Source organism: Narcine bancroftii, chromosome 1, assembly GCF_036971445.1.
Source record: "Narcine bancroftii isolate sNarBan1 chromosome 1, sNarBan1.hap1, whole genome shotgun sequence".
Lineage (NCBI taxonomy): Eukaryota > Metazoa > Chordata > Chondrichthyes > Torpediniformes > Narcinidae > Narcine > Narcine bancroftii.
The window spans coordinates 229,012,791-229,084,879 of NC_091469.1; the positions used below are offsets into that span (position 1 = coordinate 229,012,791).

Genomic DNA, 72,089 nt, shown 5'->3' on the forward strand with positions numbered 1-72,089 from the left:
CCGCCGGTGCGCGTCGAAGGCGCTCCTCTCCGCCAGTGCGCGTCGAGTTTTTGCAGCATTTTCTGCTTTCATTTCAGATTTACAGTATTTGTAGTATTTTACTTCTATTGTATTCATTAGTAACTAGCTGATGTACTGTGGCTGGTTTACAAAATGACAATCTTTCCTTTTATGACCTTTTAATATTTTAAATTTGCCGACTATTCTAATTTTTAATGTCATACTTAATATTTTTCTTTCAGACTGGACCAATGCTGGTAAAGTGCTAACAGCGCACATCTTGGCTTTACTGCCAAGACCCCACTTGACTTACATGAGAGCTCTAAACCCTAGAATACACTGCGTAATATGTATTGTGTGAGGTAAAGAAGGTAAAGGTTCCATTATTGTCATGTGATACTACATTTAAAATGTAACATGTATGAAATTCTTTAACCTTTGTTTACTGTAAGGCAGACAGAGTCACCTCTTTGTCCAGCGCCCCTCACAGAAATCTACAGCACCTGGTGTTCCTCGGCAGTCTCCCCTCCAAGCACTCACCAGGCCTGTGTCTGCTTAGCTTCTGAATTCGGACAATCCCAGGTGTATTCAGGGTATTAGCTGCTGTTTCCTTAATTGTTAAGGTTAATTGTTAAAGCAATGGCTAAGGTTACAAATATCTTAAATTTTGCACACATTTTGAATTAAAAGTTGAACAGATTTTAATGATATTGGTGCAATAGATCACTTCTACTTGATCAAGTTCTTTGAGTTAGTCACCAGAAATGAAGTTAACCACATACTTAATAACTTGGAAATTAAGGGTTTTTTTTGTTGGAACATGCTATTGAGAAATTTCTAATTTAGAGTAAACCGTGTATTCATGCAAATAATGAAAACTATAAAAGACTCATGTTAAGAGCTAAAAATTTTATCACATGATGCAATGTTTCTGCACAATATGTGATGGAATTTCACCTCAACTCATTTTTTATTTTAACATTTTTTTTAAAAATTGAAACATAAAGGCCAGTAACAGGCCATTTCAGCCCACAGGTCTGTGCCGCCCAATTTACACCCAGTTAAGCTACACCCCCGGTACTTTTGTTTTGAAGGGTAGGTGGTAACCAGGGCTCCTGAGGAAACATAAGGCGCTTTCAGGTGGCCAGAATACTCAACTGTAAAGCCACCTATTCTACCCCAATGCAGTTGTTGAGTGGCCCCCTGAAAGTGGAGAACCCGGCCAGGAGGAGCACTTACCTAACCCTTCTCCTGTGGGTATATTCTCCAACTCGGAGAATCCCCCATTGCACCTGAAAGCAGCAGTGGGACTACGACCACAGTCCACAGGAGCCGACGATCGCTCGGACGCTGCTCTCCTTCAGCCAGCATGTTCAGGTGACAGAAAGGCATCTTCTCTGCAGCCACCTGAGCGTCCCAGCTGCACTCCCCCAGCCGCGTCTGCTGGCGCATTATCTGCATCTAAACACCTGAAAGCGGCTATAGGCACAGAAAACATACAAACTCCTTACAGACTGCACAGGATTCGAACCCCAGTTCCGAACGCTGTAAAGGCGATGCACTAACTGCTACACCAACCATGCTACTGATGTTCTGTGCTCAAGTATAGAAATGCTAAAATGACCTGGTGTACATTCAACATTCATGGCATAGAGCTTGCCAGACAGCATCAGAACGCAATGTTAGTTTCCCCACTGTGAATAAGGAGCAAGAGAATGACTCTGGCCTCAACCACTTAGGAGCTCAGACCAATCAAGGAGGCTATCAGGAAAGCCAATCTTTAGCTTCCATAATCCGATGGGTGGTTCTTTTTGTGGGTAATATCCTGTTTTCTTCTCCATTTCCTGAGCCTTTGGAGGGCACCAACCATAACCAGCTTTAATCTGGACAATGACTGGAGGACAGCAAATGTGACACCTTTATTCGAGAAGGACAGCAAGGATATGCCAGGTAATGTTAGTGTTAAAGAAGAGAGACAGAATGAAGGTAGGGATTAATCAAAATTGATAATGGGGCTTTGATATGGGGAGATGCAGTCTGAATAATTTAAATTTTCTGAAGAGGTAACAAATGTATTGATAAGGGCAATGCAGTTGATGTAATCCATATGGAGGTAAATAAGGCACAGACAGATTAGCTGATGAAACTTAGTGATAAGTGTGCAGTGGGACATACACAATGAATGGTAGGACCTTTGGAACCAATGAGCTTCTCTGAAGGTAGGATCACTGGTGGGTTAGGGGAGTACTTGCTTTCATTGACAGGGCCATAAGATGGCTACGGTACAACTTTCTAAAACAGTGATTACACCTTAGCAGGAGAACTTTTAACAGATCTGAATGTGATTGAACTGGAGAGGGTGCACAGGAGATTCATTGGGATGTTGTAAATGGTGGAGGAGAGGCTGGATTTATTTCCTTGCAGTAGAGAGGTGACTTGATTATAAGGGACATGGGTAAGATAGATAGTATAAATGCTTTCCTCATAGCAGGTGTTTTAAACTAGAGGGCACCTATTCCAGAAAAACAAGGTAAAAGGTTTAGAGGGTGGTTGTAACCTGCAGGAGTGATGAAGGCAAAGATTCTCACACCATTTAAGAAATGCCTGCACAGTCACTTCAATTGCCAACCCGGAGAAGGCTGTGCACCAAGTGCTAAAAATGGAATTGGTCCATGGAAGTGATTAGTAGTTGACACAGACTTGCTGTATGCATTTAGGACCATCACTCTAGTTGTTCATTTCCAACAATCAAATTAATTTGTAATCTATTTATGTGGATGTTTATATAAAACTTAGCTGCAATATTGGGCTACATAATCCAATTTTAGGAAGAGCAGTGAAGCAACAATTAGGCTCAGTAAATAAATGAGGATATGCCCCCAGGTGAGATGAAAGATGATCTTCTTCCTTTTAAGATCATGGTCGGCAATGATCATATTAACCTTTCAGAATTCCAACATATTGCATCAAAAATACATGATTTTGCAGGATAAGACTACTAAAATACTTCCTTAAATGTATTTTTAGTTTAAAATTGCCTAATCTTCTTCATTATTAATAACATGATTACCTAATTATATAGGACTGAAACACAATAAATTTAAATTACATTCAAAATGTTTTTGTTCGGGTCATCTTTACAGTGACATGGCTGGGCGATGATTGAATTAGTTGTTATATCAAAGATAACTTCTTTGAAAGCATGCTCGGAGCTGAATTTTATATTCTTTTTGATCACCCTTCACTTCCAATAAAAGTTCAGCTGCTGTCTGGAGCAACAATGTCAATTCATTTGTAACCATTTTGATGTCATAAGTAAAACTGCAAATATTTTTAAATAGAAGTAAATCAACGAAGAAAATCATTATTTTCTTGGTGATATGTAGGAGTCTGCCAGTGCTGGGAGTTGTAGTTTTCGAAGTACCGCTCGCGCTTGTGAATTTGAAGCTGTGATGTAACACCAGTGGGACATGGATTATACATTTTCTTTCTTTTTAAAAATATTTTTATTGAGCTTAACATTAATCCTACATACAAAGTCTACTAATTCAGCAAAACATCATGTGATATTGTATACATATCACAAATTAATATAACTTTAATTCCAATCCATATTTGTTGATTAAACATTATTTCTTAAAAAATAATTCTGGATTGAAACCAATTGAGTTGCATTATATCAACCTTTGGTCAAAATGCAGATAATATGTCTAATGTGATAATATGATCTAGGATAACCATATATAAACCCGTAGATAATCTGTTAATCGACAAAAAATGGAATAAAAAAGAAACAAACAAAGAAGACCTAAAACTGAATCTAATCTACCTCCTCCCTCTAATCAAGGTTACCTTGTAGAGAAAAAAGTAAAGATATGGATCGAATAGTGACCTTCAGAAAACAGACAGAGAATCGCTGGAGCATCCAAATTACTTAACTCTGCCAATCACGATAGCAATCTATGAATGGGCCCCACATCATTATAAATTGAAACTTTCTGTCTGTAATGTTGTATCTTTTTCCAATCTCAATAGGTCATTACATCACGTAACTGCTATGTATGAGTAGGTGAAGATTCATCTTTCTATTTCATTAAAATTGCTCATCCATCAATGTGCTAAAAGCTAAAACTTTCTCCTGAGATGCAGACAGAAGGTATAGCTGGTTCATAACAAAAAAAAACAAGCAAGGTGATTAAAGGGCATGGTTCTATTCTGATCTTAAAAATTGTTGATGAAGATTGCAAAATGTTTTCCTAAAATCTTCCTAAATTGGGACACTCCCAAAACATATGGATCAATGACGCTTCAAAAATTTTGCACTTCTCACAGAATGGATCAGCATCTGCATAAAAATGAGATTATTTAAATTTGAACATGCGTATTCTATGTACCACCTTAAATTGTAATAAACAATGCCTTGCACAAAATGAAGAATCCTTAATCAAATGAAGAGCAGAATACTAATCTTCAGCTGAAAATGTGATATTGAGGTCATGTTCTCAACCATTCTTAATCCCAGCCATTGAGGCTGATCTTAATTTGGCCAGTTTTTGGGTTATAAATTAAATTTATACCAGAGTGAACTATTACCCTTAAAGGGGTCTCTTTCAATACATCGTAGTTTTCTGTTCAAATCAATGAAAGACCAATTTCAATACCTAGCTATTATAATTATGAAAAATTATAAAAATTTATTGAAAGAAAATTTCTTAATAATACTTGAATCAGATTAAAGTATTACTATTGGGATGGACACCATTATCTTTTACAATGATTGGATGTATCAAATCGATTAAAATAAATATCTTGTCTAAATTTCTGTACTTTTTTCCAAGCCTTACCAATTATCATTCCTAAATCTTTCTTTAACTCATTGGATTTGGCTATTCCCTCATACATATGCACAGCGAAAACAACCACATATAAATAAAGCCGATCTTCAAAAAAACTAAAAGGAACAGGGAATTATCACTTCCAATTTTTAGATGTTATTATTGGGTGATTAATATACATAATTTACTTTTATTATTACACCTAGATAAATTAGTGAATTGTCACTCTTGGATAGAACTAAAGTTCTCTTAAAATATCATCTTTGCTGGCAATTTTAAGTTCCGTTGTACCCTTTTCTAATTCGACCCATTATCTGATAATGAGAAATAGGTTGAGAATATGGGCTCAATTTCGGCATTTTTTTCATTATAACAGTTTTTCTCTTGCTAGTCCCATTATCGATAACCATCTTTTTCTGCCATCTGTATTCGATGCAGGCATTAAGGAATGGTACAGACTAGGGATCAAAAGTTACAAAGATCTTTTTGTTCGAGATCATTTTTCATTTGTTGAACAATTGTCAGCCACATTTAATCTTTCTAATAGACATTTTTTTAGATATTTACAAGTTAGGCATTTTGTTCAGTCAAAATTACATGATTTTCCTCAAATCGCAAATTCAAAACTACATTTTTTTAATATACAGTTTGTTCACAGTGGATTAATATCATGTATTTATAATGTATTTTTTGGATTATATATTTCAAAAGGATAGTAATATTATTGTTCAATAATAATTCCTGGGTGTTGACATAGAATACTACAGTAGAGGACAGGCCCTTCAGACCTCTATGTTGTGCCAACCTATATATTCCTAACTTTTTTTAATGCAGCGGTCTAATACAATAAAATCCCCATTATCCAGCACCTAACGGGATCACAGGTGCAGGAAATGTGAAATTTCCAGTTGACTCAGGCTCACTCTTACAATGCATAACTAATACACCTACATGAAGAATACACTATTTAAAAGGACAAAAGCAGCACAAAATGTAAAATTATTTGGAAAAAAAATCAGTAGTATTTAACTATGTCATAATTATCCAATAATTAGAAAATTTAAATTTGAGTCTCAGCATTGCGCTAGCTGCTACACTAACCATGTCAGCGCCATAATTAACCCCCTTCCCCAGGTTTACAGCTCAAGCCTTACAAATATACTTAACACTAATAAAGATATAGACTCTTAAATAGGTAGAGATAGGAAGACACTTTGGGAGAGTCGCCCCAGCGTCAACAGTTAAAGCCTTACCAATATACTTAATAATATACCAATATATAAAGACTCTTACCAGGCACTTTGGGAGAGTCGCCCCAGCGTCAACAGTCGGCTCTTCCTCCAGGGTAACGCCATTGTATTCAAGCACAGCTTTATTGAAACTTTGTTCAAACAGCTGGGCTCTGCTGGCCGAATGTTTGCTCCCAAGAGGTTGTGTGTTGTATCGGAGCACATTAACTTCTACAATTTTGTACTTTTATTTAAAACTTTATCTATTCTTGTTTATTTTAATTCTATTTATTTCTTCTTTGCCAGTTGTTTGAGTTTATGGTTGATTGAGTGCTGAATAATAGGAATTTTAGTCTCTTAAATGCCTCTAATGTTCCACCCTCCACAAGGCATTCCAAGCACCCACAACCCCCTTTAAAAAAAAAAATTACATCTAATGTCTCCCCTAAACTTTCCTCCCTTCACTTTCTAAAGATGTCCTCCAGTGTTCGCTATTCTCACCCTGGGGTTAAAAAAAAAGTGCTGGCTGTCTACCTTATCTAGGCCTCTCATAATCTTGGAATCCTCTCTTAAGTCTCATCTCATTCTTCCAAGTTCCAAAGAGAAATTTTTAATAAAACAGAAAATGGTAGAAGCACCCAACAGGCCAGGTGTTCGCTGTGGAAAAGAGTTAATGTTCCAGCTGCAGTATTGGGTGGTGCAGTTAGGTTAGTGGTGAGCTAAATGTTGTTACAGTGCCAGCGATCGGGACCAGGAGTTTGAATCCACCCTGTCTGTAAGGAGTTGGTACCATCTCCCCAAGTCTACCTGGGTTTCCTCCCACCATCCGAAATGCACTGGGGGGTTGTTGGTCAATTGGGTTTCATTGGGTGGCAAGGGCTCGTGGGCTGAAAGGGCCTGTTACCATGCTGTATGCCTAAATTATTTTTATAAAATGAAAATTTAAAAATTAAATATTGAATCTGTAAAATTCATCCACTTCAAGGACCCGGCCTTCAAAGATAAAGAAGCAATAATTAAGAACTTACAAAAGTAAAAGATGTGCAGTTGCTTAATCAGCAACTTGCACTGAAAGATCACTTCAGAATAAATCACTTTACCAATCCTTATCTTGGACCAGTTTTTCAGTGTTTTTAGTTGTTATGGAAATTAAATACATTTGTAGATATTAAAAAAAAGTTCAGTTTTAAACAAATACCAAGCAAAATAGAAGAGGGGACAGATGATCCATTGAGGTGGAGAGAGAGCAGGCTGAGGGCAATACAAAGGGGAGCAGAGTGCTAAAAGAAAGGTTGGCCCTTGCCACCAGTTACCCTTCTTGCTGTCTATCACACAACACAATGCTAAAGTGAGAGGGACGAAAAGAGAGGTTATGTCTGGTGCCTGTGATCAATTGAAAATTAATTTATTCATCTGGGTTTGTCCTGAGATCATTGAAGAAAATGTGGTAAAACCCCTGGAATCTGGAATTCAAGCAACTGGCAGCCTCAAGAAACCTTCAAAAAAAAATAATTGAGGAAAATCATTTTTTTAAAAAAAGTTAATAAATAAGAATAAAAATAACAAGTAAAATTACGTAAGTTTAAAATTGTAAAAGTAAATGTAACAGATAAACCTTTGGTGAAGATGGGAGCAAATATTCAGCCAGCGGAATGGCTTTGGTCGGGCTTTGCTCGTAGCAGCTGTTTGAATAAATTGGGGGAAACAGCTGTGGCGTTGACCAGGATGCAGAGTGGTCGATGCCGCTCAGCGTTGGGAGTCACTCTCTTAAAGTATCTCTTATCCTTGCTTAGTACGAGTTGCCCCAGTCAGAAGCTTTATCTGTAAACTTGGGGGATGGTGGGGAGGTTAATTATCTACAATGTTATCGTTCATCTTTCGGGCAGCTCCGTGGAGGGGAGGAACCTGCAGAAGCAGTGACGGTTAAATGTTTTCAAACAATGTGACTGAAAACAGAGTAAAATGCTTTAAGGCAGTGGTTCTCAACCTTTGTCTTCCCACTCACATATCACTTTATGTAATCCCCGTGCCATCGGTGCTCTGTGATTAGTAAGGGATTGTTTAAGGTGGTATGTGAGTGGGAAGGGAAGGTTGAGAATCACTGCTCTAGACCCAATTGTTTCTGAAACATTTTGCTTGAGAAAAATTGTCCTTTTCCTAACTTTGGAGTTAGGAAAACATACACATAACGGATCAATTAGGTACGATTAAAACAGTGGTTTTTAAACTTGTTCTTTCCACTCACATACCACCTTAAGCAATCCCTTACTAATCACAGAGAATACTTAAAGTGGCATTTGAGTGGAAAGAAAAAGGTTGAGAACTACTGCTTTAAGGTATTTTTTCTTCATACATGTGAAGTTTGTTCAGTGTAAATACAGTATAGTATTTTGTCTTTTAAACTGTTTATTCTTAATGCAGATGTATTAGTTATTGTAAGAGTAATTCTCAAGCAATCGGGAAATACACTTATCTGGCATTTCCCCATAGTTGCCGGATATCAGGGGTTTTTACTGTAGTATGCTCATTCCAGTCTATATCACATCACAATTCTGCCATAACCCAGACTCTCTTTAATGAATACGTAGATGATGTAAGCACACTCTTATTGATTTGTCCACTTCCCCGCCAAACCCCCCCCCCCCCAGCCAACTGTAACACCACCTTGCTGCTTTGTTGTGTTCCGACAGCCACAAGATGCATAATAGGCAAGTAATAATCAACAAACAAAGCAGCTAAAAATGAGGACACGCTATCACAATTCAGAATTAGCAGGCCACTGGCTTGGATGGGGGCTCTTTAGAAGCAAACAGGAATTGATAAAGAAGGGGTGAGAGGAGAAAACTAGCTTCATTTTTCTTCTTCGTCCCTTGCTCTCGTCTCGCATCCTTTTCTCATAAAGAACCACGTTTGAATACAGCCGCATATTGCGTAAACCTAAGGTCAACATCAACTGGCTGAGCTCCGTGCGATAGAGCAAGGGTGTGCAGGGGTCTGATAAGAAGAAAGGTGGGGTGGGAGGGAGGAAAATATGGTGCTTATAAACATAGATATGGGTGAGGCCTCAAAAAGATTCTAAAACTTAGAAACTGATGGGATTTACGCTGAAATGAATGGGAGGTAAGGCTGAAAACTGGACTGTTTCAACTCGTCCATGTCAGAGTATTTGATGGCAATATTGAGCGTCAGGCAACAATCCACAGGAATGATAAAGCTGGGCACTATCAGGAAGCTGACCCCATTGTGTCAATGGCAGGTCCTCGGCACTAAATGTCACTTACTGACTGTAGTGAGTGCGTCTCTATTTAAGCAAGTGAAAATAAAATAAAGAAAGGCTGGAAATGTGAAACAAGCTGGAAACCACAGCAGGACAGACAGAGGGAGAAACAGAGTAAATGTTTTGAGTTGGAGATCCTTTGTTGGAACTGGGAAAGGCAAAGGAGCATTTGAAGTGGGCGTTTCTCCATGAGAAACAGCAGTCAGTCCTACGGCCAATGAAAACCAGTGCGATAATCCAAAATAAATAGTGCTGGTGCATTTCCGGTCTTTCCCTGCTTTGAGGCAGGATCTTTGCCCTAAAACCTTCTATCTGTTTCTCTTTTTTTTTTGGACAGATACTCCCTAATCTTCTAAGTGTTTCCAACATTTTCTGTTTTTTGTTTCTTCTTTCAACACTTCAGGCCGCAAATAAACCGGTAAGACACCCAAATCTGTTCTCCTCTCTTCTGACATTGCTCTAATACTGGCAGAGATTTGACACCAACCACAGCACTGCCAAGCTGCAGGTAGCAATCCGACATGCTTGCAGAAAGAAGGAACATATTATTGCACAGAAACGGCAAGTTATTGCGCAATGTTGCCATCTATAACGCAGTCTAATACATAGCGCACATCTTATAAACACCCTGGATAGTAAAAGCAGACACACACCACCTAACCACAAAATACTTGACAGAATTGAACTGGTCTCATGTGGAATGAAAAAAAATTATATACCCTCTCAGATGGAAATAATATGAAGGCTTGGGTGAATTGATTCTCCCTGCATTTGACCACCATAATATTGTTCAGCAATATGGCTGCCTCATTTTCTATATTACAAGTGACCTCATCAGAAGATATAAATAAGCTAATGCTCTAAGGGCTTAAAAGGCAGTAAATGTATCTTATTTTTTCTTGTAAGCTTATATATTATCATTTCTTATTATCAAAATCAAATACATTGTTCGAAATTCTAGTTGTATAATTATATGAAAAATCTTAACTAAACATTTTGTTGACCAGTTTCTCCACAGCTACTTCACCATGTCATTCTATTAAGGCAGAACAAGTCAAATCAGCTGATTCTATTACTGAAACTGTACGATCATCAACTGTGATTAGGTCATAGACAAATTTAAAGCAAGTCAACAGTGGGAATCCATTTAAAATTCGACTGATGCACCCAAGGGCAAGAACTCAATTTTATCAATTTGTCTGCATGACGCAAAGAAATGAAGGCTAGGTTTTTCCGTGATATTTTTCAATGTCGGATGCTTATAGATCGCACAGGTTCCAGTCAATGACAATGGACAGAAGTTTGGGTAGGGAGCCCATGATTTTCTCCAATTATTAAATTATATGGTTAGAGAATTAATCTGCTGCATATGCTTTAATCCAGGGTTGGGCAACCTTTTTAAAAAAAAACTTACATTCCACTTTAAGTAATCCCTATTGCCATCGGTGCTCTGTGATTAGTAAGGGGTTGCTTAAGGTGGTATGTGAGTGGGAGGGAAAGATTGAGAATCACTGCTCTCGACCCAATTGTTACTGAAATATTTTGCTTGAGAAAAATTGTAATTGGCCGATTTCCTTTGGAGTTGTGAAACTGTGCACATAACGAGTCAATTAGATTTTCAAACTTTTTCTTTCCACCCACATACCACCTTAAGCAATCCCTTACTAAATACAGAGCACCTATGGGATAGGGATAACATAAAGTGGAATGTGAGTTTTTAACAAAAAAAAGTTGCCCTCCCCTGCCTTAATCCACTCGTTGTAGTCTTGTGCAGAACATTGCAATAGCATTTTCCACTGGCAACATAAACTGATATTCTTCTTTGGCTTGGCTTCGCGGACGAAGATTTATGGAGGGGGTAAAAGTCCACGTCAGCTGCAGGCTCGTTTGTGGCTGACAAGTCCGATGCGGGACAGGCAGACACGGTTGCAGCGGCTGCAGGGGAAAATTGGTTGGTTGGGGTTGGGTGTTGGGTTTTTCCTCCTTTGCCTTTTGTCAGTGAGGTGGGCTCTGCGGTCTTCTTCAAAGGAGGTTGCTGCCTGCCAAACTGTGAGGCGCCAACATGCACGGTTTGAGGCGATATCAGCCCACTGGCGGTGGTCAATGTGGCAGGCACCAAGAGATTTCTTTAGGCAGTCCTTGTACCTTTTCTTTGGTGCACCTCTGTCACGGTGGCCAGTGGAGAGCTCGCCATATAACACGATCTTGGGAAGGCGATGGTCCTCGATTCTGGAGACGTGACCCATCCAGCGCAGCTGGATCTTCAACAGCGTGGACTCGATGCTGTCGACCTCTGCCATCTCGAGTACTTCGATGTTAGGGAGGAAAGCGCTCCAATGGATGTTGAGGATGGAGCGGAGACAAGGCTGGTGGAAGCGTTCTAGGAGCCGTAGGTGATGCCGGTAGAGGACCCATGATTCGGATCCGAACAGGAGTGTGGGTATGACAACGGCTCTGTATACGCTTATCTTTGTGAGGTTTTTCAGTTGGTTGTTTTTCCAGACTCTTTTGTGTAGTCTTCCAAAGGCGCTATTTGCCTTGGCGAGTCTGTTGTCTATCTCATTGTCGATCCTTGCATCTGATGAAATGGTGCAGCTGAGATAGGTAAACTGGTTGACCGTTTTGAGTTTTGTGTGCCCGATGGAGATGTGGGGGGGCTGGTAGTCATGGTGGGGAGCTGGCTGATGGAGGACCTCAGTTTTCTTCAGGCTGACTTCCAGGCCAAACATTTTGGCAGTTTCCGCAAAGCAGGACGTCAAGCGCTGAAGAGCTGGCTCTGAATGGGCAACTAAAGCGGCATCGTCTGCAAAGAGTAGTTCACGGACAAGTTTCTCTTGTGTCTTGGTGTGAGCTTGCAGGCGCCTCAGATTGAAGAGACTGCCATCCGTGCAGTACCGGATGTAAACAGCGTCTTCATTGTTGGGGTCTTTCATGGCTTGGTTCAGCATCATGCTGAAGAAGATTGAAAAGAGGGTTGATGCGAGAACACAGCCTTGCTTCACGCCATTGTTAATGGAGAAGGGTTCAGAGAGCTCATTGCTGTATCTGACCCGACCTTGTTGGTTTTCGTGCAGTTGGATAATCATGTTGAGGAACTTTGGGGGACATCCGATGCGCTCTAGTATTTGCCAAAGCCCTTTCCTGCTCACGGTGTCGAAGGCTTTGGTGAGGTCAACAAAGGTGATGTAGAGTCCTTTGTTTTGTTCTCTGCACTTTTCTTGGAGCTGTCTGAGGGCAAAGACCATGTCAGTAGTTCCTCTGTTTGCGCGAAAGCCGCACTGTGATTCTAGGAGAATATTCTCGGCGACACTAGGTATTATTCTATTTAGTAGAATCCTAGCGAAGATTTTGCCTGCAATGGAGAGCAACGCGATTCCCCTGTAGTTTGAGCAGTCTGATTTCTCGCCTTTGTTTTTGTACAGGGTGATGATGGTGGCATCACGAAGATCCTGAGGCAGTTTTCCTTGGTCCCAACAAAGCTTGAAAAACTCATGCAGTTTGGCATGCAGAGTTTTGCCACCAGCCTTCCAGACCTCTGGGGGGGATTCCATCCATACCTGCTGCTTTGCCACTTTTCAGTTGTTCGATTGCCTTATATGTCTCATCCAGGGTGAGGACCTCATCCAGCTCTAGCCTTAGGGGCTGTTGAGGGAGCTGGAGCAGGGCGGAATCTTGGACTGAGCGGTTGGCACTGAAAAGAGATTGGAAGTGTTCTGACCATCGGTTGAGGATGGAGATCTTGTCTCTGAGGAGGACTTTGCCGTCTGAGCTGCGCAGCGGGCTTTGGACTTGGGGTGAGGGGCCGTACACAGCCTTTAGAGCCTCGTAGAAACCCCTGAAGTCGCCAATGTCCACGCTGAGCTGGGTTCGTTTGGCGAGGCTAGTCCACCACTCATTTTGGAACCTGCCTCACGGGACCCGTCCCCTGAAACCCTCTGGGATCAGTTGAAGACTACCATACTGCAATCCACTGAAGAGGTACTGGGCTTCTCCTCCAGGAAAAACAAGGACTGGTTTGACGAAAACAGCCAGGAAATCCAGGAGCTGCTGGCAAAGAAGCGAGCTGCCCACCAGGCTCACCTTACAAAGCCGTCCTGTCCAGAGAAGAAACAAGCCTTCCGTCGCGCATGCAGCCAATAAACTGATATTAGCTGCGTAATTTTAACGTAATGGTGTGAATACTGAAGTATACAGTTGAATTGGGCAAACCAATTCATATTGCCTGCAGTACAACTTTAGAGCAGTGAGGTTCTTCGCCAATAACAGCACAAATGATTTTTTTTTTAAATTAACCCCTTCTTAATATATTTTAATGTACTTCTTATTGGCTGGTGAAATGTCCAATTTGTCCCACCAGAGAGTAAAACTGATGATCAGCAAAAAAAAAAATCAAAGTATCTGACAGATGCCAATCCTTTCTTTGCTCAATGGGTATAAACATGGTTTGTCCTGGTTTACTCGTTACTGAATATACATCTTTCCACGAGGCATTGAAAATGCACTTACTTATACAATACTTTTCTGATGTTAATTTGTTGCAATTACCAATGACCTGAGGGGAAAAAAAATAATATTTTGCAATGTGCTATGCCTTAGTATGACAATAATTTTTTTCTTTTGGTCCTTTTATAAGTCTTATTTCTGTGGTTATTACTCTATTTGCATATTCCTCTCAAAGTACTGTAGTAATATTTGGGATATTTCTCGTCAATATGACTATACAGTGGCATTAGAAGGTGGACGAGGATAATTACCATCTAATATTGGCAAAGATGGGGAACCTACTGTGTGATGTGCCCAATCACATTATGTGCATCACAATGCTACATTTACAATTCAAAGCAATAGTAAATGTAAAGAATAGAAATAAAAAATCATATATAAAAACCTATATTCGGTACTAAGTGGATGGTTTAAGGCAGAGGTTCCCGCATGTGGGCCATGGTGACTTCCCAACCCACTGAAGTCATGTCTCAGTTCTCCTGGGTGAGCTTTGGTGGAGTGGCGAGCAATCTGCCACTCAGGTCAGTGAGGTCATCTGGCTGCCTCTCAGTGTAAGCGGCCTGGCACCTCTGAGTGGAGTGTGCAGCAATGGTGCACCTGCCAAGTTAGGAGCGAAAGATGGCTTCCAAACTCTTGTGCGCGATCAATCTCCAAAAGTCATTGCTGTTTACTACATTACGTCAGCAGCTTTTGCTTCAAAAGCCCTTCCGCCTCCTCTTCAAGATGTTCTAGGTCAAGTCATCAAAATTGTGAACTACGTGAAAAGTGGGGCTGTTCAAACAATTGCGCGAAGATATGGATTCAGAGTATAAAAACCTGTTCTACTACACCAAAGTGCATTGGTTATCAACAGGAAACGTTGTGGCATGAGTGTTTGAACAACGAGAAAACCTGCAGTGTTCTTGAAATGCAAAAAAAAGTACAAAATGGAAACCTACTTCGATGAAAAGTTGTGGGTATTTTGCCTTGCCTAACTTGTGGATATTTTTGATCATCTGAACAAATTGAATCTCCCTCCGCTGCAAGGCAAGGACACAACTATCATTCAGTTTGTTGATGCTCTCAATGCATTTATACAAAAGGTTGAAAATGGAAGCACGAGGCTGAAGGAGGGAACTTTGCCATGTTTGAATCTCTTTCAGCAGTAGATAGATGTAGATTCTGCAAAGGAAGATGTCACTCATCTCAGCTGCCTCGGAGAAGAATTCCTGCACTACTTCCCAGAAATCAGGTGTGAAGGACTGGGACTGGTGAAAAACCCCTTTCATGTTAAAGTTCACAAACTCCCTGATGATCTGCGAGGTGAACTCATTGAACTTCAAAACAATTCTGGATGCAGAGATGTGTTTTAGACTTTATCTATCTCTGAACTTTAGCCAAAAATGACAGATAGTTACCCCAACATAATAAAGGGGTGTCTTCAGAAAATTCTGCCCTTCATGACCGCTGATCTTAGTGAATCGGTCTTTTTGACATTGCTACAGTTAGAAGACAAAGGCTCGAAACCTCATTGAAGTGTAGGCAGATCTCAGGTGTGCATCAAATACAACAGAACCAAAGTTATGGAAAGTGGAGAAGTCGATATTAATGCCATATGGTTGGAGAGTGCCCAGACGGAATATAAGGTATTGTTTCTTCAATTTGCGGGTCACCTCAATTTGGCAGTGTACGAAGCCATGGACAGACATGTAAGCGTGGGAATGGTGTGTGAAATTAAAACAGCTGGCCACTGGGAGGTCCTTGTTATTGCAGTGAGCAGAGCAAAGGTGCTCAATGAAATGATCAGTCTTCGTCCAGTCTCTCCAATGTAGAGGAGAACACAACGGGGGAACTAGAAGAGACCTTCAGATTCACAAGTGAAATGTTGCTTCACTTGGAAGGATTGCCTGGGGCCCTGAATGGAGGGTGGGAGGAGGTGTGGGTGGTGTAGCATTTCTTGCAGTCACAGTGGGGGAGATATCTAGTGGAAGCAGGGGAGGGGGAAGAGAGTCCATTTGTGGGATAACATTGTAGGTGGTAGAAATTGCAGAGGACAACATGTTGGATGTGGAGGCTGGTGGGATGATAGGTGAGGACAAGGGAAATCCTCTCTTTGTTGTGTTCTCAGGTCCGAGAGAGCCAGGCCAGATGTGCGGAAAAGAGGAGATGAGGGTAAGGACTGAATTGGTAAGAGTTGGTGCAAGGTTTTTTGAAGGAGGACATCTCAGATGATCTAGAAAGGAAGACTTCATTCTGAGGGAGATGCTACTGAGGCGGAGGAATTAAGAAAGAGGAATAGAATCCTTACAAGGGTGAGGGTGTGTAGAAATGTAGTTGGTTAATTCAGATTATTGATGGTACCACATAATTAATTAAAGTATAGCAAGCTCACAATTTTTACAGAAATGTGAACATATCTGATTTTCCAGAAAGTCATGGAACCATAGAGCACTATAGTGAGAAAGACCCTTGGTGCATCTTGTCTGTGCAGAACTATTAATCCACTCAGTCCCATTGCCCTGCACCCAAACCATACCCATCCAAATTTTTCTTAAATGTTGAAATCAAATCCATACCTACCACCTCTGCTGGCAGTTTATTCCACACTCTCACCACCCTCTGATGAAGAAGTTCCTTCTAATGTTCCCTTAAACATTTCACCTTTCCCCCTTAACCCATATCATCTCACACTTGTCTCAGTCAACTTCAGAGGGAAAAGCCTGCTTGGATTTACCCTATCTATACCCCTCATAATTTTGTATCTCTCTCAATTCTCCCCTCCTTTTCTGATGCTGCAGGGAATAAAATCCTAACCTACTCAACCTTTCCCTACAACTTAACTCCTCAAATCCTCACCACATCTTTGTAAATTTTCATTAAACTTTTCCAATTTTATTGATAGCTTTCCTGTAGGTAGCTGACCAAAATTGCACACTCCACATATGGCATCACGAATGTTACCTACAACTTCCACATAACATCGTATCGTTGGCACTTCCCACAAATGTTCAGTAAATTTGTGATTTCTATACATATGTACACTACACTTCCTGTGGTAATGAACAATCTCGTGGGGTTTGTCTCCAGCAAATTGATGCTCTAGATGCCAACATCAGCACCTTGTGTCGTTACTTCCTGTGGCATTGAGTGGTGGATTGCCAAGTTGCTCAATTCCCAGCATATGCTGGGTAATTGACTTGAAGAATCTATGCTAGCGAGCTCTCAAGGAAGGGATCAGTTGTGAGAGACGAAGGTTAACACTAATGTCTCAAATTTTAATGGCAGAAGACACACGGAATTGATAGGCTACCTAAGCATAGGTGACAAGAAGCCTCAAGACTCCAGTGCAATGCAAAGGTCCAGGGGTTACTGCTTCAATCTTGCAGTTGTGCTCGAGGCAGGGCCTTGTACCATGTAATGGAGTGGGGAAAACCACAATGGGGCCCCATTTACAAAGTTCCTATATTTTCCCAGTTTTGCTAACTGTCACAGTGTCAAGGGTCAGAAACATCTAAAAATTGAATACATCATTTAAGAATTTTTAATAAAAACACAAAATAATTAAAGAGTTCAGTATCTACCTTATCTCGGAAGGACAGGCTGATGGAACCACACACCTGTCTGCAATGATGGGAAGGAGGTGGAGAGATTCGGAACCTTCACGTTCCATGGAGTCCAAATCTCCGAAGACCTTTCCATGAACCAGGCCATTGTAGCAACGGTGAAAAGACAAATTTGGTCAAAAACTGCTGGAGAATTTTACGGCGAACTTGAGCAAACTCTCCACAAAGTATGAGAAATCAGAGATGTGTTATGACTCAGCCAGTCATTTTAAAATCTGATGAGCATTTGGACAACACATAAAGGGAGGGGAGCAATGCTGTCGGTGCTCACCAGAGCATCACTCCCGCAACTCCTTGTCGCTGTTTTTGGTGAGTTCTGGCATCTAAAAAAATTAGCACTGCACCCCTGCATAAAGGTGCTGGAGAAACTCAACAGTCACACAGCATCCAAAGCAAGTAAAGGGTAACCAATATTTTGGGTCTGGTCCCTTTACCTTTTAGCCTGTGCTCCTCCCCCTTCCCCCACATACCTGATAAAGGGACCAGAATGCAAAACCAGTCTTACCTAAGAGGGAATAGGTGGATACAGGTGGGAGGGAAAGAAAGCTGAGGAGTTACAGAGGGAAGAGGGCTGTGGGTAGTTCAAAGGAAAAATAAAGGAAGGGGTTAGGGAGCTGAAGGAAAGGAGGATAGGAAAATAGGAAGACATGGGGTAGAGGATTAACATAGTTTGGAGAGGTCAATGTTAATGCCGTTGATTGGTGAGTGCCAAGGCAGAATATACTGTGTTGTAAGGTGAGCATTTTATGAATTTTTCACTGATTCTAGCAGTTAGATGTTGTTCATCAATTTGATCTGTACTTTTCAAAAGAGGTTCTTGAGATAGAAATTTCAAAGTTAAAATTTCTCCCACTTATTGATACAAATGGCAATTGACAAGTTGGAGAGAAATGCATTTTGATTTGAAATTTGCACTTCAGGACATGGAAGGTTTCTTCAGTGATACATAACACGATTAGAGTGCCAGTGACCCGGCTTCAAGTTTGCCTGCTATTCCCGTGACTATGTTGGTTTTCTTTGCATACTCTGGTTTTCTCCCACATTCTAAAGACATATGGGGTTTGTAGGTTAATTTGTCACATGGATATATTTGGGTAGCGTGCACTCATGGACTGGAAGGGCCAGTAACTGTGCTGGATCTCTAAATTAAAAAAAATAATGGCGTCTAATTTTCCTGGCAAGACCTATTCACAAAGACAGTCAAATTATCTGGCTACACGTAGAGCCAGAGGAAGATGCCACTCTAGCAACAAATTCAGAGATTTGCCTTTGTAAGCCACTGTTTAATGAGCCTGTTTGCAATGGTCTGCTGAGGGGGAATGCTTATCGGATGATCCTGTTTCGTCAGAATTTCAGTGATCTGTAATATCAATTAAAAAAATAATTAGTTTTCTCTTGTTCATTTTGCTACCTTCAATTAACAAAGGTACTTCACATTCAAAGTGCATACCAATCCTACACTTGACTGTTGGATTTTAATTCATTTTAAGATTTGTCTGAACAACTTACTCCGAGGAAGCACAAAACCATTTTATTTTAGAGAAAATGAACAATTATTAAGGCTGTGATGTAAATAGCTTTGCTTCCAATCTATTAAGTAAATTGAAAATAATCAATTGACAAAGTTGGTAAGACTTTAACCATATAACCATATAACCACTTACAGCACAGAACAGGCCAGTTCGGCCCTACTAGTCCATGCTGTAGCAAATCCCCACCCTCCTAGTCCCACTGACCAGCACCTGGTCCATACCCCTCTAGTCCCCTCCTATCCATGTAACGATCCAGTCTTTCCTTAAATGTAACCAATGATCCCGCCTCGACCACGTCTGCCGGAAGCTCATTCCACATTCCCACCACCCTCTGCATAAAGAAATTTCCTCTCATGTTCCCCTTATAATTTTCCCCCTTCAATCTTAAACCATGTCCTCTAGTTTGAATCTCCCCCTTTCTTAATTGAAAAAGCCTATCCACATTTACTCTGTCTGTCCCTTTTAAAATCTTAAACATCTCTATCAAGTCCCCTCTCAATCTTCTACGCTCCAGAGAAAAAGCCCCAGTCTGCACAACCTTTCCCTGTAACTCAGACCCTGAAATCCTGTCAACATTCTCGTGAACCTTCTCTGCACTCTCTCTATTTTGTTTATATCTTTCCTATAATTTGGTGACCAAAACTGTACACAGGACTCCAAATTTGGCCTCACCAATGCCTTGTACAATTTCATCATAACCTCCCTACTCTTGAATTCAATACACCGATTTATGAAAGCCAATATTCCAAATGCCTTCTTCACCACACCATCTACCTGAGTATCAGCCTTGAGGGTACTATTTACCATAACTCCTAAATCCCTTTGTTGCTCTGCACTCCTCAATTGTCTACCATTCAATGTATATGACCTATTTAAATTTGCCTTTCCAAAATGTAGCACCTCACATTTATCTGTATTAAATTCCATCAGCCATTTCTCAGCCCACACCTCCAGCCTTCCTAAATCACCTTTTAATCTACGGTAATCTACCTCACTGTCCACAACACCACCAATCTTTGTGTCATCCACAAACTTGCTTATCCAATTCTCCATCCCTACATCCAGATCGTTAATATATATAACAAATAATAGTGGACCCAGGACTGAACCCTGAGGAACTCCACTAGTCACCGGCCTCCAATTGGACAAACAATTTTCTACCACTACTCTCTGACACCTCCCATCCAACCACTGCTGAATCCATTTCACTACCTCTTTATTTATACCTAATGCCTCCACCTTTTTTCCTAACCTCCCGTGGGGAACTTTGTCAAAAGCTTTACTAAAGTCCAAATAGACAACATCCACAGCTTTCCCTTCATCAACCTTTTTTGTACCCCCTCGAAGAACTCAATCAGGTTTGTCAAGCATGATCTACCCCTGACAAAACCATGCTGATTACTCCTTATCAATCCCTGTACCTCCAAAAATTTGTAAATACCATCCCTCAGAACACTTTTCATCAACTTGCCCACCACAGACGTCAGACTTACAGGCCTATAATTCCCAGGTTTGCATTTGGACCCTTTCTTAAACAGAGGAACCACATGCGCCACCCTCCAATCCTTTGGCACCACCCCCGTGGCCAGTGACATCCTAAATATCTCTGTTAATGGCCCCACTAACTGTCCACTAGCCTCCCTGAGTGTCCTTGGGAATATTTTGTCCGGTCCGGGAGATTTATCCACCTTTATCTTTTTTAACACAGCCATCACTACCTCCTCGGTTATCCTGATATGCTTCATGACCTCCCCACTATTTTTCTTGACTTCAACTGGTTCAACATTTTTTTTCCCTAGTGAATACCGAGGCAAAGAAATCATTCAAAATTTCCCCCATTTCCTCAGACTTCTCACTCAGCCTACCTTCGCTATCTACAAGGGGTCCAATTTTATCTCTCACTAATCTTTTACTTTTAATGTACTTATAGAAACCCTTTGGATTTATTTTTACTCTGTCAGCCAAAGCCTCTTCATGCCTTTTATTGGCCTTTCTAATTTCTTTCTTAAGATTCCTTCTACACTCCTTGTAGTCCTCCTTCAACTTCTCAGCTCCCTGCTCTTTATACCTCTTGTACACCTCCCTTTTTCTCCTAACCAAATTTCCAATATTCCTCGAAAACCAAGCCTCCCTATGACTTCCAGCCTTTCCTTTGATCCACACTGGGAAATAACTACTCTGTACCCTCAAAATTTCTTTTTTGAATATCCTCCATTTTTCATTAACATCCTTACTTGAAAATATCCTGTCCCACTCAATACTCCCCAAATCCCTTCTTATTCCTTCGAAATTTGCTCTTTTCCAATCCAGAACCTCAACTTTAGGCCTCTCCTTGCTCTTCCCTAAAACTACCCTAAAACTAACAGAATTATGATCACTAGACCCAATTGGTTCTCCAACATTAATGTCCGCTACCTGACCTAGCTCGTTCCCTAACAGGAGATCCAGTATTACACTGTCCCGAGTCGGTTCTTCTACTAACTGATTTAGAAAACAATCCTGAACACATTTAATGAACTCCAGCCCATCCAGCCCTCTAACCGTATGGGTATCCCAATCAATGTGTGGGAAGTTAAAATCTCCCATGATCACTACCTTATGATTTTCACACATATACGTTATTTCCCTACAAATTTGTTCCTCTAATTTTCTTGTCCCATTTGGTGGTCTGTAATACATCCCTATTAGCACCCTCTTGCCTCCTCCACCCCTCAATTCCACCCAAACAGCCTCACTGGTCGATCCCTCCATATCATCCTGCCACCTCACGGCAGTAATGTCCTCCTTAACAAGCAGAACAACTCCTCCTCCTTTTTTACCCCCTGATCTATCATATCTAAAACAAATGTATCCTGGAATATTAAGTTGCCAGTCCTGCCCCTCCTGTAGCCAGGTCTCACTAATTGCCACAATACCGTGACCCCAAGTATCTATCCATGCTCTCAGCTCATCTACCTTGTTCACTATGCTTCTTGCATTAAAATATTGTAACCTTTAGTATGAAAAATTAATCTGACCCAGTCTTTTAACATCCAAGCAGTGCACATCACTGGTGCTAACAGAAAGAAAACCAGTCAGTGGCAGAATTAACAACAATTCTTTTGATAACAAGTGAACTGGTTCCGGCACAGTCAGAACTCAGAGAAATACCACAGTCTGACCCACAGGTTAATTGTTTTGCTCTGGGGCCTGAGAAGACATTTCGGAGAGCATTATCTATATAAAAGTTTTACTTCTGTTCATCCACTTACCTCAGGATATTTACTGAGGAAGAATCTACGACAGTGTAAACTAATTTGATGACCCATATTATTCTATCCAATACTATACTTCATTATTGCTCCCACCAGGAACAAAAGCATCATCAGATAAATCTTTTTCAGTCTGAGAGTCTGAAGAGTTTGACTGACTTACCTGCTGCCGAGTGAACCATCGGGCATCTACAATTTCCACCTTGTCCACAATAATTTCTGTTGATATAGCATTAGCTTGGCAACCAATCATGAGGGATGAAGGCATTGGCCAGGGCTGACTGGAAACATATTGAACGTGCCCAACCTTGACTGCCGACTCCTCTGCCACTTCTCTTCGAACAGCATCCTCGATTGTTTCTCCTGTTACAAAGATAAAAGTTAACATGCATTGTATGGCAACATTTCTAACACTGTTAATATTCAGGTGTGTAAAACTGGAAAAAAGTAGCAATCAGATGTTGTCTTCAACTTGGGGGTGGGTTTCTGATACTAGCCCAAAAACGGCGGACTTTGTACATCACACCTGGCGATCACTCAGTGGATTGCGCACAGCTTAGTGGGTCTCGAAATTAACGTTACAAAAATAAATGCCAACGGTATATGCACATTGATAGATAGGCCCTGAAACCGTTTTCTCTCTTGCATTCTGAAATAAATCCTGCCCTAAACTGTGGTTGAAGAATGAAGCCTCTCCATTAGCTTGAACAATTAGCGGATCATGTGCTGGTTATGAGATTGGAAGGTCCATTGATGGAGGAGAAGGGGAAGATGTAGTAGGGATAGGTGCCAGGGTGGGTGGGGGGTTGTGGAAGTAAGAGATGGGTGGGGAAAGGGGAAGAATGAAGGGACGCATGGAGAGAGTGGTCCCTGCTAAAAGAAAGGACGGGGTTGGGATGAGGTTGTAGTTAGCTAAAGTCAAAGAATGATGTGCTAGATGCAAAGGCTGGTGGGATGAGAGGTAAGGCCTTCCAGGTGAGGCAGCAGTGCTTCACTTACATCAACATTTACTACATTTGGTGTTCCTGACGTGATCTCCTTTACATTGGTGAGACAGAGCAGACGAAGGGGCTGTTCTGTTCTCACATGCATTCATGGACTGCAACTGGAGCAGGGCAATGGAGAAGGAGACCTTCCCAACAAGCAAGTCGGCGTATGCCCCAAATATTGGTGATTGATGCTGGAAACATACTTCAGTTAGGTTCATTTAAAATAAAAACAATTTATTGGTCATTCTCCTCAGCCATCTAATAGCTCCCTTCTTGACCTCAACCTATTACAGTCCTGACCTATAACCTGCCCCAGGTGTGACTCTCCCAAACCCATCTCTGATCGCCATCCCAAACCCCAGCCATGCACCTTGATTGCTAACCTGACATTCCACATTTTGATGGCTCCCATCACTTCCCCTAAACTGCACCCCTGTCACTGGCCTCATCTCAATCTGTCTCCAGTGAACAGGCAGTTGAGCGCAATAAGGCTTGTTCTATACAATACTATGCACCTCGTGATGTTGATGAAGAGTCCCCCCGTGTCTGGCAGATGTCCAATGAGGCACCAGAGTGTTGAGTATTGACTAGACCTTCGATTACTGGGCTAGCAAAGGATCTTTAACAATTTTAAGATGTCTCACATAATCAGGAATGTTTAATTCATATTAAAATGAATTTGTTATGAATACATAAAATATATAACTGGAGACCTAAAAACAATAAAACAACAAAATAATAAAGCACTTCCCCTTTCCTCCCTCACTGGTCAGTAATCAGAATGGGCTTCCTACACTAGCCCTCAGTGGTTAAAGTGTGGAGCTGGAAGTATGGTATCACAAGACCCTTTCCTCAACAACTTTCTGTTCCACTTCTGGCTGAAATAAAAATCCAGTGTTGGTGGCAATAAGTTCCAGCAGAATTCAGCCTTGGGTAAATCTCAGACTTGTATGCTTTTTCCCATGTTCTAAGACACCCTGAGGAGTGAACAACCCAAACCTGTGGTTCTGCTCAGAACCACTGGTGACTAATTGGCACAACTTGGCTCTGTGTCATTGACAATTTGAGTTGTAACTGCAGGGGTTAGGCCAACGGACACACTTGCTCATATTTTATTATCTTCTTTAATCTGGTTGCTTCTGAGAAGTCTGTCATAAAGCAGCAGAGCTAAACCATTTTAAGACCCAGTGGTCAAATGCATCACTTTCTCAAGCGTGTAAGATCATATTGGTTTAATAAAGATGTCTCAAAATAAAGTAGTAAAATCAATTTTCTCATGACATGAAACTCTCACCTGGTTCAATAAATCCCGCCAGACAGGAAAACATTCCTGGAGGGTATTGTTTCTGTCTTCCCAGAAGGCAATTATTACCATCAGGATGAATAACCAGCATTATTACCACTGGATCTATAAACCAAAAAGATACCTGATGGTATTATAAAGTGTCAGCATATCTGAAAACAAATAAATGCTTTTAAAAATTGTCCTTAAGACACATACATCTAAAACCCTGCAAAACAGATATACTATTGGGATCAAAGAAGGGAAGAGGGATGGCAAAGATTCAGGACAGCAAGGAACAGGATGGTGGAGGACAAGAGTCGAGGGAAGACAGGTAAACTTTCTTGTGTTAATTTTAATGGAGGAAGTACCACATGGAAAACGAGTGAGATTACAGAATAATGGGGTATTGGAGCCGCAAATGGAGACATGATTGTAGGAGGACCAGAACTGGAAGCTGTGTTCAAGGGTACAGCAGTCACAAGTGTGATAGGAACAGTGGGAACAATAGTGGGGAGGCTGCAATATTTAAATTTAAATTCAGACCAACAGCATGGTATCGAGTCTTTCCGGGTCATGAGCCTGTGTTGCCCAAATACCCCAATTAACTTACAACCCCCATTTTTGAAGGGTGGGAGGAATCCAGAGTACCTGCAGACACAGGGAGAATGTACAAGCTCCTTACAGACAGCACCTGGATTTGAACCTGGATTGCTGCCATTGGAAATGCATTGCACTAACCAATACGCTAACCGTGCCATCAAAGAAAATATCACAGTCGAGACGATATTGCCAGAGAACTATTGCGTGGGGCAGTGTGGGTGGAAGTCAGGAACTGAAAAGGAGTTGTCACCTTAATGTGTGTCTACTCCAGGACACCAAAGAATCACTGGATGTGGGAGGATCAAATAGACGGAGAGATGGCTGATATCTGCAAAAAATAGCAAACCTATTAATGAGGGTGATTTCAGCTTCCCCAACATTGACTGGGAATGCCAAAGTGTTGGGGTATTGAATGGGTAAACTTTGTTCAGTGTGACCAGGATAACTTTCTAAACTTTATGTTGGTAGGCCAACCAGGAGATGGTAACATTGGACTTTCTACTGGGGAATGTAGCTGGTCAGGTAATGGAAGCATTCATCAGATACAGGGAGACAGAGTCGAGGAAATCCCTTGAGGAGTACAAGGAATGTCAGAGCATAGTGAAAAAGGAAATTAGGAGGGCTAAAAGAGGTTTTAAAATGGCTTAGGCAGTCTGTGTAAGTGATAATCAAAAATATTGTCTCCGTATATTTAAGAACGAAGGGTTTACGTGGAAAGCAATAGGTCCCCCTAAATCTTTGGATTGAGACCAGGTGCATTCCAAAACATTGAAAGAAGGCAGAAAGTAAACTGTTGGAGCTTGCCAGACATTTTATCTCATCGCTGAGGACAGGAGAAATTCCAGAGAACTAGAGGATGGCAAATGTGGCTGTAAGGATAATCCGGGTAACTACAGATAAGTTCGTCCGACATCAGTGGCAGGGAAACTGCTGGAGAAGATTCTGAAAGATTGAATCTATCAACATTTGCATGGCCAGGAGAAAGTTAAAGAGTGCCAGCATGGATCTGTATGTGGGAAATAGTGCCTCATGAAGTTAATAGAATATTTTGAAGAGGTGAAAAAAAAGGTTAGACAAGGGAAAATAACTGATGTTATGGATTTTAGTGAAGCAGTTGAACTGGAAGGTTTGGGCACATGAGATAGGAGGCCAACTAGCTAATTTGATTTAAAAAAATTAGCTTAGTGATGGGAGTCAGAGAGTTATGATAGAGGACAATATTTCAGATTGGAGGAATGTGGTCAGTGGGGTGCCTTAGGGTTTGGTACTAGGACCCTTGTTTTTTGTAATACTGTATATGTAAATGCTTGAGGCGAGATGAGTTTGTTGATGATGAAAATGTGATACTATGGACGGAGAAAAAGTTTACAATGGGATCCAGATCAGATAAGGATTAGCAAATGCAGCTCAACTCAGAAAGATGTGAGATACTGCATTTGATCAAAGTGAACCAGGATAGGACTTACTTTGTTAATGCCAGTGCCCTTAAGAGTGTTATGGAGCAAAGGGACTAAGGGGTGCAGGTGCATCAATCTTTAAAGATGGCCACGCTGGTAGACAGAGGAGTGAAAAGAGTGTGTGGGACATTTGCCTTCATCAGTCTGGACTTTGAATACAAATGTTGGGGCGCCATGTTGAAATTTTACAAGACGTTTGTGAAGCCACACTGACAATATTGTCTGCAATTTTGTTTGCCTTGCTATAGCATATTATAAAGTTGGAAAGGGTACAGAAGAAGGTTATGAAGTTGCTTCTGAGAGACTGGAAAAAAAATTGGCCTGTTCTTCTTAGAGCATAGGAGATCAAGAGGTGATCTTATTGAGGTCTATAAAATCATGAAGGGCATGGGAAAAGTGAATAGTGATAGTGTGTTTCCCTGAGTAGGCAAATCTAAGATTAGAGGGCATAACTATAAGGTGAGGGGATTAAGATTTGGAAGGGATGAGGGGGTCAGAGAATGGTGGGCATATGAGACAAGCTGTCAAAGTGGTAGAGGCATGTATGTTAGCTTCCTCTTTGAAACACTTGGATAATTACATGGTTGGGAGGCACTGGAGGGGTTTGGGCCAAAAGTGGGACGATGACAGGAGGGCACGTTGTTTGGCATGGACGAGCTGGGCCTGTTTCCATGATGTAGGACTATTTATTATTCACTCATTGTTCCATCACTTAAAATGACTGAACATTTGGTCTCAGTACCTTCATTAATTGATAATGGTACCCAAATCAAATTGATATTCAAATGCAAGATGATGATGTCCTTTTAATGAGCTTTTAAAACAGAGATGCCTCAAGGGATTTTTCAAATGGACCCTAAAATGAGAAGTTTCTGAATTTACCTCGGGGAGAAATCTCATTTTGACCTGTCATGAATTGCATTCAACCAGAGGTGGAATTGTAGAACTGTCTTTTTAATTCTTTGTTTAACATAGAGAAGCGTGCAGAATTTACCCTTGAGAAATACAAAATCTGCAGATGCAGGAATCCTGTGTAAACAAAGAGAATCTGGAAGGGTTCAATGGATCAGGCAATATCCATGAAGAAAAACTTAAAAAAAAAAAAATTTTGCTCTTGGAATCTTGCCACATTCAAACAATTTGCAATGTTGGCCCATGTAATTGTAATTTCCCTTATTGGCGTGTTTACTGGTAGCTGTCAAACAAAGTCTATTGGGAAGCTCGGTGAGCACGATGCTATTACAGTGCCAGCGACCCACCGTAGAGACCAGCACTATCTTTACGGAATTGTACATTCTCCCCGTGACCTCTGGTGCACCAGTTTCCTCCCACATTTCAAACGCATTTGGGATCAGTCGGCGAATTGGTCACATGAGGATTTGAGTGGTGCAGGCTCATGGTATCTGCTAAATTAAAAAAAATATAATCAAATTAAATTAAAAAATAAATTAGGTCAAACTCTTGATTTTACACAAAGCAGAAAAATAAGTTATTTATATGTGAGAGCAATTAAAATGGGTGCCAAAACCTTCAGAAAGATGTACGGGAAGTCTCCTGAGAAATGTTCACGAGTTGGATGTGAAGAACAAGTGTGGGAGAGGATGATAGATGGGGAGAGCGAGCAGACGCCAGTCAGCCTCACCGACCCCTCACCGAGTCTGCTCAACATTCTCCCAGCTCCACTCGGTTCGGCCCAGCTCCCGATTCCTCGGCCGTTGCGGGGCGACTGGGAGAATGCCCCATTCCTACTCGCCAGAGAAGATGTCTGCAGCCCAGATGCAGCCAGCAAGTCCATCTCCATTCATTCTAGCACTCCCCCCAAACATTCTTTCATGTGCCCATAGGTAGAGTATAGGCTGAACAAGTATTTAGATAGTCATCTTCTTTTGAGGTGCTGAGCATATGCTCAATAAAATCCTAAAACTCAACTGGATCTCCAGAAAAAAACCCCAAAATTAAAAGAAGTACTTCAGAGTGTAATGAACATGTGAAGAAAATTTAAAATTACTACTCCATTTATAAAACCAGGAATTTTCTGATATTTCCCATCTTTACCTGCATTATCACCGTTAAAGATGCAACTGCCCCCGATTTCTTCATCCCTCTCAAACAGCATAGAGTATGCGTCAGCAAATCACAAACCAATCGCCCACACTAACATAACCCTATTCAAAAACACACAAGGGATTTGTTCTCGTGCCACTGAATGTTTACATTTAATTGGCAAATTCCAGACATATATTTTAATGAAAGAAGTATTATATGACCTCAGACACAGATGCAAGTTGACGTTTATATCATTAATTCAGCTGCCTTGCCGTTCGGCACGGGTAATCATGCCTCTCCATCTGTCTCAATCTCTGACCCTCTGAATTGTAGACATTGCCCCTTGCCCCCCCCCCCACCCCGTTCTCCTTCAGTGAAAGCTCATCTTTGAGCTGAGACCTTCGTCAATGCTGAGTTCATGATTGCACAAGGGAGAAATACTAAAGTGGTTTCCCGTTGCCTTCTTCAGTTGCAGTGTCCATACTGGACAGGTAACCCTGGCCATTGATCAGCAGATTCATCTGCCCGCCGTATTTAGCTTTACAACCATTAACTTCCAATTTGTAGAATCTGCCTGTAAAACCATCCACTCTCTGCAATCCATGGCTTCACGTGGCCCTCATTGGGAGGCTAAGCAGGTACCACACCTTGCTCAAGGGTGACCTGTAGGCTATCAGACAGAAGGAGCACCTTACACCTCTTTTTATGTCACAGGAGTCAATTAAATATCTTGTCGAGAAGAAAAAAATGACGCCATAATTTTTATGTAAACCCAACAACACTTTGTGGAGGTTTACATTCTTTGGAACAATGAACATAAAATGTTTAACATTGGGTATTGGAACTGCGGTGCTTTTGTCATGAACTCGACTGCAGAACCGTGCAGCTTTGGAAATCTTAGCCTGAAAAAAAAATTGAACATTTTCAATCTGTACATATGCCAGTTCGAAGCTCCAGAATATTATTTCCATCGTTCTATAACCATGGCTTCCTAAATGCATTTAAAAAAAGGACTAATCTTGTCAGCAAGAATCAGAATTGCCAGAATTCCATCAATCCATCCTGCTCTACCTCATCAACAGCATTCTCTTGAAGGAGAGGGGATATAATTTGTGTAGAGCTCACTGATTACTCCCTTTCCAGGAGAATTGCTCCCAGCTTCAAATCATCGCACATAATCATATGAACCTCAGTCCCTTCATCAATGATTGCCAGTGGCACAATTGCTACCGCTTAATTTCAGTGGAACGAAATCATTTTCATTTGGGCCCCTGGAGCAGTCCTGGTGGTTCTGGGTTGTGCGGCAACTCTGATCATCCTCAGCAGCAGTGCAAGCGATCATCTGATTCTCTCACTGGAGTTCTGCCATTGGGGACGGACAAAAAAAAACGATCTTCCTTTTGATCCATTCTGTGACCCGCCCAGCACAAACCACTTGTTTCTCTCGCAATGAGTCATGTTTTTTTTTAAAGACAGTTTCATCACAAGGAAACTGAAGTAAATGCCTGAGCAATAATCTTTAACAAAAATTCAGACCTTTGTACATTGTTCCCATACCTACTCGTGGATAGCAGGTGTTATGAATTCCCTGCAGACTTGGACAACTTTTCTTCAAGCATTTCCTCTTGTAACCACCATCTGTGACTTCTGTATCATTTCCACAGGTTGGACAGAACTTGTATCTACTGTGCCAGGCAAGGACCGCCCTAGCCTGTGCAACCACACCTAATTAAAAAAAAATGTTAAACCAACATACACTGTGTTCAACACTGAATACTGCAGATAGTTGAAAACTGAAAAAAAGAGAGAAAAAGGTTAAATGGTCAATCAGCATTTTAGAAAAATAAACAGAAGATCAACAGGATGGCATGGTTGGTGTAGCAGTTACTGCAATGCCTTTACAGCAATAGGGATCAGACTGAGGTTCGAATCCTGTGCTGTCTGTAAGGGGTTTGTACGTGCTCCCAGTGTCTGTGTGGGTTTTCTCCAGGGGCTCCAGTTTCCTCCCACTGTTCAAAATATACTGGAGGTGTAGGTTAACGGGGTGTAAATCGGGCAGTATGGACTCGTCGGCCAAAAGTTACCGTGCTGTATGTCTAAATTAAATAAATATTCAGAACTAGGTGACAGAAAAATGTAAGGGAGTTGGAGACATGAAGGAATTCCTTTGGTTGGAGGATGGACTATTAATGAAGTGTAAGGGGTCATTGACCTCCCTGATCTCTCCCCACTTTTCTGCATTGGCAGATTTTCTCTGCTTCTCCATCTGCTGCAACACTTTCTGAATACATCATCTGTTCCTCTAATTTGTCTTATTTTAGCTTCTTTTTGCCTTGCCCCAACACCCTTATTTATCTGTGCCCTTTCAATGATTCACCGACTTTTTCCTGTTTTCCTTCCCTGCTCCCTTTTCACGGACAATGGGCCTTGCATCTATTGTGTGTAACATCTTCCACTTCAAATAAAGGTCTACAAAATAAACTCTTCACCCATGTTTAAACTCTTCACCCATGTTTAAACTCTTCACCCATGTTTCTAATCCGATATCAGAAACATTATCTACAGAATTATAACCGCATTTTTAAATGAATACTGAAATTTCTCATTTTATTAACATTTACCCAGTATATACCCAAGGCGAAGGATATCAGCACCTAACAATGAAGCAGATTGTGAAATTACTTCTCAATGATTGTGTGAAATAGGGTTGACATTTTTACATTGTGCCAGACTTTCGACTGTTTGCCCATTAGATTTACCTCTGTAGCTGGCAACATCCGTACTTTGGAGCACCAACATCAGTCGTTATAATTTTACATGTTCCTCCATTATTGATCCTACTATCAGCAAATCTTTAAAAAGCCAAGGGCCTCAAAAAGCTGAGAGAGTTCTACAAACCCAAAGAAGAGGTGAAAGACTGAAGGATGAGACTGTGAGCAGGGATAGAGTTTTGACCTTAAAATTGTCTTCAAAGGGAGACCTTATGCATTTACATGTTCCAAGCATAATATCATTAATAATTTCTGAAGGACAATTTATCGAATGAGGCCCATAAAATCTTTATGATAATGCGTAACTTCAAACCATAAATGTAAAATGTTTCCAGCCGTGTCCATCATCCATCTTATTGAAACAGTCTTAAATCTATTATAGGCATACATAGTGGAGCTCAACTGGGTTTTATTAGTGAAAAGAGAAAATATGGGCCAGGTTTTTAAAATGCTGAAAGAGGTACCACAGATTGAATCATTTTATTTGGATTTGGAACGGAAGGACACTAGGTCAAATGAACATGGTTTTAAGAAGGCCGAAATGAGAGGAACCTACATGGTGTCTTGTGGAGCACAAAATGAACATCATCTGCCTCTAAATTCAGATGTCATAGACTTGGGTTTTTCTCAGCATGTGGGCTGGGATCTGCATCAAGATGAGTGACTGAACATCAGCAGTTCCACTCAAAATAGCTGGTCAAAGCCACTTCATCGGATTAAAAAAAAATACATTTTGGCTTCTACTTTAATGTTCCAGTCACTATTTTGTGCAAACGTGACACGTTGGTCAGAAACATTGCTTGATTTGGTCTTTGTGAAAATTATTTGACGTGGTTTGTTACTCAGCCTGACTGATGACATAATTAACATAACATAACAACAATTTACAGCACGGAAACAGGCCATTAGGCCCTTCTAGTCCGCACCGAACCAAACACCCCTCTCTAGTCCCACCTCCCTGCACAATGCCCATAACCCTCCATCTTCTTCTCATCCATATACCTGTTCAACCTTTTCTTAAATAATACAATTGACTCCGCCGCCACTATTTCTCCCGGAAGCTCATTCCACACAGCTACCACTCTCTGAGTAAAGAGGTTCCCCCTCATGTTACCTCTAAACCTCTGCCCCTTAATTCTTAACTCATGTCCTCTTGTTTTAATCTTTCCTCCTCTTAACGGAAATAGTCTATCCACATCCACTCTGTCTATCCCTTTCATAATCTTAATTACTTCTATCAAATTCCCTCTCAACCTTCTATGCTCCAAAGAATAAAGACCTAATCTGTCCAATCTCTCCCTATACTCTAGATGCTTAAACCCAGGTAACATTCTGGTAAACCTTCTCTGCACTCTCTCCACTCTGTTTATATCCTTCCTATAATTAGGCGACCAGAACTGCACACAGAACTCCAAATTAGGCCGCACCAACGTCTTATACAATCTCAACATCACCTCCCAACTCCTATATTCCATGCAATGATTGATAAAGGCCAGCATACTAAAAGCCTTCTTCACCACCCTATTCACGTGAGTTTCTACCTTCAGGGAACGATGTACCGTTACTCCTAAATCTTTCTGCTCTTCTGTATTCATCAATGCTCTCCCATTTACTACGTATGTCCTGTTCTGATTCTTCTTACCAAAATTAAGCACCTCACACTTATCAGCATTAAATTCCATCTGCCATTTTTCAGCCCACTTTTCTAAGCAGCCCAAATCCCTCTGCAATCCTTGAAAACCTTCTTCATTATCCACTATTCCACCTATCTTAGTATCGTCTGCATATTTACTAATCCAATTCACCACCCCATCATCTAGATCATTAACGTATATAACGAACAACAATGGGCCCAATACAGATCCTTGAGGCACACCACTGGTCACCGGCCTCCAACCTGACAGACAATTATCCACTACCACTCTCTGGCCTCTCCCTTTCAGCCAATGTTCAATCCATTCGACTATCTCAAAATTTATACCTAAAGACTGAACCTTCTTAACTAACCTTCCATGTGGTACCTTATCGAAGGCCTTACTGAAGTCCATATAGACAACATCCACTGCGCTACCCTCATCCACATTCCTAGTCACCTCTTCAAAAAATTCAATCAGATTGGTCAAACATGACCTTCCTCCCACAAATCCATGTTGAGTGCTCCTGATCAGACCCTGTCTATCCAGATGTTTATAAGTACTATCTCTAAGAATTTTCTCCATTAATTTACCTACCACAGATGTCAAACTTACAGGCCGATAGTTGCCAGGCTTCCTCCTTGAACCCTTTTTAAATAACGGAACCACATGCGCAATGCGCCAATCCTCCGGGACTATCCCCATATCTAATGACATATGGAAAATTACCGCCAGAGCCTCTGCTATTTCCTCCTTCACTTCTCTCAATGTCCTGGGGAAGATCCCGTCTGGTCCCGGAGACTTATCCACCTTTATATTCTTCAAAAGCCCTAAAACTACATCTTTTGTAATCTCTATATTCCCCATATTTACCCAATTTGCTTTTTTTTAATCTCACATCTCCCAATATCCTTCTCCTTAGTGAATACCGAAGAAAAGAAACTGTTCAATATCTCCCCCATTTCTCTAGGCTCCACACACAGTTTTCCGCTCTGATTCTCTAAGGGACCAATTTTGTCTCTAGCTTTCCTTTTACCATTAACATATTTGTAGAACTCTTTTGGATTAGTTTTCACCCTGCTTGCCATAGTTTCCTCGTACCTTCTTTTAGCTTTCCTAATTCCTCTCTTAAGATTCCTCTTACATTCAATGTATCTTTCGAACATCCCCTTAACTCCATGCTTCTTATATCTAATGTACGCCTCCCTTTTTCTTCGAACCAAGTTTCCAATATTCCTTGAAAACCACGGCTCTCTCAAACCTTTTGCCCCTCCTTTTAACCTAACAGGAACATAAAGCTTTTGCACTCTCAAAATCTGATCTTTAAAAGACTTCCATCTCTCTACTACATCCTGCCCATAAAACAAATTGTCCCAATCCACACCCTGCAAGTCCTTTCGCATCTCCTCAAATCTAGCTTTTCCCCAATCAAAAACCTCAACCCTTGGCCCTGACTTCTCTCTTTCCATAATGTCATTGAAGCTGATGGCATTATGATCACTGGACCCGAAGTGCTCGCCAACACTAACCTCCGTCACTTGACCCATCCCATTTGCCAACAGTAGATCTAACACTGCTCCTTCTCTGGTTGGCACCTCTACATATTGTTGTAAAAAACTATCTTGCACACATTTCACAAACTCTAACCCATCCAGTCCTTTCACAGAATGTGTTTCCCAATCTATATGTGGAAAATTAAAATCTCCCATAATTACAACCCTGTGCTTATCTCAAATATCTACTATCTCCCTACAGATTTGCTCCTCTAGGTCTCGGTCCCCTCCGGGTGGTCTATAATACACCCCTACAAGTGTAACCTCTCCTTTCCTACTCCTCAGTTCCACCCAAATAGCCTCCGTGGATGTGCCCTCTAATCTATCCTTTTCCTAGGCACCGCTGTAATATTTTCCCTGACAAGCAATGCAACCCCACCTCCTCTTGCCCCTCCGACTCTATCACACCTAAAACAACGAATCCCAGGGATATTCAGTTGCCAATCACATCCCTCCTGCAACCATGTCTCACTAATCGCTACCACATCATACTTCCAAGTATCAATCCACACCTTCAGCTCATCCACCTTTTTTACAATACTCCTGGCATTAAAATATATGAATTTCAGAGATTTCCCAATTTTTAATCCCTGTTTTCCCTCATCTTTAATAACAACATTATTTACTTTTCCTGCCAATTGCCCTTCATCTTCTTCCAGAGCATTTCCCTTCTCTATCACCTGCCCGTCCATATTCAAATACTTACTACAAACTTTATTTGTTTGCATTCTAACCTTCTCCTTACTGCTCTGTACTATTTTGTTCCCTCCCCCCAACCATTCTAGTTTAAAGGATCCTGAGTAGCCCTAGCAAATACCTCTGCCAGGATTCTGGTCCCCCTGGGATTTAAGTGTAACCCGTCCTTACTGTACAGGTCACATCTCCCCCCAAAAAGGTCCCAGTTATCCAGAAACTTAAAACCCTGCCCCTTACTCCACCCCTTCAGCCACGTGTTAATCCTCCACCTCATTCTATTTCTATTCACACTGTCACATGGCACAGGGAGTAATCCAGAGATTACCCCCTTTGCGGTCCTTCTTTTTAACTCCCTACCTAACTGCCTGTACTCATTTTTTAGGACCTCCTCTCTATTTCTCCCTATGTTATTGGTACCTACATGTACCACGACCTCTGGCTCCTGTCCCTCCCACTTTAGGATATCCGGGACACGAGCAGCAACATCCCGGACCCTGGCACCAGGGAGGCAAACCACCATCCGGTTCTCCTTGCTGCGTCCACAGAATCCCCTATCCGTCCTCTTAACTATGGAGTCTCCTACCACAATTGCCCTCCTCTTCCTTTCCTTCCCTTTCTGAGCTACAGGGGCCGACCTCGTGCCAGAGGCACAGCCACTGTCGCTCCCCCCAACCTTGATGTCCCCCTCAACAGTGCTCAAAGAGGCGTACTTATTGCTGAGGGTTACATTCACAGGGCTCATCTCTGGGACCTTACGTTTTTTTGTCCCTCTCCTAACAGTTACCCACCTTTCATCCTCCCGTGGCCCTGGCGTGACCACCTGGCTGTAGCTCCTGTCTATGACTTCCTCTGTTTCCCTAACCAGCCTGAGGTCATCGAGCTGCAGCTCTAGTTCCCTAACACGGTCCCTGAGAATCTGCAGCTCGACACACCTAGTGCAGATATGGACATCCGGGAGTCTGGAAGACTCCAGGACCTCCCACATCTGGCACTCCCGACAACACACAGCCTTAACACTCATCCCTTACCCCAATGAAGTAGTAATAAAGACTATCTTAGCTTTCTCTCCGCCTGCTTTCGCCGAAGCCTGATGAGCCAAAGCCTGGAATTCCCACTCCTTCACTGGGCCACTCACTCGTTGGGCTGCTCGCTGTCCCTCTTATTTATTGGCCTTTTACCAATTAACCCCAACACACTCTCCTGTACGCTCGCTCGACCAATGGCTGCCGCCGACGCCGACTCCTCCCCGCAGACCCTGGTAAGAGACTTTTTAAAAAGTCTCTTAATTGTGGCCAGATGATAGAGATGTTCTCAGACTGATGCCAGACAGCCATCAGCATGGAGGAAAGGGAAGCCCATACCACAGATTATCACAGGTTGTGGACAGTAATGATATTTCCACCCATTACTGCCCACAAAATCCATGTAAATACTTAATGCTTCATCCCTGAAGAGGTCCGAACCATAGCAGTATCAAAATCCCACAGACACAGCTGGAATAAAATGGCAAGCCCTGGGCTTTGGCTTTACTGAAACTTTATACCAAGAAAGACAACTGGTTATGCTTAACAGAGAATTCAAGTCTCAAATCATCTTTAGGAGGGTCAAGTAACTTTTAAGAACTTATTCTCAGGAATTTGAAAAGATTTGGGTCCAACAGCCTTTTTTTGTGCTTGTAATATTCTAATTACCAAAAAAAGTTTATCTAAAGTTGCATGCAAATACGCAAACTTTTAAGCTCATATACAAACCTGTATTTTGTCCCATTCACCAATCACCCCTCTGCACTCTGATCTACATTGTCCCCAGATTAAATTAAATTTCCATTTTATGTATCAATTTTTTTTCCCCGCAGTCGTGCCCTTTTCTATGTTTTTTAGACTGCAATGTCGGTGGGGGGGGGGGGGGGGGGGAGGGGGGAAGAAACACACTGGAAAAAATTGACATCATTACTGCCCATGTGGTCGTTCACACTGGGAACCTTCATAGACTGCAAGTACCTGAATGCAACGGACCCTGTGGTTGGGTTTGCAGCAGAGCGGATGACTGACAACAGATTTTATCCGGTACGATTTACACTGTAGGCTTCCTTCAAAATGTTGTAGGGGTCCAGCTGGATAAATCGGGGTGTAGGAATTGACTCAAAATTCCTGCTCATTTCTTTTTAGACTGCCTGTGTAGCGGCAAAATTCCTTGATTGTGCAGTTATATGCCTGCAGTCTTAAAAACTATAGTTGAAACCTTTTCTAGCCCTATATGGTATTACTTTATAAAAAAGTTGGCTGGACCAAAGCTGGAGTACCATGCACAATTTTTCTTGCACAGGAAAGCAATGATTGTACTGGAAAGTGTGTTTCAGTGATGAGGAGAAGCTGGAGAGGCTGAATTTATTTTCCTTGGAGTAGAGGAGGCTGTGAGGATGGTAGGAGGCTACAAATTTTGGATAATAGGAACATTTGTTTCATAACAGAAGTATCTAAATCCAAAGGATACAGGTTTAGGATCAGAGGTTGGAGATTTGAAGAGGATATGAGGAAGGTTTTTCCCACTAAATGGGTGGTTGTATTTTTAATTTAGACATACAGCATGGGAACAGGCCATTTCAGCCCATGAGTTCATGGCACCCAATTAACCTACACCCCCGGTATGTTTTGAAAGGTGGGAGGAAACTGGAGACCCCGTGGAAAACCCATGCAGACACGGGAAGAACGTACCAACTCCTTACAGACAACGTGGGATTCCAACGATGGTCCTGATTACTGGCGCTAACCGCTTCACCAACCCCTGGATGCACAGCCTGAGTGGGTGAAAGGTAGTAAAGGTCACAGACCGAGTGCTGGTAAATAGGGTTAATACAGATAGTTGATAGTCGCCATGGACATGTTTGGGGGTGGGGGGAAGAGGGGGGAGGTGTGAGGGGTAAAGGCCCGTTTCTCTGCTGCATGGCTGATTGATTCAACCTGAATTTTAATTATTTGATCTTTCATAACTTTGTCCACTGCTTCCCAAGCCAGAATTCTTTCCATTAATCTATTTTCTGTCTCCCAGCCTTTCAAACTTAGAAGTGGTGCCTAAAAATGCACCACTCTGACCAAGATTTTAGTTTCCTATACTACGATTTCCCTAACTAGCTCAGCATAAATGTGATTTATGCCGTCTGTTGATCAAATACAGAGCAAATTAACATGCAGGCCAAAAATCCTCGCATTCTTCCCATTTACAACCACTGGCGCCAGACGGCAACTCAACAGTAAACGTTTTAATACTCACCTGCCTCCTCCTGCTTTAAGTTCAGAAGATGTGGCAAAAGTGGCTGGAGAAAGCAACAATCTGGATATTTAATCCTTAAGTTATCGGCAGTGTCACAATTTGTATTCAATGCAAACCAGGCCAGAAGACTATCATTCTCTGCTGGGACTTTGCTCACCAAAGATTTAGTTTGTGACGCACCACCGAAGTTCTGCAGCTCTACTCCAAGGAAAACACAAGTGATTTCTGGTTTGGCCAAGAGGTCCTCAACGTCTTCATAATGCAACTTAAGGAGCTGAATGGCAGGCTCCTTGAATTTTAGTGAAACAACCAATGGATGCAAATTGGAAAATAAGATGTAGATTGTGCCTTGGTGAGTCTGCTTGGCTTTTAACCAATTGGAATCGCTTCTCTTTTCACTTAATTTATTAAGCAATGATCTGCTGAAATAATTTTCATTTTCTTTTTGGCTATTGAGCTGTGTTGCTGCACCAATGGCAATTTTAGGATTTGCCAACAAATCAACAATAGTTTTGTATCCCCAGAATTGACCAATATCCAGTGCCGTATGTCCTGATTGGTTTGTTAGAGATCTATCGCACCTAGAGAAAAGCCAAGAGTGCACAAAATTAAGCTTGTTATAGACAAGATCCAATATATTTTTCAAACTATGTCTCAAAAAAGTTATTAACTCATATCTATATATTTGTGGATGACACCACCATTGTTGGCTAAATGACTGAAAAGGAAAAGAGCCAGAGAATAAGAAACGGAGATCGAGAACCTGGTGGGGTGGTGCCAGAACAACAAACTAGCTCTCAATGTCATTAAGACCAAGGAGGGGCGACGTTGATGGGACAGAGGTGGAGAGACACAAAAGTGCTGGAGAAACTCAGCAGGTCTCACAGCCTCCGTATGAAATAAAAGACAGTCAACATCTCATGACTGAGTTCTCCATCACACATTCCTTCCTATGGACGCTGAATGATGTGCTGACTTCCTCTAGCTCGTGTACTGCGTGAGACCCGGACATCAGCAGATTTCCCTTTTTGCCTCCAGGAGGTGGAGAGAACCAGAATCTTCAAGTTCCCGAGCGTCTATATTTCAGAAGACCTTCCCTGCAGTCAGCACATGAAGAAGGCAGACCAACACATCTATTTTTTGAGGAGACTGGAGATGTCATCAGATGGTCTATCAAACTTCCAGAAGTGCACTATGCATCACAGCCTGGTTAGGGAATTCAAGTGGCCTGGAATGTAGAAGGCTGAAGAAGGTAGCAAACGTAGGCAGGACCATCACAGGCTCCGTCCTCCCATCCATTGCAGACATCTATGTGAAGCACTGCCTCAAAAAGACAACAACATCATAAAGGACCCCAGCCCCCCACCACCCGCCCCAGGCACAGCCTATTCTCACTGCTACGTTCAGCAGAAGGTAACCAGCACTTCTAGGTTCAAGAACAGTTTTTTCCTCAATTCATACACTTGAACCTTCCCTTGCGACCCTAAACATGAACCGCTCCAACAGGCCAAAAAGAACTCTGCACTATTGCAAGCCTCTTTTTTTTTGCACCAGAAATATTGCAAATATTTATTATCTATCATGTATTTATTGCCTCTTTTAATTGAATTCAATTAGTTTACTATTACAGTTTTTCTTTACAAGTAACTATCTGGCTGCCAGCAAATAATAATTTCAGCCTTATTGTACATTGTGTAATGTGTACAACAATAAATCATTATTATTATTATTATTATTAGACAGCCTTTAAAAGAATGGAAATGTCTGGAGGTTACTTGGTAGTTAATAAAAGGAGACATATTTTTGCTGAGCATGGCTAAAATATTTTAACTTTAGTTCCATAATACTGAAGGTCAAAAATCCATAAACCAATTAATCTAACCGATCATGGGCATTTATCAAAGATTGTGGGTTTCCCCCAATGACTCAATATTTATTTCTAATGAACAAAAAGAAACAAAGGACCCAACTTTCATTCATGCCTGAGCTGGTCTCTGCCACGACAGCAATACGAGTCTTAGAACTTGCATCAATGGACATGGGTTAACGAGCAGCAAATCGCCTATAAACCCTTGAAGAACCACCATGGATTCAGCCCAAGGCAACTCAACGTCGCTGAAGAGCTGCTGTTTCCTCCGAGCTGCGGAGTGTATAACCTGGGATTAATGTTTCAGAATAAGGCACCAGGCCATTAGGGAGAGATGAAACAAATTTCCATAATCATACTCCTGTGATTCTTATCCAGGAGGCCTCATTGCTGGGTATTCTAATGACTGAGATTGACTGGTTTTTGGATATTCAAGGAAGCAAGAGATCGACACAGGAAAGAAATGCCGAGGCAAGAGATTAGCCTTGATTTTGTTGATTGGTGGAACAAAAAGTGGCTGAATGGCCCATTTCTGCTTCTAGCCCTTAAATTTCTTAAATATGTTAACGTTTCCAGCACGAGGTAAGGGATGGAAGCAAGTTGCCAGGTTCTTCCTTAGATGAGGACCCTAATGTACAATCACATCTTTATTACTCCAATTCAATTTTTTTGACACTGTTTGCAAACAACAAACAGTGACCTTCATGATTAATTTCAAATACAACTTTGTTTTAAGTTAAATTGGATGTACAGCACGGTGACAGACCATTTTGGCCCATGAGCCCGTGCCACCCAATTTACACCCGATTAACCTACAACCCCGGTACACTTTGAATGGTGGGAGGAAAGCAGAGCCCCCAGGGAAAACCCATGCAGACATGGGGAGAACGTACAAACTCCTTATAGACGGCACAGAATTTGAACCCCTGGCCCTGATCACTAGTGCTGTAAAGGCGTAGCGCTAACCGCTACGCCAATCGTGCCGCCCAAATACAGTTTTAGAAAGTCCTTTTTTGAAAACATTACCATTAATTACGTTGCTGTGTCTTGTCTATTTATGTAATTCTCTCAACCCATTTTCACTCTGGACCCATTTCAAGGACAATGGAACATCTTCTATCAGTGTGGAGCCAAACGTTTCTCATTTGTACACTTTGGTTGAGCTCTCCTCTCCAGAGGTGGTGCTACAATTTTGCTCAAGCCAGTCCATACATGTTTTGCCCATTGGTTTCAGTATATGGAAAGGCATAGATGGTGCGCACATGGTCTGCTACACTGGATAGCCAGTCAAATGGAAGTGTGATCCTTGGATACTGAACCAAGACTCCTGCATCTTAATTTAGTCATTTAACAAGGGGATAATTCTTGGCTCTGACAAATTACTGGATTACCATCAATTCTCAATGATATATTTACCCCTTTTCAAGAAGTAGGTGGACCACCTCCAAATGTCCATTCCTGCTGGCATACATCAAAGGAGTCCAGCCCTTCCCGTCCACTTCATCCACAAGAGATGTCGAGTAAGTTAGCAGAGCAGACAATTTTGCTGCATCTCCTTCAGCAGCAGCCTTGTGAAGCTGAGTGATCACTCCTTCCTTAAGATTGTTCTCCGCTTCTGCCATCCTTACGTGGTCCAATCTAGTAATACAGCGCAAATTACACTCAATGTGAATAATGAGATATCGGATTAGAAATAGGGTACTTATAAGCCGTAATTTTAATTGATGACCAATCATAATTCTTTTTTAAAACTTTTTATTTCTTGCACTGAGTCATATCAATAACAACATCCACAAATCATCATTAATATATACAGTGACCTTTCTTTTTTCCCCCCTTTCATCCCTCTCCCCTTCAAAAATCAATAAATAATAAAACACATAAAACGAAGAAATAACAAAAAACAAAAAAGAAAAAAGTCGTATCGTCTACTTTCACATATTTAAATCTTATGCTCATAATTATGTTGTTTTACGAGATGGAGGTTTGTGGTCGGCATTCTCCGACATATTTTATGTACGGTTCCCAAATTTGTTCGAAAAATGTACACTTTTCTTTCAGATTATATGTAATTTTGTTCTAATGGAATACACTTATTTATTTCTGTACACCACTGTTGAATTTTAAGGTTTGTTTCCAATTTCCAGGTTGTCATAATATATTTTTTGGCTACTGCTCATGCTATCATCATAAATTTCATTTGGGCTTTGTCTAATTTTAGTTCTAATTGTTTGTCTCATATTATTTAACAGAAACATTTTTGGATCTTTTGGTATATTATTTTTTGTGATTTTGTTTAATATTAGGTTTAGATCTTCCCAGAAAGTTTTTACTTTTGAGCATGTCCAAATTGCATGTAATGTTGTTCCAATCTCTTTTTTGCAACAAAAACATCTCTCCGATGCTGTTGGGTACCATTCTTTTCATTTCTAAGGAGTGATATATAATCTGTGTATCCAGTTATATTGAATCATACATAATCTACTATTTATCGTGTTCCCCATTGTTCCTCTACATAACTTCTCCCATGTTTCGTTCTTTATCTCTGTGTTTAAATCTTTTTCCCAACTTTGTTTCGGTTTATACTTTATTTCATCTTCTTTATATTGCAATTTGATGTACATGTTGGTAATAATTTTTTTAATTATCATTGTGTCTGTAATTAAATATTCATAGTTGCTACTTTCTGGTAATCTCAAGCTATTTCCCAATATATCTTTTAGATAAGTTTTCAATTGGAATATGTAAATATTGTACCTTGTGTTATTCCATATTTATCTTTTAATTGCTCAAATGTTAATAAATTATTTCCCAAAAACCAATCTTCTATTTTCTTGATTCCTTTTCTATCCCGTTCCTTGAAAAATAATTTCTTTAGCTCATATTTGTTAAAATATGTGGAACAACAAGACAGGAAAATGATTCATGGGAATTTTCTCATCAGAAATATTACATTAATCGTTCACACTGCAAGAATTCACCTGTACCTTCCCTTTCAAGAATTGATGGTCAAGCTGTACATTTTGTGCTTTTGTTTCAGGAACTGTCTTCAATGATCCAAGATTCTTTTTATTGTCATGTAATAAAACAGATGTAATATTCCACTAAATCTTACTTAGACTGCCATAAGATATACAGGCTTCAGACCAAACCATCGGCAATACAAGCTCCAGATCCAAACCTCCAATGCAATCAGGAAGCCTTCAGTGCCCGAGGCCCCTCAGGAGCCCTCCCATCCTCAGCATCCTCTTGTGTCCTGATTCGGATTCCTGATATCCCTACACCCAGTCTCCAGCACTCTGCAGCTTGGTGTGAGTCCTTTGCTTGCAGTCACCAGTAGCCTGTGTAGGTTCTTTGCCTCAAGTTGTGTTTTTCAGCCACCAATTAATCCAGAGCTACATAAACCAATGAATAAACCATAGATTGTTGGTTCCCTCGATGACTATTTCTAATGAACTGCAGCCCAACAAAAGTCCAAACTTTCATTCATGCTTCAGCTGGTCTCTGCCACATCTCCTCTGCTTCTTCTCAGACAGGGGACATTCTCCCCATACTGTTGTGTTGGGAAGAGTATCAGGTTTGGTGGGTTCACAGAGAGACAAGTCTGGACACAAGTGTTACAATCACACTCAGCTTTTAATTAACACACAGGAGAAAAACGGGGAGAACGTCAAATGGTGCTCGATTACTATATTACTTAAACAATGATATAGACATTCACATCAGACCCAGGTTGGGCTCGATACCAGAGGCCGCCTATACTCTACTCTCTTGAGTACACACTCTGCAGGTAGGGACTTTCACATACACCCGGTTCCCTGTACCAATGGGGGTGTGACTCTCTGCAAGTATTGATCTATCGCAGTACTATGGCTGAGTTTTGGTGTAGTGCACACCTTACTCCTGATACTTCCAGTGATGTCCACAGTAGGGCTTGGACCACAAGGCGGAAAGAAATGCGGTATGCATCAATGTTTTATACAGTTTTGATCTAGATGCCTAGCCAAAAATGACACTAGCTAATTTAAATGAGCCAATGGCAAGGCATGCACGAATGGGTGGCCAGAGCCCAACCTTGATTGACAGGTGATGTGACCTCCGAATAAGTTTCAGACAGGGAGGACACGTGGCCATCCACAATAGTCCAGACAGGCAGGGAGGCCACGTGTTTCTCCACAATCCACTTGTAAAAACTGGTGCCCTGCACTGATCCACTGCTCCCCTGGATTCTGCAACCCCCTCTTGGCTGCTGCTAGCACAGGTGCCACCATCTTGGGCTCCAAGCCAGCGGTTTCAGAATTTTAAAATGCACCACCGCCGGCTCATTTAACAGGCCATTTAAAGCCTGCACAGAGCTGCCAATAGTTGAACTGGTTGGTAGAACCCTGCGGAGGAGTGTTGCGTCTCTTCTCCCAGCTTTCCCTGGGTCCACACCAGTGGCAGCCCTGGTACTCTGCACGTGGGATGGCTTAAGCAGACTCTATCTGATTAAAAATAAACTAATCACATCGACGACTTATTTTGCAATTTATAACTGAAATTGTCAGTGTCTATTTCAAAAACTTTAAATTATCAGCCCGACATACTGAAATTCTTGCTTGCTACAGCTATACAGGTATTTAAAATGCACTGACAAAACAATAAGTATAAATTAAATGACTACATTAACTTTGTAAATACTTACAAAGTTAAATAAATTGCAAATAAAAAGTTAAAATGTTCATAAAATTAGATATCTGGATGACATAGTTATGCTTCCATGTCCTTCTGGGTGAGACAGTCATTTCCTTGTACTTCTGTGACACTGCAGTACTACAGAGATTGATCAGAAGTTTTTCTTTTTTTTCTTTGGCTTGGCTTCGCGGACGAAGATTTATGGAGGGGTAATGTCCACGTCAGCTGCAGGCTCGTTTGTGGCTGACAAGTCCGATGTGGGACAGGCAGACACGGTTGCAAGGGAAAATCAGAAGTAATCCCCAACTTAAACATATAGTGCGATTACTTTGGTGAATCCTTTCAATCCATCTGAAAATGTACCCCCATTTCCCTGGCAAACTGCTACTCCATTGTACTCCCATCCTCATCTGGGATTCTGGCATTCTACACTGTTTCAATGCAGAAACGGCCCTGTTACATACCTTATTTTTACATCTTCATTTACTGTGCTTCCTTTTAGCTGGGTTAGGGGACTCCAAATATTTGTAAATCAGAGGGGTAAAAAAAAAATGTCCTCTCCAGCAATTTATCCTGAGACTTTGCTCCCCAGATCTAAACTCTCTCATCTGGGAACAAGCCTCCACAGCATATCAACCCTCATAGCTCAATTACTCATCCCTCTAATACACAGGAGAAACAAACTCATCCAATTTATTATTTCCTCAAACAACAACATCTTATTCTTGGGATGAATTTGGTGAGCTATCAAGCACTAACCCATTGGGTATAGAAAGATGCACGCTGAAGTGCAGAGTTGTATACCACTTGAGAAAATTACTTATAATTTAAGAGACAAATATTATATATTTTTGAAGATATGAAGCCCTTATTTACAAAATATGGGTGTTAATATTTAAATGAGGCTCTGACATTTGCTTTCTCCTTAAGGTCTCAATGTACTATAAGAAACTTTAAAGTAATAGATACCCCTGTTGAGGGTCTCTTGTCCCTTTCTTATCTTTTCTCTTTCTTTGTAGGGGGATAGAAGTGGGGTGGTATATAGGGAGATTTTATCATCTTTTTCTTTTTACACACCATGTGTAATGGTATTGATTTGAATTATTTTTCATTATGTGCTTTATTTGTGTGGTTCTAAATTTATAAATAATTTTTTTTAAATAAGCACAAATGACTGAAAGGGAATTACACCCATCACATTTTCTTTACAAGCATTGACCCACATAGGTTTTGGAATGCTGTTAATAGGCAAACAATTGACGCAAATACTAAAAACGTACAGGTGCCAAGGGATTTGGAGGGACTTGCGCTTAAAATGTTGAAAATGGTAAGGTAGTTTGAGAAAACGGTGGAGAACTCGCCTTGACTTTATACACAGTGGTGGATTAATGATCACCCGGGCCCCCAAGGCTGAGTTTTAGTAAAGCCCCCCCCACCAGGGTCAACAGTGTGGGGGGCCCATCAGGGTCAGCAGTGTGGGGGGGGGGGGGCCCATCAGGGTCAGAAGTGTGGGGGGGGGGAAGCATTCGCTGGCCATGTCTCAACTCACCTCCTTCCAACCCTCCCTCCTCCTCTCTCACACACTCTTTTGGGAGTTGCGCGTGCCCCAGCTTGTTGGCTGGCTTAGTGGAATTTTTCTAGACTCCATAAACTTAAGGACAAATCGGTGCGTTGTGGTGGTAAATTTAACCTTGGAAGAAAATAGGGAGGGGCAAGGGGAACGACTTTTAAAATCGGTTGTAGTTGCTAATCTTGTGTGTTTCAAATGTAAGATTCAGCAATTTAAATTGAAGCTTATACCCAAGCTCTTCATAAGATGAATTTGTGCGGATGTGGGTCATGTCAGTTTTATTTTTTAAAGCTGTTCTATGCTCCACCACTCCTTTGGGTTAGTACTGCAATTTCGCTGTTCATTTTGGAGAGAATGGGTGAATTAATTCTAAATGCACACTCCCCGCTCTCCTCCCCTCAACCTCCTGTTGATGCCATTGTTCTCCGAGGACATTGCCCAAGCTACAAGGCCCTTCCAGCTTTTTCCAGGCCACTGGACTGCCCTCAACCCTCCCCCCCCCCCACCCGCCTCCGGCTCGCCCATCGGCTGCTCACCTTGATTCATGCCTCGTTGGCCACCCTACGCGGATCCACCACCACGAGCCGAGAACCTCTGACCCCGGACAGCTCGTCCCCGCCCCTTCGGCTGCCAGAGTCCCTTCAGCCCACCATGTTCGTGCTGTCTGAATACCACGTTTGCATGGTATGGCCTTCCATCGCATTTCATGAATTTATCTAACTCAGTGGTTCTCAATATTTTTCCACTCACATACCATATAAAATCATTCCTTACTAACCACAGAGCATCCGTGACATCCTATGCCACAGAAATAGAAGCTCTGTGGTTAGTTACAGATTATTGATTTAAGGTGGTACATGAGTAGAAAAATAAAGGTTGAGAACGGTTGATCTAAATGCATCTGACACGGAGAAAGATCCTGCCTCCACCAGCTTGTCCAGAAGCCAACAGAGCAACACCTTCCAACGTAGTTCTCTTATCCACACTGCTCACACGCTCAACGGCCTGGGTGGATATAGCTCAGTGTTGAGAGGGGTGCATGAGGGGAGGGGTTGGGCCAATAGTAGGGTGGCTTTTTGCCAGTAGGGGTTTGTAAATGCATGCATGATGAGCTGAACTCTGCAGCAGGAGGCAGACGCCTCAGACCTCAGCCTCAGACATGTGCATGGTTTTTGCAAATGCTTGTGAGCATTGACTGAGCAACTAGAGGAGAAGTACAGCTACAATATGTATTATTTTATACTTAGTACTAGTACATAATGTAATATGCATAATAAAGTATCATGAATACAAGTTAGTGTGATTTTTCACGACTACCACTTGGGCCCACCACGGACTCTTACTAGGTTCAATTACTCCCTCTTTAAGCAGTCTCTGGGTCTACGCTTTGATAAATTCACGATCCTCTTTTCTGTAAAAATAGCTCTTAGTGGTAATCGGCTGACACTCACGGGATAAATCACTGAAAAGGGAAGGAGCTTTGATCTTTAATGTGGACAGACCGCAGTAACTAGCATGGGGGATGGTAAGTGTGGGTAGTGGCTCACCAAAATTTAACACTACACTGTTCATTGGAGATTGAATATCTAACCCCAGTACCACAGGGCGCAGAGCTCCAACATAGTAAAGAGCCACACATCGGCAAGGCAATGTCCCTGCAAATTTAAAGTAACTTTACACTTGTCCCGTACAGTTTTTGTAAGTTCACTGCAAGCCATTGATATTTTTTGGTTCGCTGGATATCTCTGCAAATTTAAGGCTCTGGCAACTTTCTTGTGGATGTAGCTGTCAGTACTCCCTGAGTCTATTAGACAATCCAGAGTCTCACCATTCACCTCCCCCTTCATGGTCGACCATTCCAGTCCGTAACATCCCCCAAGCTTTACAGTCAATTGAGCTGTCACACCTCACCATCACTTGAAGTCGATTCAGCCTGCTCGTCTGAAGATTCCCCCTTTTCACAGTTGTCTTCCATTCCTGCAGTTCCGGGACGCATTTTATTGGTGCTTCTCTTCTACTTCTTATCAGTGGGAGCACTTTTCGCCTTACACGCTTTAGTGAAGTGGCCGAGTTTCCCACAGTAGCTGCAGGTAGCAAATTGAGTCGGGCACTTCCGTCTGGGGTGCCAGCTCTTATCACAGAAGTAGCATTTTTCAGGAGTTTGCCCTTTTCTTTCCTTCAGGGTTCCAGCACTCCTGAACGTCCGACAGAGGCTGCTGGAGATGGAGACCTTAACCTACGACCAGGTAGAAACACCAGGCCTGTACCAGTTCCCAAGGTTGCAAAGGAGCCATGATTATTGTTTGACCACATCGTCTTTGTCTACTTCATCAACTGCCACTTCAATTTTATTAGCAGAAACTCATGGTACAATAATGAAAGACAATAGGTGCATATACAGTTATATCCAAGGGGAGTGTCCTTAGCAGTAGAGATAATGCACAGCCAATGTTAGTACAGCAAGGCTTGCCAGAGGGGAGACAGGCAGCTTGGCAGACATTCAACACACACACTGCTTGAGAGAGCTTGTTGAGCTTGGTCTTCTCTCTCTCTTTCTCTCTCTCCAACTGCCAACTGCTAGGAAGCTCATGTGACTCTCTCATTTACAAAAACGCTCACCTTCTTCAGCAAACAACAGGAGTTCTCCTCTCTTGGTCAAGCTGCTGTCTTTAGATAAACAAAACCCAGGAGTGACCTTTCTGTGAGCACCCTGTTGGTACTTGCAAACAGCCAGATTGTCTCCTCCAAAACAATGGCTATTCATTTCATGACATCATTTCAATTATCACCTACTTGTGAAATGTGTATAAAAGTTTCCATAGATCCTGTAATATTACTGAATATGAATTCTTCAAATAAGATCTATTTTAAAATGTGTGTATGTATGTAACTTACTCTAATTTTACCAAATTCCTCCCAATATTTATACATTACAATAGATCCATTAATCCATAGAACAAACACTACAGCACAGAAATGCCACGTTAGAACCATTAAACCATAGAATGAACACTACAGCATAGAAAGGCCATGATAGAACCATTAAACCATAGAACAAACTCTACCGCTAACAACACAGAAAGGCCATGAAGTGATGTGATCCACTTTATTGTCATTATGCTGGTAGACCAGTCAATGAAACATAATCTGCATCAACTGGAATGTAAAATAGAGTTATATACATTACAATAAACGCACAATATAAAACACACAATAAAGCATGTACAATTAAAACCACATTATTCTGAAATGAGTTGTTTAAAACAAAAATCACTGATTCTAAAATATAAGGCAGCACTACTCAACGCTATGATTTGGTATTTAACATCATCACGGCTTCATGAAAAAAGCTCTTTTAAGTCTAGTAGTTCTCAAGTGAAGGCGCCTATAAAGTCTGCCCAACAGTCGGAGAGTAAATAGTTCATGGTTAGGGTGTGCGACATCTTTAATGATATTCCTCGTCCTGTCCAAATCTTGTCCCCTACAGCTTGATTCGATGGTGGGCAATTGTATTCCAACAATCTGTTGGGCAGTTTTCACTACCCGCTGGTGTGCCTTCTTAACTTGTGCACAACAATTGCTGTACCACGCCAAAATACTGCACGACAACACACTCTCACTAGTACATCCAGAGAAATCCAACAGCACTCTGGGACAGAGGTGTAACTTCCTCATACATCTCAAAAAATAAAGACATTGTTGTGCCCTTTTGATCAACATTGATGAATTCAAAGACCACTTGAGATCATCAGAGATGTGGACCCCCAGGTATATGAAGCTTCCAGCCTGTCTAAAATCCACAATGATCTATTTTGTCTTCTGGATATTGAGTAACAAATTGTTCTCGCACACCGCAATGCTGGGTGCTGAACCTTCACCTCTTTAGGCCGTTTCATCGGACCCTGTGATCAGGTCTACCATCACGGTGTCGTCTATGAACTTTAATGATTAAGTTTGAGTTGTTCATTGGAATGAAGTCGGAGGTAAAGATGGAATACAAAAGGGAGGTCAGCAGGCAACCCTGAGGCATTCTAGTATCCAAGGTGATATTGGAGGAAAAAATATTGCCCAACCTAATAGACTGGGGTCCGCTAGTAAGGAAATCGAGAATCCAATTACAAAGGGATGAGCTGATGCCATACAAACAAATTTGGTTATCAGCTTTGAATAATAATTTTACAGGTCTGTCCAGGTGAGTCATGGTAGAGTGTAGCACTGTTGAAATGGCATCCTCTGTTGACCTATTAGCACAGTAGGCGAATTGATGTTCATCCATACTGGCAGCCAAACAAGATTTCAGATGTATTAAAATCAACCTCTCAAAACATTTTGCCATGATGGGAGTGAGTACTGCAGGACGGAAGTCATTCAGACTCGTGGCGGTAGAGCACTTTGGCACAGGCACGATTAAAGCAGTCTTAAAACTTGTTGAAGCAACAGCCTTGGCCAAGGACAGATTAAAAATATCCATAAAGACTCCTGCCCATTGATCTGTACATCCTCTAAGCCCTTGACCAAGATTGCTTACCTTCTGTACATTCACCCTACTAAGGATGGCCCATCCGTCCGTAATAGAAAACAAGAGAGGTGATTCATTCGGTAAAAGATCCACCTTGAAAAGGACGACTGCATTTTCTTGATCAAAATGAGCATAAAAATAATTAGGCTCCTCAGAGAATTTTAAGGGGTCACAGCTAGAAACAGGCGCTGTACCAAATGATTTATAATCTGTGATAACTTGTATACCCTGTCACATGCGCTGTGAGTCCGAGGATACAAAGTGCTCTTTGATTTTCTGTTTGTATATATGTTTAACATGAGAGATTCCCCTCTTTAAGTTGGTCCTGGCCAACTCCTGGACTCCAGATCTGAAGGCTGAATCTCTGTCTTTGATTACAAAGGACAAACGTCAGGGTTTCTGGTTCGCAAATATTTTAAATTTCTTCTGTGATGTTACTCTAGCCACACACTTATTTGTATACTCAATAACAAAGTTGGTATATACATCGATATCAATCTGAGAATCTACTGTGGCACGATCGGCAAACACACTCCAGTCTGCATTTTGAAAATGCTGCTGAACAACAAAATCAGCCCTCTCCTGCCAGATCTTAACAGTCTTAATTACGGGTTTAACCCATTTAATTACTGGTCTGAACTTGGGAATCATAAACAGTGAAAGATGGTCGGATTGACCCAAGTAAGGGAGGGCAGTGGTTCTGTAGGCGTCAGCCACATTTGTGTAAACCTGATCCAAGGTTTTGTCCCATCGTGCATTACAGGTTACATTTAGATGTAATCCTGGGAGCACAGAGCATAATATTACAGTGATTAAAGTCTCCAGATGCAATAAAGGCACCATCTGGATGCAATATCTGCAACTTGCCAAATGCAGGCCTGAGAACTTTCAAGCCGGCTTTAACATTCGGATCTGTTGGTATATAAACTGCTGCAGTGATGATACAAGTAAATTCTCTTGGTTGGTAAAAAAAAGTCTACACTTGATAATCAGATACTCCAGATCGGCAGAGCAATGAACATTAGCAATGGTAGAGTTAGTGCACCACAGTTGATTTACATAGATGCACAATTCGGCCTTCCAATTCCACCACATTATCTGGTATCCCGCTATTGAGCCTCGTCTCTGTAAAATTCATTACATTACAGTTTGTGTGAGGAGCCAGGTCTTCAACTCATCCATTTTGTTCACCAGAGACTGAGCATTTCCAAAGAAAATACTTGGTAGCGCTGGCCTGAGTGGTTTTTGCCATAGCCTGTCACACAGGCCTCCCCACTTTCCCTGTCATTGTTTATGGTCTTGTTGCCGATGCCAAAACCTTCCAGTCAGGGTAAGTCAAATGCAAGTCCGCGATGACCGTTCCAGGAGAATTTGATCAAATTTAAATGAGCTCCATGAATAAACCAGACCTACATCACTGCAGCACTGACAGACTTCCAAAAGTGTCTATCTACTATGGCTGTAATACGCTCTGTTTAATCTGACATTCATACAGAATACAAGTACTTCAGCACTATTTTACAAATTCCCGTTGAACACTGAACCTCGTGATGTGAACGCGCCGCCATCTTGTGTATGATAGAACCATTAGGGCAGCAAAAGCACGGGGACACCAGCAGTGGTCAGTGGACATTGTGCATCAACAAGCCACACACAATTTGACTTGAAGTATCCCGGCTTTCAACGATCATTGCAATTTTCAAACTTGGTACAATACAATTTCCAAAAACTGTTCTGTTGTTCATAATTTAAACAACAAATTAAAGTGATCACTTACTCTGCTCCCATAGCTGGCAGACAGTCCAATTGAATCAGTGGTCCCTGACTTTTCCATGAGTGATGCTGGTACTGCATTACATAATGATCTGAGCACTGCAGCAGGAGGCAGACACCAGACCTCAGGCTCAGACTTGCTCTCTTTTCAAACACACGGTGTGAGCATTGGTTAACCGGTAGCATTGGGACTTGCAGAGCCTGAGACCCCGCTGCTGATTGGGTGAACATGGCTTCCGTGACCGCATGGCGCGAGCCTTGATAGAGCGACTGGAGAAGTACGACTACACTAATATGTATAATGTTGTATTTAGTACTAAATAACATGTATAAAATATCACAAAAACAAGTTATATGAATCAATTACAACAGACAGTAAAATTCCATATTTTATCTATCACAGCTCAGTCACATCAAGCTGTTTCTTTGCTGCCCAGATTATTTAGTGACTTGTTTTTGGGTAGGGGGAGGCAGCGTCAGGCGTATGTTGGAATATTACAAAGAAGAGTTTAGGAGGCCAGGCCCCCTCGAGTCCCAATGAGCATGACACATGACACGGGCACTGAACTACCTACGTTACCTATCCCAGAAGTGGCACTGGCTGTTTGGCGCCTTAGCTGCCGAACTGGGTCATGCTCGTTGGGACTCCCCCAGTCCTCCACCTTCCCAACCCCCAAACTATTAGATTTTTAATGTCTCTCTGATCGAATTGGATCATTAAAAATCTAAGTTTGGCAGTGGGGAGAAACAAGGAAGGTGGAGGATTGGGGAGTGGGAGCCGGACTGCTGATGGGGGTTGAATTTTTTAACAGCAGCTCACCCAGAGGCTGAGTCGAGGCAGCAAGTTAGTACTCTTATTGTGTGTGCAGCACCGCTGGGCTCAGTCAGTGGGAGACACTGAGAAGCCAACTCTCTGTGACGTGGCCTCTCAGTCAATCACGGCGATGCCTACCAGAATGTCACTGATTACTTAAGTGTCTACCTCCAGACGCTCTCTGGGGCGAGGCGAGCTGCTTTTCAACTCGGGCCACCTCCCACCCAATCATCCTCAATTCCTTCACCTTCCCTTCAAACTATTAGATTTTTAACATCCAATTCGGTCGGAGTCCGAATTGGATGTTAAAAATCCAAGTTTGGTGGGAAGGTAGAATATCATCTATTCGCAATCTTCACATGAACGCAAAAAAATGCAAATCTTCATCATGATGCCACTGGCCCATCACTGCCAGCTCCCAGAAGCCGCCACACGCGTCACCCCTGCAATGGCGCAACTCTGGCCACGCCCACACTACCGCTGGCTTCTCCCGCACAGGCACAGTAAGTAGAGACCAGGTGGCAGGCGCCTACCCTTAACTGAGTAGGTGCTGAACTGTAGGAGCTTAGGCCCTCTTGCCTTCTAAGCCCCTAGGCTTCAGCCTAATGGTCAATCCACCGCTGTTTATAAATAGGGACGGAAAATACAAGAACACGGAAGTCATGATGGATATTTATAAAACTCTTCCTCAACCTTAATCAGAGTATTGCAGTCAATGCTGGACACTGTATTTTAGGAACGATGTGAAGATTTGAGAAAGGATACCAAAATGATTTACCAGTATTATTCCAGAGATGACAGACTTCGGTTTTGCGGTTAGGCTGGAGATGTTCAGGTTGTTCTGCTTGGAGCAAAGGAGAAATGCACATCAAATAATTATTATATTCAGACAAGAAGGAGGTAACTTAAATAGAGGGCTGCAAGATTATGAGAAGCATGGATAAGATGGACAGCCAGCACCTGTTTCCCAGGGCAGGAGTAGCAAACATCAGAGGACATCTGTACAAAGTGAAGAAAAACAGGTATAGAGGTCTTCTCCCCCCTCCCCCATTCCCCACACAAAGTTGTGTGTGCCTGGAATGCTTTGCCAGAGGTGGTGGTGGAGGATGGAATAATAGGGACATTTAAGAGATTCTTAGTCAGGCATATAGATGAAAGAAAAAACAGAGGGTTATGAGGTAGGGAGGGTTTTTATGGTAGATATCAGTTGGCAAAACAACGGGCCAAAGGGCCTGTACTGTGCTGTAATGTTCTATCTTTATGCCATGGCAGATGAAGCAAGGCTTTTAAACAATGAAGGGCTCAGAGTCATAAAAAGAAATTGATGAAGGGGTCAAAACACCAGGGGCCATAGCAAACTTGTGATTATTAAAAGAACCAAGTCATGTGAAGAAATCCTATTCTCATGAGGTGAGGGATTAGGCTTGGAATGTAATGTCTTACAGAAACTTAGAAGCAGATTTAATCATGATGTTCTAAACAAAGCAGATAAACACTCAACAGGAAGAATGATAGGCAATACCAGTGACAGACCAGGTTGAAGGAACAGTAGGCTTTAATATACAGAAGAACCTTGCTGGCTCAGATCCAGGTATAGGAATAGAGGGAAGGGAAAGGTGGCTTGACCTTTATGGCCCAGGACCACAGGGTAGGAGTCATCAGTGGGCGGGCCAGCTCCATAAATACAGCTATATACAATGGAGGAAATATATCACCACAAAGAAACACAAGGTTTTATGAACCAGCTGGATTGTCCATCTCATTGATTAGGCAAGGGCTCAACGGGCAGAATCAATGGGGCAGAATTTCTCTGACTTGTTGCCTTCCACGCTGCGAAGAAATTTTGGAATTTCCATCCTGGGCTAGATACTGGCAGGTTCCAAATACTCAGTTTAGGGAAACAACCAAGAGCTCCACTGATCTCCAGCATTTTCTGTTTCTCTTTTTTCAGACTTGCCAACATGTATACTTCACCCCCCACCCCCCCCCCTTGGAGGAGACAAGGCCAGGACACATTTGCTCGGGGTGGGGGTGAAGTATACATGTTGGCAAGTCTGAAAAAAGAGAAACAGAAAATGCTGGAGATCAGTGGAGCTCTTGGTTGTTTCCCTAAACTGAGTATTTGGAACCTGCCAGTATCTAGCCCAGGATGGAAATTCAAGGGGGAGGGGGGGGGGGGGGGGGGGGAAAGCTCGGCTTATTTTCCCTTCTGCAGAAACAATAGACAAACGCCTTGCCTAGAAGCAGGGATGAACTAATAAATACTGTGTGGATTAAAGCCATCTAAAGGGCCATATCCGATTTCCAACAAGGGATAAAATAGCCCACACTTTTATATGCCCAGCAGACGTTTATTCTTTGTGGAAGCAACAGCCGGTGGTATCAATCAGCCACCCTCCAAGCGGATTCAGCCCTGGGTCCCATTCTCCCCTGCCAGGCTGGGGTCTGCAACGAGGACATGCTTGTGCACCCCTTACCTCTATTACTGGGCGCCTCCTTCACTGAACGACGGAGTCGGGCCTCTCCCGAGTCAACCCCCCCCCCCCCCCTCTGCAAAGTTATAAACAAACTGTAAAGGGGGCGCAGTTTGCTCTGGAAGGCGGAGCAGGGCTGAGAGCCTCCCTCCCTTCCCTCTCGCCGCCGCACCCGCAGCGCTAACCGGCCAGGACACACACACACACACGGGGCAACCATCGACGATAGATACAAATGCCAGCCATTCTCATTGACGACCGGCGAGGGGGGTCGGGGAGGGGGGTGTCAGGCTTCATGAGTGCTTTGCAATGCGAGAATTGTCGCTGTATTTCCTTGTTGGCTCAGAGGACAGTCACGAGGGGCTGGAGTCAGGCTGTTTAGCGCAGCCTGTTCAATGGGCGGAGATGGGCTTCTGACCCCTTTATAAGCACAATAAATCAGTTGAAATCACTCCTGTAGTGCGAGTCTCTACTTTGAGCGTAACTTCTCCAGCAGTAGCAGCCGCGACACCCTCTATATTTCCCTTAAGAGCATTATCAGGTGAAAGTTTTGATTGTTTCTGCACCTGCAGGCAGTGACTTCCCCAATCAGAACTATTGCATTTAAAATAGTTACATTCTCCACTGTGTCCTTCACCTATTGGCTTGATGACAAGGATGAAGGTGGGCAGGAGGAAGTCCTAAATGAATACTTTGCTTCAGTCTTCACAAGAGAAGAGGACGTGGATCGTGGCAGGGCCGGGAGAGAACAGGCTTGTGTGCTGGACAATGTTGATATTAAGGAATTAGAAATGCTGAATCTTCTCAAAAATATTAATATTGAGAAGTTCCCAGGGCCAGATGCGATATACCCCAGTTGCTGTGGGAGGTGAGGGAAGAGATAGGCTGGGGCAAGTGGCTATGAAAACTTGAGTCCTTTTTGGCCACAGGGACTGGAGAATGTGCCCGATGTCTGAAAAGTGGCCCCCTTCCTTAACAAAAGGTAACAGGGAGAATCCTGGGAGTTTATACACCAAGATGCTGGAGGAACTTAGCTGGTCTTTTCAGCATCCATAGGAGACAAAGATATATTGCCGATGTTTGGGCCTGAGCCCTTCTTCAAGGAACATCGGAAAAGGCAGAAGCCGGATGTATCAGAAAGTCTCAGAATTCAAATAATGGGGGAGGAATCCAGACCAACAACAAGTGTTAATTGGATGTCATAAGGGACTAGGTAGAATGTCTGTGCAAAAGGAGGCAGATTATGCAGAGACAATGGTGGGAAAAGGGGGGTGGTAAGGGGGGGGAGGGAGTTTTTAAACAGCCCATTTCATGTCAGGCCTCTACCTGGAGTCCAGCTACAAGAGCGGATCTAAAACTTACCTTTCAGCCAGCAGCCCTAAAAGGCTGCTCCAGCCCGGGGTGGGGGGTGACTAGTGCCATAGCGCCACCTGTCATAAATATGCAGCAAAGCAAAGGGGATCTTCCCTCCCCATAATCTCCCACACAGCTGGAGCTGCTCTGTGGTTCCCAGAACAGTTCCAGTTGCATAGGGGATTATGGGTAGGGAAGATGGCCATTGCTCTGCCATGTTTTGAGCCACAGAGAGTGGCCCCGAAGGCCGAAGTGGCACAGGAAGGCTGTCATAACCCACACCAGCCAGCCCCTAAATTCTTCCACTGCCTCCACTGCCCTTCCCCCCGCCCGACAGCTCCTGCTACCCCGGCGGCTCCCGCCCACTACCCCTACCTAGAGAGGGTAATGGAGGGAGAGGGGTGAGTGGGGAGATGGGTCGTGGGCCGACTGCATCATCAGCCGCCCCTGACCAGCCGCTTGCAACAGCTGCACATTCAGGACAGATGGTGGAGTGCAGCACTCCACCGATTATCCTTCCCCGGGAAGGGTTGGAATTGATGCCTTGGAGCTGGCCACAGCGCATTCAGAAAGGAAAGGGTAAAGAACCTCCGCCTTTACAGATGGTGTTTTCCCTGCTTGAAAGTGCCTAACAAAAGCCAGTGAAGTCAGTGTTAATGCCATCCATTTGGAGGGTGCCCAGTTGGAAGATGTGTTGTTCCTCCAATTTATGAGTGGTCTCAGTCTGGCAGTGCATGAGACCATGGATGAACATGTCGGCAAGGGAATGGGATGGAGAATTGAAATGGGTGGCCACTGGGAGATCCACACTATTGTAGCAGATAGAGCCAAGGTGCCCAACAAAGCGATTTCCCAGTCTGCATCCAGTCTCTCTGATGTAGAGGAGACCACAGCGGGAGCACCTAGAAAACAGCAATTCATACATATGGCTGATCTTCATCAACTACAGCTCAGCCTTCAATGCCATTATTCCCCCAGTGCTGGTCAACAATCTTCAAACCCTGGCTTCTGCACCACTCCCTACAACTGAATCATTGAACTTCCTCATCAGAAGACCATAGACAGAACAAATTGAAAACAACATCTCCTCACTGACAATCAATACAGGCACATCTCAAGGATGCATGTTTAGCCCACTGCTCAACTCACTATACACCACGACTGTAGCCAAGCACAATTCTAATGCTATCTACAAATTTGCCGATGATACCACGGTTGTCGGCAGAATCACAAACAGCACTGAGGAGGCTTACAGGAGGGAGAGAGATCAGCTCGTTGAGTGATGTTACACCAACAACCTTGCACTCAACGTTAGAAAAACCAAGGAGATGATTGTAGACTTCAGGACCAAGTCAGGAGAAAACAAACCAGTCTTCAATGAAGGCTCAGCAGTGGAGAGGGACAAGAACGTCAAATTCCTGGGTGTCAACATCTCTGAGGATCTGTCCTGGAGTCTCTATATCGATGCAATTATGAAGAAGGCTCACAAGCGGCAGTATTTTGTGAAGAGTTTGAGATTCAGTATGTCACTGAAGACTCTTGAAAACCTCTACAGGTGTACCATGGAGAGCATTCTAGCTGTTTGCATCACTCTCTGGTAATGGAGGTGCCAAATGGCCAAAATAGGAAAAAACTCTAGAGGGTTGTTAATGTCTCTATCTCTCTCCTCTCTCCCCCCCACCCCCCTCCCCCCACATAGAACATGACAGCACAGTACAGGCCCTTTGGACTCATAAAATCCTCTAAAAAAATACTAAACTCTCCCTACCCCTTAACCCTCTTTTTCTTCCATCCATATGCCTGTCCAAAAGCCTCTTAAATGCCCCTAATGTTTCAGCTTCTACCACCATTCCTAGCAAGGCATTCCAGGCATAAACAACTCTCTGTGTAAAAACATATCTAATGTCTCCCTTAAACTTCCCTCCCTTCACATTGTACATATGTCCACTGGTGTTTGCCATTCCTGCCCTGGGCAAAACACTGGTGTCCACTAGTGGGAGCACCTGCTGCAGTAGATAACCTCTGCAGATTCACAGCTGAAACATTGCTTCACTTGGAAGGACTGTTTGAGGCACCGAATGTGCTGATCGAGGAGGTGTAGGTGCAAGTGGAGCATCTCCTGTGCTCCCAGGGGTAGGTGCCAAGGGGATGATTAGTGGGGAGGGACAAGTGGACAAGGGAGACGTGGAGGAAGCAGCCCCTGCAGAAGGCGGAGAGGGGAATATGTATCTAGTGGTGAGATCACATAGTAGGTGGTGGAAGTGGCGGAGGAGGGTGCGTTCGATGCGGAGAACAGTGAGGACAAGAGGAATCCTGTCCTTGTTGCAGGCGGGGGCAGAGGGGGCCAGGGCAGATGTGCCAGTAATGGAGGATGTGTAGGTGGGTGCCAAGTTGAAGGTGGTAGAGGGGAAAGCCGTATTGCTTGAAGGAGGACACTTCTGACAATCTGGCATGGAAGTCCTCATCCTGGGTGCACAGGTGATGGGGACAGAGGAGTTGAGAGAATGGAATGGAATCCTTACATGGGACAGGGTGCAAAGAGGTGTGGTCAAGGTAGCTGTGGGTTTTTAAGAAGATGTCTGTCAAGCGTTTGTCTCCTGAGATGGAGACAGAGAGATTGAGATGTCTGGTCAGCGCAATCGAGGCTGTAGCACCGTGTCTGGAATGCCCTTGTTTAACCATATTTCTGTGACACACACACAACCACCGTGCTGACCAGACACGGGCATTAGGAAAAACTAGGGGAGGCAGTGTTTGTGTCATCATAAATTCATTGTGGTGCACAAATGTGATGGTTATGGCCCAGTCCTGCTCCCCTGACTTAGAACATCTGGCAAATCAAATGCTTCCCATTCTACCTGCCGAGGGAGTTCACCACCATCATCCTGGTCACAGTGTATGTTCTGCCAGTCAGGGCGTCCCGAAGAAGACTGTAATGAACTACCACTAGCACATCACCTGTGAGACCTGCTCTGAGGCCGACATCAGAACATCATTCATGAGGGTGAACCATCGCAAGGTGACAGGCCCTGACAGTGTACCTGGCAGGGTACTGAAAAATCTGTGCCAACCAGAGTGTTCAGACATTTTAAAAAAATTTATATTGATTTGGTAGAGAGAAATATTACTCCATGTTATATATTGTCTATATCTTAGTTACATAACTTTATTATAATGAAATACAGAATATGAATTATAAGTGATTTATTCATTGCCTTGATTACAATGCTCGAATAAAATGGAAATTCCCTGATGAAAACTTAGACATTTTTAGACATATCCCTCCAATGTTTTAACCTGACTCGGAGTTCATCACGTTTGTTCTCCAAGGATTGCACTCTGACTAGAAAGATGGTAGGGAGCAGAGACTCAGGACCTGCCATCTCATGAATGGTAGGTGCCGGGCATGGTGGTGGTGGTGAAGGCTGATACAATCGGAACATTAAAAAAACTCTTAGACAGGCACACAGATGCAAGCAAATTAGAGGGTTGTGGGTATGAGATAGGGAAGATTTAAATTGTTGAGTAGATTTATATAGGAGGGCACGGCATTATGGACTAAACGACATGTACTATGCTGTAATGTTCTTTGTTCAATCTATTGAAGGAACTCAGTGGATTGAGCAGTATCAATGGAGAAATAAAGTAGTCAACAATTATTTTTCTCCCACTGATGCTCCTCAATCCTCCAGCAGATGTTTTTGAAATAGTGGCCAGTGAACTGCTAGCCACTTCTCTCCTGGTCAAATCCCTCCCCAACTACAACTGGGATACTTCACACACCTTCCATCACTTCAACAACTTCCAGTACCCTGACCTCGACTGCCTTATCTTTTACCATCGACATCAAATCACTGTACACTATCCCCCATGCAGAAGGCATTAAAGCTTTGTCTTATCCCACTTTTTCCAAGTCAAAGGGGGAGCCATGGGTACCCATGTGGACTCCAGCTATGCCTGGCTTTTAGTTGTCTACGTGGAGCAATCTATGCTACAGGCCTACACAGGTAAGGCCCCTCGACTCTTCCTCCACGGCAATGATGACTACTTAGGTGCTGCCTCATGCCTCAGTAATGAGCTCATCGACTTTATCCACTTTCCACCCTTACCTCAACCTCTCTGTCTCTTTCTCGGGAGACAAACTCTTGACAGACATCTTTTACAAACCCACCAACTTCCTCAACTACCTCGACTGCACCTCTTCTCAGCCCTTTCCTCTGTAAGGATTCCATTCCTTTCTTGCAATTCCTCCATCGCATCAGCTCCCAGGAGGAGATCTTCCCATTCCAGATAATTAGAGATGTCCTCCTTCAAATAATATGGCTTCTCCTCTATCACCATCTACTCAGCCCTCACCCGCATATCCTCCATTACCCACACATCTACCCTGGCCACCCTCTGCCCCCACTTGCAACAAGGACAGGATTCCTCTTGTCCTCACCTGCTGCCCCACTAGTCTTCGTATCCAACGTATCCTGCTCCGCATTTCCACCAACTACTATGTGATCCCAACACCAGGTACATATTCCCCTTCCTTCTCTGCCTTCCGCAGGAACTGCTCCCTCCATGACTCCCTTGTCTACTCCTCCCTCCACACCAATCATCCCTTGGGACCTACCCCTGTGACTGCAGGAGATACTCCACTTTTGCCCACACCTCCTCTCTCAGCACTTTTTGGGCCCCCAAACAGTCCTTCCAAGTGAAGCAACATTTATCTTGTGAATGTTCAGGAGACATCCACTGCATCTGGTACTGCCACTGTGGACTGCTCTACATCGGAGAGACTGGGAAATGGTCTCGTTGAGCATCTTGCCTCTGTTCACCACAATAGTGTAGGTCTCCCAGTGGCCACCCCTTTGAATTCCCCATTCAACTCCTTTGCTGACATGCCTGTCTATGGTCTAATGCCTGTCTATGGTCTAATGCCCTGCCAAACTGAGACCACACACAAATTGGAGGAACACCTCATGTTCCATCTGGGTACCCTCCAACCAGATAGCATTTACATCAACTTCTCTGGATGTGTCTGTCTTTCTCCTTTACTCTCCCCTCCTCTCTCTCTCTCTCTCCCCTCCTCTCTCTCTCTCTCCCCCTCCTCTCTCTCTCTCCCCTCCTCTCTCTCTCTCTCCCCTCCTCTCTCTCTCCCCTCCTCTCTCTCCCCTCCTCTCTCTCTCCCTTCCTCTCTCTCTCCCCTCCTCTCTCTCTCCCCTCCTCTCTCTCCCCTCCTCTCTCTCCCCTCCTCTCTCTCTCCCCTCCTCTCTCTCTCCCCTCCTCTCTCTCTCTCTCTCCCCTCCTCTCTCTCTCTCTCCCCTCCTCTCTCTCTCTCTCTCTCCCCTCCTCTCTCTTCCTTCCTCTCTCTCTCTCTCCCCTCCTCTCACTCTCTCCCCTTCTCTCTCTCTTCCCTCCTCACTCTCCCCTCCTCTCTCTCTCTTCCTCCTCTCTCTCTCTCTTCCCTCCTCTCTCTCTTCCCTCCTCTCTCTCTCTCCCCTCCTCTCTCTCTCCCCTCCTCTCTCTCTCCCCTCCTCTCTCTCTCCCCTCCTCTCTCTCTCCCCTCCTCTCTCTCTCCCTCCTCTCTCTCTCTCCCCCTCCTCTCTCCCTCCCCTCCTCTCTCCCCCTCCTCTCTCCTTCCCCTCCTCTCTCCCCCCTCCTCTCTCCTTCCCCTCCTCTCTCTCCCTTCCTCTCTCTCTCCCCTCCTTTCTTTCTCTCCCCTCCTCTCTCTCTCTCCCCTCCTCTCTCTCTCTCCCCTCCTCTCTCTCTCTCTCCCCTCCTCTTGCCCCCTCCACTCTCTCTCCCTCCCCCCTCCCCCCCTCCCTCTCCTTCCCCTCTCCCTCAATTCTCACCTTTCTTTCTCATGTCCTTTTATCATATCCAATTAATACTTTTTGTTTGTTGGTCTGCATCCCTCCATTCTTCACTTTATTTCCCACCCTGCCCCCCCCCCCCATCTTTTGAATACAGATGCCTGTCCCTTTTTTTAAATTCATACCTTGAGGAAGGCCTCCGGCCAAAACATCTATGGACTGAGTTCCTTCAGCATTTCGATTGTTTTCACTAGAACTTAGTATCTGCCCAGCCAGCAGTCAGGGAGTCAACGTGTTATCACTCCTGATGCAAGTCATCTACTCAGCATTTTTAAAGCGTGATGGTTCTCAGAGCTGATTTCCTGATTTACCCCGCCATTTCCCTAGATGTGAAGAAAAGGGGGCAGTATTCTACTTTTGTTTGGCATTCATCTTTTATTTTCAAATTTAAACCCAGTACAACTTGGCCTTGTGAATTTCCCGTGGTTTAAATTTTGAATCAACGAGTAAGTTTTAGGGGTTTTAAGGTACACTTTTACTTCTCCCTCTTCCACTTTCACCCCCCACCCCCGGATACTAACAAGCATTTATACCAGGCTAGGAGATCTACTCACTCCATAGACACAACCGTGAGGCATTAGGCACTGGTTGGCTTGGTCTCATCTAACTGAAGAATTTTGAAATCTGGAATAAAAACAGAAACCCAGGTCGAAATAATTGGTTGATTCTAACTTGTTGTAGAATTTTCTATTTAGTCTTAAATTAATTTCCAGGTTACGGTAGTAAAATGTCTATATAAACTTAGGCAAGCATTATTACTACTCATGCCATTTTTCATTGGCTCAACCCTACTATAAAATTTTATATTGGTAAGATGATCTCAGCATTTGAGAGCAAGTATATTGAATTTCCCTGTTGTTAAAGCTTTCTTACGGTACACAAACTTCACAAAGGCTGAGAAGTTGTAAATGAGCAAAAAGAATTGTTTTAATTATTCAGGAGTACTAAATAAGCTGTCATGTTCCAAAGCTCAAGACTTGCAAGGAAATAAAATATGCAAAATAAATAGCATAATCTGGTTCCAAATCCTGTGTGGAATGTCCTCATGAAGTTGCTTATCAGCCTTGTCAAACCAGCAGTAGGGTTTTCATTTCCAAAATGATTTGTTTGGTGGAAATGGATTGACTGGCAGGGCTTTGAGTAAAATAATATTTTTCAGACCAAAGCTACTATCAACCTGAATTATCTCATTCCTTTCACTGTCTTCACCCCATCAAGAACTTTAAAAAAAAATATCTTATGTGCTGATGACTTGAGACCCTGGAGCAGTTTGCTGAAAGTCAATTGGCTTGGAGGTCAAGTGTGACAAGAGAACAAGCTTGTTTATGGTCCACACCAACAGGCGGTGCTTTGAAGGTCAATGCCAGGTATTTCTCATGACAAAATATTGCACTGGATGTGGTGAACTGTAGAGACCAGGAGACATTTGTTGTGAAGAGCAGGGAGGTGTTGACAAGGATTGGAATGAATCAGATATTGTTTAACGCGTTTTTTCACACCGTTTCTTTACTCTCAGGAAATGATTCCATTATTATAAGACCATTGTAATCTGCAAACTGTGTCCCTTTGGTGCAGCACATCAATGGCCCATGACTTATCAACTACTTCCAAATGGATGATCGGCAGCCGCCACGAGGAGTTGTGGACTTGTGGAAGCGGAGGACTCATACAGGGCACCAGAGAATGGGGAAACCACCCCCGACTGAGAAGGAGAAGCAGAAAAGATGACCCATGGGACGGTGACTACAGCGGCGGACCAGAGAGGGTTCTGCAGCCGAAGGAACCACACAAGCTGGTGACTCGAGGAGAGGAACAAACAGGGGCTGTGGACTGTTGGAGACCGTGGTCAAGGGACTCACACCAGGCTGCAGACTACTGAAGACTGGCTTGAAACTGGTTGAAGGGGTTCCAGGTATCGGAACCGGGATGTGAGAGGGCACTGAAGGGTTCCTGATAGTGTTGCAGGTTCGGATCTGGAGCTCAGGTTGCCGATGGTTTGGACTGGACTCTAAAGCTGTGGGTGCGCTGGAGGCGAATTCAAAGACACTCTGTGACTCTGGGGAGGGGGACTCCCTTTTTCTTCTCTTTCTCTTACAGCTTCAGGCAATTTCTGCTGACAGCAAATCTATCTGCCTTACAGCAAAAAAAAAACAATAATTTCATGTAATATGACAATGCTTTTATTACATGACAATAAATTGAATCTTGAATCTTGATTATTTTCAAAATCCATGAAGTTAACTCCTCTCTTGCAAGTGATTTTCTTTTCGGCGGAACATAAAACCATAAAGTTCCATCCTTAGTTTCCTACTTCTAAATGATAATCTGCTACACATCAAGAACATCATCCAAAGCCACAAATCCAATCTGCATAATTCCAGCAACTTTTAGCTTTAACAATATGTCTATGGATCCAAGGATCGGATTTCCTGTGAGACGTTACATTTTATATTGTAAAATTTAGTCGAAGTAAAGCCATCCCTTGAACCCCACTGCCTACAAGGTACCTGTGGGTTTGAGAATAATCTCCTTAACTAATGTCTCAAACCTTGACTGGAGTTAGAACGTCCGAACTTAGAATTTGTTTAATTCCTTTTGTAGCTAAAATGTTATTAGGGCGGGCCTTATTTTTATGAGCTACAAACATTAAGTGTTTATAACTGTATTGTGTCCCAGACTTCCTCACTAACCCAATGAAATGTGAAAGACCAGTTGTTGCAGACATATTTGGAAGAATTAATCTGTGAATGGTGAATCAGACGTACAGAAACATTTAAAAACGATTATATTATTACTTTCTTTAAAGCAGCATTGACAACAAATGAAAATCATGCAAAATATCTACAAATAAACAATTAAAAACAAACTAGGAAGAAATCATAAAACTAAACTTTCTCCTTGGTTTGATGTTTTGCAGGAGTGCAATTCCTCTTGAAATCAATGTGGTCTTGGATGCAGCATTTCATGTGCATTTGTCGTTCAATTATGGAGCCCATCAAAATCATCCTTGCTCTCCAGGGGCCTACCGAGGAAGAAGGAGCATCCATTTCGTCTGGGGTTTTAGTTTCCGCCAGCTTATGTGCAGAAGTCGTGGTGTTGTGGCTGTCTGAAAGGCTGAATGCTGGTGCTTCCAAACAGAACCATCCAAAATATTTGCCAGCCCATTTTTGAATGCCAAAGTTCAATAGGCTTTCTTTTTAAAGATTTTGCAACAGGTGCAGAGCAAATTCTTCGTGCAGCTTTGAAGAAAATAAATGAAAATAAACACCAGATAATGAATTCTGAGATAAACAATGAATAGATGTCATTGTTCTCTTACTGGGTAAATGCATAAATATCCTCGCTATTAGATTATGTTCCCATTAACGATTAGTCCTCATGTTATGTGAAGATATCACATCAGAACAAACAACTAATTTTTAAGTGAACCTCACTCTTTATTTCACTAATTCTGTGGTTGTTTGAATTCAAACACTTTATCTGAGGATCTGTTTCAATATAACATTTGGATGCTTTCACTTCTAAGTCTTCACAATGGTAAAGTGTGATTTTTAAGGTGGTAGTGTGAAGTTTGAATTATAGTTTGAAAAATTGGAACTGTTTAGAGAAAGTTGTGCATTTAAAAATAACTTTTAATGTTGGAATAAAATTCAAATGAAAGGCCGTTTTGTAATCAGTGTGTACTGACAATAACCACAAAAGCAGTGCAAGTATAAAACAGCTTTAATAAACAAATATGTACACTAAGAGGTCTTGTCTCTCTGCAAGTCAAACCTGGAAGGCTAGACTGTAGGTCTGGACTGCTTATATACAAGGTCACTGGGATGACCCCTGGTGATCTAGTGGTGTAATTACATATCACCACATTCACCCCCCCTTAAAAATTGTTATTTCCCCCCCCCCCCCTTCCCTTGTTTGTAAGTTCAGAAGTCCAAAATTTCTGATGGCTTCTGTTGCCTTCTGGACCTCCTCGGTAGTGGTATAGAGGTGGGGAGTGCAGTCTGCCTTATGGCCTTTCTTGGTGGAGGTGTGGGAGTGGGAAGTACTGGTTGGTCATGTGGGCTGGGGATCCTCTTGTATGGATTTATGTCCTGCCATCAAGTCTAGGGTGGTGATATTTTGTGGGGCGGGCGTACCCAGGGTCCTGATTTCCGGGGTGGGTGGTATAGTCCTCTGGGGTGACTCGATCCTTGGCTGGAGTTAGAACGTCCGAACTTAGAATTCGTTTAATTCCTTTTGTAGCTAAAATGTTGTTAGGATGGGCCTTATTTTTCTGAGTTCTGGTGACTGCTGCTGTGCTCCTTGTTGATCTGTAGACATCTGTGTTTCCTCCGCGTTGTTCGCACATCCGGCCGGCGCGAAATCCCTGGTGGCCACCGAGTCTTCTCTTCCATCTGGGAATGTGATGAAGGTGTATTGAGAGTTCGCGTGCCTAAACTCCACTTGATCCACCAGCGGGTCCGCTTTGTGGGATCTGCAGTGCTTCTGGAGAACAGGTCCCGGTGTCATCATCTATTGAGGCAGCACTGTGCCTGTCGTAGCTTTTTTTGTGAAAGAAAAGATACGGTCATGTGGGGTCATGTTAGTGGCAGTACACAATAGAGAACGTATAGAGTGTAGGGCTTCTGGCAACACTTCTTGCCATCTAGTAATAGGCAGGTCTTTTGGTTTTAAAGTCAAGAGGACAGTTTTCCAGATAGTGGCATTTTCCCTTTCGACTTGTCCATTGTAACTTGTAGTGTGGCTGGTAGCAATCCCTCTCTCCTGCAGGTACTGCTGTACTTCTGCGCTCATGAATGCAGCACCCCTGTCTGTGTGTATGTAGTTCGGGTACCCAAATATGCTGAAGATGGGTTGGAGGCATTTTATAACAGTGGCTGCTGATACATCAGAACACGGGATTGCGAAGGGAAACGGGAATATTCATCTATTACATTTAGGAAATAGACATTTCTATTATTGGACAGGAGTTGACCTTTAAAATCGAGGCTGAGACACTCAAAAGGTTTGGTAGCTTTTATCAGGGTGGCTTTGTCTGGCCGGTAAAATTGTGGTTTGCATTCCGCATAGATGGGGCAGCTCTTGTTCACTGACCTCACTTCCTCTACCGAGAATGGGAAGTTTTGGGTTTTAATGAAGTGAAACAGTCTAGCGACCCCCGGGTGGGCCAGCTCATTGTGCAAGCTCTGCAACTGGGACATGTGGTTAAGGATGGCACAAGTGCCTCTGGACAGCATGTCCGGGGGCTCGTTGAGTCTCCCAGGGTGGTATAGAATGTCGTAGTTAAATGTAGACAATTCTATTCGCCAGTGCAGGATTTTGTCATTCTTAATTCTCCCGCTGTTCTGGTTATCGATCATAAAAGCCACAGACCGTTGGTCCATGACGAGGGTGAAGTGTTTGCACGCCAGATAATGTCGCCAATGCCTTACTGCTTCCACAATGGCTAGGGTCTCCTTCTCTACTGCTGAGTGTCTTACTTCTGATCCCTGTAGGGTTCGCGAGAAAAATGCCACCGGTCATCCGTCTTGGTTTAGGGTGACTGTCAGAGCCACATCAGATGCATCAGTTTCTACTAGAAATGGGATCAACTCATCTATGGACCGCATGGTAGCTTTAGCGATATGGTCTCTAATGTCCCTGAATGCTCTGGTGGCTGCTGGGCACAGTGGGAAAACTGAGGCTTTTATAAGTGGGCGGGCCCTGTCGGTGTAGTTGGGGACCCATTGGGCGTAGTAAGTAAACAGCCCCAAACACCTTTTTAGTGCTTTTAGCATGTGTGGCACTGGGAGGTCTAGGAGAGGGTGCATATGGGCTCGGTCTTGGCTGATTTCCCAGTTCTGCACTATGTAGCCCAGGATTGGCAACTTCCTGGCACTAAAGGCACATTTGTCCCTGTTGTATGTTAGGTTCCTTTCCTCGGCTGCCTGGAAGAAGCGTTTAAATTCGTGTCATGATCCTCTTGAGTGTGGCCACAGATTGTCACGTTTTCTAAGTAGGGGAACACCACTTTCAGTTGGAACTCATCTACTATTTGGTCCATTTCTCTCTGAAACAGGGACACTCCATTGGTGACACCAAAGGAAAGTCACAGAAATTGATACAGTCTGCCATCTGCCTCAAATGCTGTGTAAATGCGATCGCTGTTTCTAATGGGCAGTTGGTGGTATGCTGCCTTCAGGTCTATGGTGGAGAACACCTTATACTGCACAATGTTGTTGACCATGTCTGCTATGCGTGGCAAGGGGTGGGCATCTAGTTGTGTAAATTTGTTGATTGTCTGGCTGTAATCCACTACCATCCACAGTTTTTCTCCTGACTTTACGACAACCACCTGGGCTCGCTGGTGCTCTGCTCTATGATGCCCTCCTGTAGTAGCCTGCAGACCTCTGTCCTAACGAAGGCTCTATCCCTTGGGCTGTACCTCCTGCTCTTTGTGGCTATTGGTGTGCATTCTGGGGTCAGATGTTTGAACAGCAGAGGGGGTTCTATGTTCATGACAGACAGGCTGCAGTGTTGTTTCTTCCTAAGGCATAGTGGGGGGGGGGGGGGGGGGGGGGGGGGGAGGGTGAGGCCCGTTGTGCACTATTGTAATGCTTTCTAACTGGCACTGAAAATCTAACCCCAATAGCATCAGGGCACAGAGGTGAGGGAGTACTAGTAATTTGAACCCTTCGTATTTTGTGCCCTGGATTTCTAGAGTAACCCTGAAAAACTGTTTTACCTCAGCCGCAAGGCTGCTGGCTGCTAACAGGATCTGGTGCTCACTCGGGCATGTGGGGAGGGAAAGGTGGTTGATTAACCCCAGTCAATAAAACTTTCAGTGCTTCCACTATTGTTGGAATTTAGGGGTTAAAACAGTATGAAATAAATGATTAATTAATAAGTGTATATTTACTGCATGGTTCAGGGAAAAGAGGAATGTGATTAAGTGGCAATCACAGCATGGAGCAAAGTTGGCTGAGCAAAATTGTCTGCTCCAAAATACAGGGAGAGGAAATGCATAAAACGATTTAGGAGGAATGCTCAAACTGAAGGAGGTGCTGAGTAGCACAGGAGACACAGGCCAGACCAGAACAAAGAATGGCCTGCAAGAAACAAAGGGAATGGAAAACCAGTCTAGGAGGAAGATTAAGGCAGGAGGAGGTGTTAAAGAGAACAGCAGAAATTGGCCAGACAAGAACAGAATGGTGATTAGAAATATCTGGGGATGAATTAATTTCTGATCAACACAACAGGATAGTCTGGCCTGGAGGATTAAGATGGGAGTGCTACACCCCAGATATCTGCAAAACAGGAGATGACTTGTGATAACCCTTATGCAAAAAGATCTAGCAAAGGAAGACAACTTTTGTTCTGTATGATAATGAAATCTAGCAAAGGAAGCCAACTTTTGTTCTGTATGATAAGGTTGACCTATATAAACTGAACCAACTGGACAATAGGGGTCAGTATTGGGGAGTAGCTCACTGTGCAGGTGACCTATGAACTAATGAGTGACCCAGAGCTCTGTTAAGTTTTATTCTTGTGCTGTGTAATAAATTGACTGTTGAACCGAATACCTTCTCCTATCACTTCATTCAAAGAACACGCTGGACTCAGACTACACATAGACTAAATTAAGAGTAAGTTAAAGCCAGAGTCCGACACTATCTATTAAGCAATTTACCCTCACATCATTAATTTTGATGCACACAATGGCATCAGATAAATTGTTTGGATACGCCTGATTCATGTGTAGGGAAGCAAGTCTGGCGTGTCCTTTGTGCCCTTCCATCCGATAGTACTTGGTGTCATATTCATCTCCTGGAGACTGTGTCCTCTGCTTTGTAGCATTTGTCCAAGATGGCCGACTGCACATGGCATTTTTCTTCTTCTGTTTGTCTGTGGAGAAAGAAGAGCTTTCCTGCCTCTCATTAGCATGAGAATGGGACTTGGCTGTGGCCTTGGGGCTTCTGCATTTTCCACAGTTGGAACAGACATTTTCTCTGGCAGGGCAGAGGGCTCTGAGGTGCTTTCTTTGTCCACAGAGAAAGCACTTGGGACCCTCAAGGCATGTCCTGTGAGGCAGCATACTTTTTGTGGGGCTAGAGAGTCCAGCAGTGTGACATTTGTCCTAGCCCCAGGGTCCTGTGAGTACTCCTCCAATTCTTTCCTGGTGCCTTCTAAAGCTTTTGCAATAATCTCTGCCTCATCTAGCCCCACCATTTCTTTCTCCAGCAATCGATGTCTCGTCTCCGTGGACCGTATGCCCACAACAATTCTGTCCCTAATAAGGTCCTCCGCATACTCCTGAGCTGATACTGCCTTAAAGTTGCAGCCTCTCGCCAGGTCTTTCAGAGAAAGTATAAAGTCTCTGGGAGACCCCCCTACTTGTTGCGACCTGGTCATGAGCCTATACTGGGAGTGGAGTTCACTATGCCCCTCACTGTAATGCCTCTGTAAAATGCTCATTGCCTTTTGGTAGGACCTGGTATCCTGTATAAGGGAGTAAGGGTGGTCTCCCAGCTGGGCTAACAGCAGCATTAAAAGCTCTTTATCCGAAGCCTCAGTACCCTCCACGTAATTCAGAAAGCATCTCTGCCAGCAGCCGAAGCGCGTGCCGGCTCTGGGATTTCTGGGGTCGAGCTCCAGCCTGTCTGGTCGCAGCACAT

General features: G+C 42.9%; 1 protein-coding gene across 2 annotated transcripts; it reads right to left on the reverse strand.

Moving 5' to 3' along the window:
- Positions 1-13,010: 13,010 nt before the first annotated feature.
- On the reverse strand, positions 13,011-56,288 carry nudt12 (nudix (nucleoside diphosphate linked moiety X)-type motif 12). Of its 2 annotated transcripts, XM_069892455.1 has the most exons (8): positions 56,225-56,288; positions 54,526-54,588; positions 41,814-42,035; positions 38,531-39,111; positions 30,164-30,331; positions 24,513-24,626; positions 22,393-22,592; positions 13,011-18,806 (listed from the first exon to the last, which is right to left on the reverse strand). In XM_069892455.1, the coding sequence occupies exons 3-8, from the start codon at positions 42,017-42,019 to the stop codon at positions 18,702-18,704; spliced, it is 1,374 nt and encodes a 457-aa protein (XP_069748556.1). In that variant the 5' UTR covers positions 42,020-42,035; positions 54,526-54,588; positions 56,225-56,288; the 3' UTR covers positions 13,011-18,701. The 2 variants fall into 2 exon arrangements, with proteins under 2 accessions (XP_069748556.1, XP_069748549.1); XM_069892448.1 differs by lacking the exons at positions 54,526-54,588; positions 56,225-56,288 and adding an exon at positions 47,178-47,526.
- Positions 56,289-72,089: the final 15,801 nt, after the last annotated feature.

Bases quoted from the DNA above. Each gene is read 5' to 3' on its own strand.
- nudt12 (XM_069892448.1), bottom strand. From the start codon at position 47,344: ATGCGATGGAAGGCCATACCATGCAAACGTGGTATTCAGACAGCACGA. The intron at 30,332-38,530 runs GTGAGTATTAAA...TTTTTTAATTAG, and splicing joins CTTAAAGCAGGAGGAGGCAG to GTGTGGTTGCACAGGCTAGG. The intron at 18,807-22,392 runs GTAAGTCAGTCA...TTGATATTACAG, and splicing joins GATGGTTCACTCGGCAGCAG to ATCACTGAAATTCTGACGAA.